This window comes from Camellia sinensis, chromosome 5 (assembly GCF_055761805.1).
Source record: "Camellia sinensis isolate YWXY chromosome 5, ASM5576180v1, whole genome shotgun sequence".
NCBI classification, from domain to species: domain Eukaryota; kingdom Viridiplantae; phylum Streptophyta; class Magnoliopsida; order Ericales; family Theaceae; genus Camellia; species Camellia sinensis.
The window spans coordinates 179,471,445-179,543,533 of NC_138965.1; the positions used below are offsets into that span (position 1 = coordinate 179,471,445).

Genomic DNA, 72,089 nt, shown 5'->3' on the forward strand with positions numbered 1-72,089 from the left:
TGTGTTTGTTCTTAGTTTTGCACTAAAACACATAACATTACACCTTACTTCAACTTTGAGAGACATTGAGGGTTTGTTGTTGAGGTTTTGGACTGATTTTGGTCAGAAGAGAGTGGCTGGGCCTGCTGTTCTTGAAGTGTTCTTCAATGTTAACACTTTTGCTTTATTTTCCCCAATCTTGCATTAGCTTTTGACCTGTCTTTCATGCTGATTTAAGCTTTGTATATAACATAAAAAAGTTCTTTTTTTTTTTTTTTGTATTTAAGATAGTTCATTAAGGTCACTTTTGTGTTTGGGGTCGTTTACCCCCTCTTAGGCCTTGTTTGGCCCCATTTTGTGCTATTTTTGGGGAGCTCTGGGACCACCTTGTTTGGGCCTCCTCACCACTGAAATCTTGAGGGATTTCAGTGGTGAGGATGGTGATTTAAGGTCCTAAGAAGGAGAGGGTCATCCCCTCTCCTTGTTGTCTTGTTTGCTTGCATTTTTGGCCTTACAAAGGGGCCTATATTTGCAAACTTCTTAAGCTCGGTTCAGGCATTTTTCAGTGGGTTTTAGGACCCCCATAAGCCATTTCCAGAGTTGTTTTGGTCATGTTGAGTGTCCTTCTTGCATGTGTAGAGTAACCTTCTTATTGGCCTTTCAAAGGAGCACCTTATTCTTGCATGTATTGGACACATTTCAGTGGGTATTTGGTCATATTTTGGCATGCCTTAGATCTGTTTTTGCTTGGTTTAATGGTCTCTCGCATGCATCATATGCTTGCTTTGCAATCCTATGTTTTGGCCTAACATGCATCATGTTGTGAGATGACATTTTAGCATGATTTTGGTTAGGTTCCAAGAGGGTTTTAGCACTGTTTTGCCATGCTTAAGGTCTGGTTATGGTTGTTTTGATCATGTTTGCCATGATTTGTATAGTCGTCTTACATTCTAGCTTACTAGCCTTGGGTGTGTGGGTCACTAGTATGCTTTACTTGGCTTATTCTCATGATTTGGCATCATTGGAAACCACATTTCAGTCCATGTTCCATGTTTGCATACTTGCATTTTCCATCCCTTTCATGCCTTGAAGATTTTATGGCTTACGCTCCAAGTTTATGCCCTTGTGCATGCATGCTTGTGTGTGCGTTTTCATGCCTTTGTTGCATCATTTTGGCCACTGATTTGGGCCTATTTGAGAGCTGCCCATTTTGGTTTAAGACCATTCCCACATGTCGTTGCATGCTCATCCATCTTGCATGCCTGTTAGTTTGCATAACTTGCATGCTTGCATATTTACATTGCTTGTTCACATGCTCATATTGCATGCTTAGCTTCCATGCCTAGGTTGCATAACATTAAGCATGCATGCTTTGCCTCTTGAATTGAGTATGATAGAGGTTGAGTTCATTGTGTGTTTGTGTGCATTATATTTGACATTAAAATGCACAACTTGGTTTCTTGGGCCATCACGCATTGAAATGCATGATTGGTAGTCCGAGAATCGAGCACCATACCCGTTTGAGTCTTAAATATGATGAGGGATGTGGTGGTGCATACATTTGCTTGAAATGCATTGCCATGCCATGTTTTGCCCTCTGTTGCTGTCAAAACAGGTTCTGCAGGAATATTTGGCCGGTCGACTACATGGAGTGCCGACCGACTAATTATTGATGGCCGAGAGCTCAACAAATGGCCGATGACCATCCGGACATGGCTGGTGGTGTTCCCACTTGGTCGGTGGTGCTCCACAGTGTCCATGGAGCATACCTTGGGAGTTGTGCAATTTTCAGAAGAGCAGAGCAGGGAAAACAGAGGCAAACTTGTGCATGGCGTTGGATTTCCGAGCAAACCCGAGGATGCACGCATGGGACCCTCTTCCCGAGGCCTTTTACCGCATACTTAGCTTAGTTAATTTGCTTAATTAATTAGGTGGACTGTAATATTTAATTAGCTTGTAGGTTAATTAATTTGTATTATTCTTTTGGTCCCTCCGAGAGAGGGCGACTGTGTAATAAGTGTGCGTGAGTGTGTGCATGTCTTCCAACCCCACGTCTTTCTTCCCTTTTATTTACTAGCTTTCGATGGTTAGTCTAGGGCATGTTTCAACTAGCATACAGTATGATAGCATGTTTTCATCCATTCATTCGTTTCGCATGCACCGGGCTCGGCGCATCACTCTAACTGCATTTGTATTTCAATTCCAAATTGAATACATGTTGTCTGTCGCATTTCACATGTCATTGTAGATTAGCCGAGCCTATCATAGTTACATTTTGCATGTGTTGCATTAGCCATCTTAACATGAACTAGGACCATGCATATGATTACTAACTAGTTTCTGTTTTGGCTTGGAGTACTAGGTAAGTTCTTATGCTTTAACATCCTTGCATGCGTGTGAGCGTTGCCATGACAGCATGATTACCATGAGGCTAGTTACTTATGTGATATAACTGCTTGAATGCCTATGGATGGAGGTTGAATTACCTAAATTGGAATAATGCATTAAAACTGTGAGTTTTAAGCCCATTAGATAGTGGCAAAACCATCTTTTCTAAAGACCACTTGAGGGTGGCAAAATCTGCATTTTAGCCTACTTGCGAGTAGCAAACCATTTTGAAAATAAACATGAAATGTTTTGTTCCAATTTAGGTGATTTGGTCTATACTTGTTTGCTGTGCGCATAACATAGTAATCTAGGCTAATAACCGGAATAAGAGCATATAATGTTTTCAAAACAAGATATCACGATTAGTAGAGGCCGATCTTTGATCGGGCGAGAGGGGGTGCTCATAGCTGACCTTCCCCAATCATACCCAATTTCCCGAGCCGAGGCAACTTTGGTGATGACGGACACGTGGCCTTTGGCACCGAGTTAGGGTTTCTTAAATCCCCCAAAATAAAATATTTAGGTAGCGACTCTGTATCTGGCAAAGCAGTCCATGTTTGGCACTTCTTTCAAAAATCTGTTTTTTCTCAAAACGATTTGCTGGATTTGGACTCTTTGGTTCAGATTAAGAACCGTGACAATTTGAGTCCGAACTTTAGCAAGCCCAATATGAACAGAACGAGAGTCATCCTCTCGGGACGTTCGGGCGTGTCTACAATTGGCCATTCTCAAATTTTAAGGCCTGAAGCTTGGACTTGGCTAGCTTTATGGTAAGGTCGGGCTTGATAATTCTTAGTTCTAATGTTTATGGCGTCTGTAGTGAGAAATTTAAAATGGTAGCGCATTGCCTCTTGAGATGTAACACCATTTCACAGGTCTGGGAAATTGCCCCATGCAATCTGGGCATCATGCTTTATCGTTTTTAGAGTTTATACAATGGGTAGAGCTCATAGATTATGTGAATAAAGAAAATGGGCTTCCATTGTGTCTCATGGTTTTCTTCCTCTTTCTCCCCGATTTTCTCGAGAATATGGACACAACACCCCATCTTGATTCTAGGGTTTTATCCCTCATATTCCTCTCTCTCCTCTCATCTTTTGACTTTGTTCACTGTCGGAGTGACGACGCTTCAGTAATGCAGGCTCTCAAGAAGAGCATCAACCCTCCGAGTTCAGTCGGCTAGAAGGACTCAAACCCCTGCAAATGGCAGAACGTGGGTTGCTCCAGCGACAATCGGGTCACCCGAATCCAAATTGGGCATCAGAAGCTGAGAGGCTCTCTTCCTCCGAGTCTTGCCAACCTCACTTTCTTGCAGAGACTCGAGTTCATGTCCAACAAACTCACTGGTCCGGTTCCGAGTTTGTCCGGGTTGAGTTCTCTTCAGTTCTTGTTCCTCAACAACAACAATTTCTCTTCCATTCCCTCCGATTTCTTTCTCAGAATGACATCTCTTCAAGGTGTTTATCTCGATTACAACCCCTTTTTGCCATGGCGAATCCCGGAAAGTCTCCAAAATGCCTCGGCTCTCCAGGTTTTCTCTGCCAATGCGGCCAATATAATCGGAAACATTCCCGAATTCTTTGGCGGGTTTGTGAATCTGGGTTCCTTGCATTTGGCATTCAACAATCTCGAGGGTGGATTGCTGGGAAGCTTTTCGGGTTCGTCGATTCAGTCTTTGTGGTTGAATGGGCAACAGGGTATTAGTTCTAAGCTCAATGGCTCAATTAGGGTGATACAGAACATGACCCAATTGAACCAAGTGTGGTTACATTCCAATTCATTTTCGGGTCCTTTACCAGAACTTTCAGGGCTAAATGGGTTACAGAATTTCAGTGTTAGGGACAATCGGATCACGGGTTTAGTACCCGTGTCTTTGCTGTAATCATCCTACATATTCGCAACCAACACTAGGATCCGTTCTGCTTTAAGAGACACGGGTACTAAGCCCGTGATCCGATTGAGCTTAGAACTAATACCCTATTGCCCATTCAACCACAGAGACTAAATCGACGAACCCGAAAAGCTTCTTGGCAATCCACCCTCGAGATTGTTGAATGCCAAATGCAAGGAACCCAGATTCACAAACCCGCCAAAGAATTCGGGAATGTTTCCGATTATATTGGCCGAACTGGCAGAGAAAACTTGGAGAGCCGAGGCGTTTTGGAGACTTTCCGGGATTCGCCACGGCGAAAAGGGGTTGTAATCGAGATAAACACCTTGAAGAGATGGCATTCCGAGAAAGAAATCGGAGGGAATGGAAGAGAAATTGTTGTTGTTGAGGAACAAGTACTGGAGAGAACTCAACCCGGACAAAATCGGAACCGGACCAGTGAGTTGGTTGGACATGAACTCGAGTCTCTGCAAGAAAGTGAGGTTGGCGAGACTCGAAGGAAGATAGCCTTTCAACTTCTGATGCCCAATTTGGATTCGGGTGACCCGATTGTCGCTGGAGCAACCCACGTTTTGCCGTTTGCAGGGGTCTGAGTCGGTCCAGCCGAGCAAACTCGAAGGGTTGATGCTCTGCTTGAGAGCCTGCATTACTGAAGTGTCGTTACTCTGACAGTGAACAAAGACAAAAGAGGAGAGGAGAGAGAGGAATATGAGGGATAAAACCCTAGAATCAAGATGGGGTGCTGTGTCCATATTCTCGAGAAAATCGGGGAGAAAGAGGAAGAAAACCATGAGACAATGGAAGCCCATTTTCTTTATTCACATAATCTATGAGCTCTACCCATTGTATAAACTTTGAAAACGATAAAGCATGATGCCCAGATTACATGGGGCAATTTCCCAGACCTGTGAAATGGTGTTACATCTCAAGAGGCAATGCGCTACCTTTTTCAACTTCTCACTACAGACGCCGTAAACATCAGAACTAAGAATTATCAAGCCCGACCTTACCATAAAGCAAGCCAAGTCCAAGCTTCAGGCCTTAAAATTTGAGAAGGGCCAATTTTATAATATAATGTAATAAGCCCATGTGATTTATTATTTACTCTTTGAATAAAAAGGCCCAAAACAAACAAAAGGACCCAAACTTTATTTTACATTAAAAATGAAAAAAAATTAAAAAAATGCAATCTTACAGTTCTTTTTTTTTTAGATGGGAAAGTTGAGTTCTCTCTCTCTCTCTCTCTATCTATATATATATACTGGCGTATACCCGTGTCTGAAGATACGGTGTAAATAATATTAAGATTAGAATATAATTGTAATCCAAATGCGGCCAATTATATTATAATCCTAATATTATTTACACAGTGCCTTCAGGCACGGGCATACACTAAAAATGCAATTATAGCGTATGCCCGTGCCTAAAGGCATAGTGTAAATAAATAAATCCTAAATAAATGGAACTCACCACAACTTACCAATTACCAATATTGCTTAACTAAACAAATTAAAATCACAAATCTAACAGAGAAGCAGCAATAAATTGTAAACAACGTAAAATTAACTTTTATTGATACAATAGTAAAAAATAAACAATTTCTCTAAAATTAATATTACTATATAACATTCTAATAATTTAATATAAGACTTATTCCACACTATATAAACAACGTAAAATTTATTATTTTAAGTAATGTTTTTATTATTTGATTTTTTTTTAAAGTTGAAATAAATGGATTTATTTTTTTCCCACAATTTACATTACTTATTTATTCATATGTAAAAAAAATTATTATTTCATCTTTTCTTAATCATATATTATTTTCAATTTCCAATTTTTATTTTCGAGTCATTAAACTTCTAATTGATGCATATTGAAAAATACAGGTTAATATAGCTTACATAATTACAAAAATTAAAAAATAAATAAATATAGAAGTAAAAAAAATCAAAATAATAAATCTAATGGCCTTACAATAAATTACAATTTTTTGATACAGAATGAAAGATTAAAAAATCATTCGAGAATAATAAACAATTCAAACAATCTCTCATTTATTACACCTAAAATTAAAATTAATTTTTACTTGAATGGAGAAATTATTTGAGAAAAATATGAGTAAAAATTATTTGAGAAGATAACAAAATTTTGGTGGGTCCAGAACTCCAGATTGTTTAGCAATGCTTAATGCCCAAAATGAAACTAAGTAGGTGTACAATGGAAGATGAAAGAGACATAGATTCTGCTCATCCTTAACTTCAGATTGCACATAGCAAACCATATGCATACATTTATTCGCAAGCCTTTCAAGCCGAAATCTGAAATTTCAAGCGGAAACTGAATCTGCAAAACTTTATCGAATCAAGCTACTACAAAATTTTGATTCAAAACTTGTGAAGCACAGTAGAGAGAGAGAGAGAGAGAGAGAGAGAGCAATTAGAATCTCACCTGGAAATTAACTCTAATGCTTCACAGAAACTCTGTTTTCTGCTTTCTTCGCAAGCCTTTCAAGCCGAAATCTGAAATTTCAAGCGAAAACTGGATCTACAAAATTTTATCGAATGAAGCTACTGCAAAATTTTGATTCAAAACTTGTGAAGCACAGAAGAGAGAGAGAGAGAGAGAGAGAGAGAGAGGGAACTCAACAGGTCTTTTTATGATGAGAACAGAGAAGGGAGAGAGATAAAGATAAAATAGAAACTCAACAGGTCTCTTTTAAGATGAGAACAGAGAAGGGAGAGAGATAAAGATAAAATAGTGTTTGGGTGAGAACAAAGAAGGGAGGAGATAAAGATTGAATAACAGAGTGATCTTAAAGATAGAATGGAGATGAGACGTGGGTGAGTAGGAAGTTTAGTGTTTGGGCGGGAAGTAAATTGATATATATTTAAAGGGGCTCATCTAATCCGTCTATCTAAATACATAATTGAATCATGACCGTTAAAATGTCCTAGTAGGACAATTGTCTCTAGGATAAATTCAAAAACCTTTCCCCCTTATTATATAGTTGCAGAATTTCAGTGTTAGGACAATCGGATCACGGGTTTAGTACCCGCGTCTCTTAAAGCAGAACGGATGATTCCCAATATGTAGGATTATTCTATATAATAAAGCAGAACGGATTTTGAAAATATGTTAGACACAATTGTCCTACTAGGATATTTCAAGGGTCATGATTCATTTGTACATTCACATAGATGGCTCAGATAACCCCCTTAATTTTATATCAATCCTAAATATATATCTTCCTGCCCAAACATTAAGCCTCCTTCTTACCCATGTCTCCCCCACCCTTCTCTGCTCTCCAGCCAAATCACGTCTCTGCTCTCCAGCCAAATCACGTCTCTTCTCCATCTCTCTATTTACCCACATCTCCCCTTCATCCCTCTTTATCTTTCTCTCTCGCTCCCTGTTCTTCTTCTTCCCGAAACTGCTTTACTTCACTTTACTTTGAATGGATCTCCTTCAACCACAGATTCGGTTCCGTCTACCTCTGCTTCAACCGCTCAGGTATGGCAATCTCTATCACAACTGTTCTTCTCACCCTTTAGAATCAGAAATTCCAATTTAAAACTCAACAATTCCTAAACATATTTTTCTGAACAACGACTTGCGATCTTCAATTCCAAATTTTCATTCACTTCTCTCTGAAATCTTCTGCCTTTCGATTAATTTGAAAAAAAAATTAACAGCCTCGATCCTCAATTACTCAACAATTTCTAAACATATTTTTCTGAACAACGACTTGCGATCTTCAATTCCAAATCTTCATTCACTTCTCTGAAATCTTCTCCCTTTCGATTAATTAACATTAAGCCTCCTCCTTACCCACGTCTCCCCCACCCTTCTCTACTCTCCAGCCAAATCACGTCTTTGCTCTCCAGCCAAATCACGTCTCTCCTTCATCCCTCTATTTACCCACATCTCCCCTCAATCCCTCTTTATCTCTCTCTCTCACTCCCTGTTCTTCTTCTTCCCGAAACTGCTTTACATCACTTTACTTTGAATTGATCTCCTTCAACCACAGATTCGGTTCCGTCTACCTCTGCTTCAACCGCTCAGGTATGGCAATCTCTATCACAACTGTTCTTCTCACCCTTTAGAATCAGAAATTCCAATTTAAAACTCAACAATTTCTAAACGTATTTTTCTGAACAACGACTTGCAATCTTCAATTCCAAATCTTCATTCACTTCTCTCTGAAATCTTCTCCCTTTCGATTAATTTGAAAAAAAAATTAACAGCCTCGATCCTCAATTACTCAACAATTTCTAAACATATTTTTCTGAACAACGACTTGCGATCTTCAATTCCAAATCTTCATTCACTTCTCTTTGAAATCTTCTCCCTTTCGATTTATTTGAAAAAAAAATTAACAACCTCGATCCTCAATTCCACTTCATGATCTGCATATCATGATTGTCCCGATACTCTTTATTACGTAATGTTCAAAATCTGTACTGCGTTATGCTATGTTTGGTCGCTGAGAAATCCTGGCAAATCAAAAGAATTCCTGTAATCTCGGGATTTCCACTAAACTTTTTATTTTATGTAATTTTATTTATTTGTCTTTACTGCGTAATTTTGTGTTGGGGTTACTGTGGAATTGATTTTGTTGAATTCTCTTTTTCCTGGATTATAACTGTTGTTAATCTTCTGAATTGAAAGGTAAATTGTTTTTATTTATCTTTTGTTCTTGATCATTAATGGGTTTTGAGTTGAAAAAATATAAGAAGGGCAAATTTTTGGTGATTTGGGTATTGTGCAGGGAGGTAATGCTTGAGAAACAGCTCACTCGATATCGGGTTGTTTTGGGAACAAGCAATTTCACAAGGTGATTCTTTCAATTGTTCTTGCGATCTTCAACTGTTCTTGCGATCATAAATAAATGTGGTCTCTATCACTTATCTGTTCATGCTTTCAGATTTTCTGATTATTATTTTCTGCTTCTCTTTCTCTTATTCTAATCTTTTTTTCAGTCCAGGGCTTCACACCCATTAAGTGTTTGTTTGAATGGTAAAGTTGAGTAAAAGTTTCACTAATGTGGTAGATTGAGAGCTGCAAAATAGCTTTTGAAATTTTGAGTAAACATTTGGGTCTCCCTTGATTTGGGTAAAAATTTGAGTAAAACTCAAATTGGTATGAGTTTGGGTCAATGAGTGGAGGGTGTTTTGAGTGAGTTTTATGAAAATTTGAATTTGACATAGGTCTCTAATGGACAGACTCACATTTAAGTGTAAATTTGAGTAAAAGTTTCACAAATTGGTAAATTGAGAGCCACAAAATAGCCTTGGAAATTTTGATTAAACATTTGGCTGTCCTTCCCTTGATTTGGGTAAAAATTTGAGCAAAACTCAATTTGGTATAAGTTTGGGTCAAGGATTGGAGGGTGTTTTGAGTGATTTTTATGAAAATTTGAAATTTGAAATTGATATAGGTTTGATTAAAGGTTTGGAGATAATCTAACTTATGATTTATTTTTGTTTGAAATATTTGATAATGAAGCTACTAGAATGCTGAACCCAGAAGAACTGTCAAATTAAATAATTTGTAATTAGTTACTTATACTAGCCCTTGGAATATGGGTTTATTAAGTACCTCAGGGTTAAATTAGAGATTCGATTTTTTTTTCCTTTTTTGCCCGAGACAGAAGAACTGAAAATTGGAAATTTTGCTTTTGACAGTTTATAGAGTAGGATTAACTATACTTTACCCCGTGTTTAGGCCAAAAAACGTATAAATTTTGGAGTAAGAAAATGTGCATTTAATCATTGAAGTTTGGACCAAAGTTAGAAATCTAATGCTGTTAGCATTTTAATGCGAAATTTTCTAAAATACCCTGTCATTTTTACTTCAATTCCTCCTTTGTGATGTAGCATTTTATTTATATGATGCAGAAGGTCAACAAGATACTGCTAAAGAACAAGTCGGGAATACAACTATCCCCAGTGGAAGGTAAGAAGGTGAAATTAATGCATCATGACGTCATTTCATGCTGAACCACTTGAAGCATTTTCTTTCATTTTTGGTGTTTTTAATGTGTCCTTTTTCTATTAAGGTGATCACTTCTTCCTTTAAAGTCTCACTGGAGTTCACTTTATTTGCTATAAAAGCTTATCAACAACAATATTTTTCTAATTCTTTCCACTCATAGTTGTTGTTGAGATTTTGTTTTCTTGAATAATAAAAGAATTATTTATTTATTTTTATTAACAAAAAAATTGGCTTGGCCGAACACAATGGAACTTTAGTTTTGAAGTTGATCCAGGGCATGATTGTTGCTCACATGTAGGAGGGGATACAAATTATGGTGTGGTTCTTTGCCATTAGTTAATCTTGATAGTTCATTTGGCTTTTGAAGTCATGCTATTGCAAATTTATATCATTCCTTGGTAGTTCTTAAGAACTTCTTGGTTCTATGTCGGAATTTAGGAGTTGGATCCCTTTAATATGTTATTCTGAGTTTTCTGGTTCGAGTTTTCTGGTATTACCATTGTTCTCTTTGTTCTTTGTTCTCATTGTTGATTGCTTATGTAGATAAATGTGGTGATAAGTAATATTTGAATCTGTTTTTGAATCTTTATAAAATATTACTTATCCCAAAGCATCTTTATAATGAGCATCAATCCATAAGAAGTAATATTACTGAATTTAATATCTCTATAATGAGCAGATTTTTTTGAACAAAAATACTCCATCTTATAAGAAGTAAAAAAACATTTGTTTATAAGAAGTAAAAAACATCTGTTTATAAAAACATGCATAAAGAAGTAAAAATGGAGTGCAGAACCCATTTTTAAGAAGTAAAACATGCTTTGGGAATTTTGAATTTTCATAATGAACAGATGTTTTGAAGATGTTTTATAAAAATGGAGTGCAGTAATTTTGAATTCAAAATTTTTTATAAAACCATCTGTAATTTTGATTTTACAGATGTAATTTTGAGCAGATGTTTTGAACAGATATGGAGTAATTTTGAACAAAAATGGAGCAGATGTAATTACTGCACTCAATTTTGATGATGTTTTTGTAAAATTACTGCACTCCGTCTCATTAGTTTTTGAATTCAAAATTTTAATTTTTGAATTCAAAACATCTATTTTATAAAAAATCAGAATCCATTAATTCAAAATTTTGAAGTAATATTACTTTGGGAATTTTGAATTTTTACAAAACATCTGCTAAAAAATTACTGCACTCCATGTAATATCCATTTTTGTAAAGCATGTTTCTATAAGAACTAAAAATTACTTCTATTCAAAATTACATCTGTTTATAAAAATATGTTTAAAGCATCTTTATAATGAGCATCTTTATAATGAGCATCTATTTATAACATCTATTTTTGAGATGATAAGTAATATCTCAAAGCATCTTTATAAAACATATTTTTGTAATCTGTCAATAAATAAAAAATTATTAGTGACAACATTTTTAAAATATAAAAATTGTCAGTAAATCTAAGTTGAGGGGTGCATTAAGTATTACATCCAAGCTTTGGTCTTTGTTGTTTATAAAGACTCATAACACTTCTGAGTTGGTAAGGAAAAACATGTGATGGTAGGGATAATTTTTAACATTTTTACCCTATATTTTGACCTAAAAAAATTTAAAAATGCATAACTTAAGTTCTACAAATCTATTTTTAACAAAATTAATATAGGTAGATTTGTCTTTCTGATATCTTTCAAATAATAAGATCAGTATTGAATATGAAATTTAAAAATAAATAAATAATATATTGATTTTTTGATTAATTAAAATAACAAAAAAATTTTTTTTTTTTTTTTTTTGAGAAAATAAGCACTCGAAACCACTTTCGGTAATTTTGAATGGATAGATCTCACAACAATAAATAAATAAATAAATAAATAAATAATTGGAATAAAAACAATTGTCTAAAACGGAATAACAAGCGTAAAGTTATGAGTTATTGTCCTTTTAACATCATAAGCAAATTTTTTTGCATCTTCATATACATATTTGTTCAAATGATTTGAATCTCATCGTCTAAATTATTTTAACTTTGTCCCATATTTGAACCTATCGGTCCAAATCATTTTAACATGTTTCAATAATTTTAATCTATTTGTACAAATTATTTGTCCCCATATTGTTGACTTTTGTGTCCAAATTATTTTAACTTATGTACGTCAATATTTTTACCTATCTGTCCAAATTTTAAGGTCCGTTCATATTGTAAGGTCCGTTCAGTAAATCATCTATAAAAATAAAAATAAAAAATTAATTGGATATCTTTAGTCCCATGATTAGTTTTTAATTGTTTTGGAAGACATATGGTCCCCTGTTATAGGTCCTACATTGCTGCTGATTAGAGCATGTTCACAATCGATTTTGTAGTGTGTTCTTATATGTCTTCCAATATGTTTGTTCCTGTTAGACAGTGTGTTACTTCCACCAAGTAATACAATCGATTGAGAACACATTGTACAGCCAGTTTTCTTTCTAACTATATATGCCTTCCAAAGGCTCCTCAATCGATTGTATTCTTTTCATTTTGCATTATGAATTTGGGGTTGTTTGTTCCATTTTTTTTTTTTATAGAAATGTTCCATTGTATTTTTCAATGTGTTGGGTTAGTTTTACTTCAGAGTTAGTATAAATTGCTTGGGTTAGTTTTACTTGAGAGTTAGTATAAATTGTTGATTAAACTTTTTTTTTTTTTTTGGTGGCATACATTTATGTTTAGACTTTCTAAATGATAATGATAAATTTAAATTTAATTTAAACACTATAAAATTGAAGTCAGTTGGGGAAGAGAAGAGTTCAAATTTGGACAATTGTTGTGTTCCCATTTTAATACTCTTCATGTTGCTAGGGTTGATTTTAATTTTATCATTTTAATGTGATTGTTAAAATACATCATCGAACAACCATAATTATATAACCAAACATTTCAGGTTGAAGCACAATAGTTATGGTCAAGTAAGTGTTCTTTTTTTTTTTCTCCCGCCATAGAAATTTAAATACCTCTCTTATAATGTAAGGCCTATTTATTTATTTATTTACTTTAAACTTATCATATCTAATTTTCTTCTAATAAATGCTTTTCCCCTCATACTTTATAGGTGGATGAAGACTTACGCCGAACGGTAATATTAAGAAAGAAATGATTTTTTTTCTTATTTATGTGTACAAAATTTTATTTATCACTCTAAAGTTTTTGTCATGCCCTCGAAAATAACCCATTATATATATATCATTGACATGCACTATTTAAAGAAAACACTTTACTAATTCATTCATCAGAGTATTACCAAATAAAATATTACATGAAACATCAAAATAAATGCCCTACAGGCTTACATCTTTCCAAGCCAACACTTGGACACAAAAGTTTGAGTTCTAACTCAAATACAAATAAAGCCCTAGGCTTGAAAGTTTATCAAATAAAAACAAATAACCAAAGATAGTCTTCAAAGTCCAAATCCTTCCAAGCTAAGTCGTTGGAGGTAGCTTATCACCTGGACCTGAAAATGATGTTCCCATAAAGGGTGAGCCACAGCCCAGCAGAAATATACTAAACCAAATATAAGCATTGAATAAAGCAATAGCATTCAATAGATGGTTAACCAGGATAATCAATTACCTCATTATACAGTCTCATGACACTAATGTCTAAAAACACATTTTACTTTCCAACATTATCAATATGGCTTAGAACCTGGCCAAACTTACAACAGTGAATTATATATATATATATATATCATATTCACATTCTTCCAATGTCAACAAACAAATGAGACTCAAGCTCAAATCAAAACACTTCATACTTCCAGATTGATACACATTTTAGTGCTGTATTAATAAAAACACTTCTATATAAATAAGCACACATAAAAGTGATGCTAATGGAGTCCATCCCCTATCTCCTCCCAAACAAAATCCGGTTTAGAGGTCCATCCCCTATCTTCCCCTAAACCGTGGAGTACATCCCCTATCTCCTCCCACACAAAACAATGTATGCAAATGCAATGCTCAATCAATACACGTATTTTCTGTATTAATGCAATAGTCAAAATTAATGACTTAACCAATGTGATTAGTTTCAGTTATTCCTAAATCACATGCAATGTCTACAACAATCACGACTATCCTCCACCGATAGTCCAAAACAATTATTTCTAGACTGGAAATAAATATAACAACAATTCACTAGGCGAGTGGTTTAAATTATCCCGCCACACCATTTAATCAATGACTTCCTCAATTTCATGAATTTAACCAAATTCCCTTAAACTAATTATACAAATTAATTTATTAATACAACTAGGGTTTTTTCCCAAAATTTACCAAAGTATCCCCAACATATCAAAATACCAAAACTTAGAACAAAACTTATAGAATGGAGTAGGAAGTCCCTACCTCGAAGAAATAGCCCCAAAAGAGAAGATGGAGATGAAGACCTAAATTCCAAAATGCTCCAAACTACCAACAGTTCAGATTAAATGGAAGCCCTCGACCCACTCCATCTTTTTAATAAAGGATCTAAGATAGAAACTCACTCTAAGTAGATCAATCCTAAGAGAGAAGGTGTGTAGAGGGAGAGAGAACTCGTACCTAGGGTTTTGGAATCTGAAAGTGGATGAAAAATTGATCTGAAACACGCTGCTGCCTATTTAAACCTGACAGGCTCGCTCGAGCGAAGACTTGGTCGCTCGAGCTACCAGACACAGAAAAGCCCCGCTCGAGCCAAGGAAGCCTTGCTCGAGCCAACAACCCAAAAGCTCACTCGAGCGAAAGAAATCTCACTCGAGCGAAGAACTCAAACCCTCAGGTCTGTAACCAGACACACGCTCGAGCGAAGAACGAACTAACTCGCTCGAGCGAAGAAAAGCTCGCTCGAGCCAAAAACCTCTGCTCACAGGTCTGACTACAAAACGCAATCCTCGCTCGATCGAAGAAACCCTGGCTCGAGCGACGGACCAAAACAAAGAGCTCACTCGAGCGAAGAACTGCTCGCTCGAGCGAAGGGTCAAAATTCTGGGCAGCAACCCTTTGCTCCCAAGCTCAACCAACCTGCTACAACCTGCCCATTGCATCCCCCAACTCAGAAATAGGAAATTAAAGGACGGTAACAATCATAATACAATGGCAGGAGCTACGGAACCTAAGTCCGGATACAATAATCAAATGGGAAAAGACCGGGGTCGCTATAGTTTTTGTATATATGGATTCAATTTCTTCAAGAAAGAAATGTTAATGTTGTTGTCCGCGATGAGCTTGACCTTAATACTATTCGCATTCGTGAGGTAAGCCTACAAGTAACTTATATTCGCATGCATTTTCTTATCATTTTAAAAATATATTTCAATTTCAATTATATATTCTACTTATTTTTTATGGGGAAAGGAAAAGGAAAAACACAAAGCAATATCAAATAAGATAGAAAAGGCTATCCCTTCTGACAAAGGAAAGGAACATGCAAATCCCGTAGTATGGTTTCCCAACATTTTTAAAAAGTTTGTTTTTCCAATATTTATTAATTTGTTTTATATAGATTTTTGTAAGAATTGCATAGTGTCATGTACTATTTTTTATGAATATTTTTATGAGTTATTGTTTTTAAAATATTTATTCAATTGTTTTGACTGATTGTAAAATATTTTTCTAAACCATGTTAAAGTAAGCAAACCGTGTTAAAGTAAATATTTGTATAACATGTTAATGCATTTGTCTGAACATTAATTTGAACACATGTTGCATTTACAACATCTATATAAGAGAAGAAAATGAAAAATGAAATGAAGTTTTTAATTATATAATATAGATTTTTTTTAATTTTAATTTTACTTATAATTGATTTCTGTAGCAATGAAATTATTATCATTTTGAATTATTTTTTTTTGTAAAGGATGTGATTCCAATATTAATAATTTATGTTAATTGATTTTTGTAGAATATGTGTACCAATATTATTTACACCGTGCCTTTAGGCACGGGTATACACTAGATGGATAGTGTCTTTTTGGCATTTGGTGAAATTCCATGAGTTTTTTTCCTCCCTTTTAAAATTTTATCAATACACGCATTGGTTCTTATGTGACTAACTACTCAACCGAGCGAAGAAGAAAAGTTAGTTAAACTTTTGAGAACAAATACATGATAAAAGGGAAGCAAGAGATGGGACAATCTTCACATTTTATGCACCTAATTATATAATATTCTCATTTTAGGCACACAATGATAATGTGTTATCAAAAGCTGCATTGGCTCAACGTGCACAACGAGAACGTGAAAAAAATCAAAACTCATGTTCTGCGTACCAATTAGGACAACGCCTGCGACGAGAACGAGAGAGATCAAATGAATGTATTAACCCAAGACAAACTTCTGTAACACCCAATTGGTAAACAACTATGTTTAATTCTTGAAATATATACTCTTACTATTACCACTTTATTATACATATTTTAATTTATTCACAATTCATTTTTGTAGGCCTACTTCTACAACCCCATCTAGAAATGTTGGTATGGTCATCCGTGATGAGCATGACCTTAATGTTATTCGTGTTCGTGCGGTAAGTACAAAATCAAGTAAAACATTGTATGTATTTTTATTTATATAAGATTTTTACAAATGTTTTGAATATTTCATTTATATTTGTTAGGCAAAAGAAAAAGAAAAGGTCAACCCAATGTCTAAGGAAAAGAAAAGGTGGCTCCTTCTGACAAGAGAATGACAAATGCATGTCAAGTGGTATATATTCCTTTTAAAAAATATGAAGCAAAACTATGTGAATTTGTTGCTTTATGTTTTTGCCCATAGAATGATTGTAATATATTTTCCTATAATTTGCTATTATTTATATGTGTTTTTCAAATTTCTTTATTTTTATTTAGCATAGATACATGTGCATTTATAATGTAACATATGAAAAGAATAGAAAAAAAAATGAAGAAATAAAGACAAACTATGTAATGAAAGAATAAACTAAATATGATAGATTTTTATTTCTTCTTTATTTTTTTGGATAAAAAAACGAAATGCATAAAGAAGAAATAAATACAGATAACACTATTAAAGGCATAAAACAAATAAAATATAAAACAAAATTAAGAGAAACAAAATAAACGAGAAGATATTTCATGTTAAGGACAAAATATTCACATATTTTGCACCAATGACAAAATATTTTCATTTTAGGCACAAAATGATAATGTAATATCAAAAGCTGCATTGGCCCAACGTGCACGACGAGAGCGTGAAAAAAATGAAAAGTCATACTTTCAATGCTCGCAACGAGAACAAGAGAGATCAGAAGAATGTATTCAACCAATACATCCTTCTTTAGCACCAAATCGTCGCAATCGCGCTTGCCTGGAATGGGAAACAATAACTGAAGATTCTCATTCGGCACAAAAACAAACAATGGTTGCCCATCATTCTACATGTTCGTTTTCTATGCAAAGCACATCTTTACCTCCACAAAGGAATCGGTAAACTACTATGTCAAATCTTGAAACACATATTCTTACCATTTTGTTTTATAGAATTTTATTTATACACAAATATTCGTAGGTCTACTTCTATAAATCAATTTCTTCAAGAAGATCTATGTATTGATGATGAATTAGAAGATATGCCTATGAGTACATCAATTGATGCCCGAGCACACAACAATTCTTGCCGCCATTATCTTGGCAAGATGGACGTATTATGTCCTTATTGTTCAACCTTACATTGGATGGATGAAAAATTGACCAAATCATCTATAAAGCGTCCCTTATTTGGAACTTGTTGTTTGGAAGGAAAGATTAGGCTACCTTTACTTATTACACCTTGTAACGCCCTCAAAATAATAACATTAAACCCATCAATATAAACATGCATTTGTATATATAAGATCTACATTCTTCAATTCATCAGAGTATTTCTTTACAAAAGTATTACATGTTAACAACAAAAGCAAATGCCCTACGGGCTTACAGCTTTCCAAGTTAACACTTGGTTACAAAAGAGAGTACTAACTCAATTACACATTAAGCCCTTGGCTTGGATTTACATGTAATACATCAAAAGGAAAATAAGACAACAAAAGTCTGTCCGCCTCTAGCCTTCCAAGCTATGTCCTTGGAGGTGGCATGCTACCTGTACCTGAAAATGATGTTCCCATATAGGGTGAGCCACAGCCCAGCAGAAATATACTAAACCAACTATGAACAATGACTAAAATATTAGCAATTGATAGATGGCCAACACTGATACATCCACATATATCACATCACAATTTCATAACACACAAGTCTATGTCACTTTTCATTCTCCATCTTTATTTAATAGATAAGCATATTAGCTATAACAATACATCAACAGATAAGCATATTAGCTGTATCCACACTTCACTAGACAAGCATATGAGCTGTATCTACACTTCTCAAAGATAAGTATATGAGCTGTATCTTCACTTCTTTAGACAAGCATATGAGTTGTATCTACGGAGTTCATCCCCCATCTCCTCCCAATCCTATCCGGTTTAGAGGTTCATCCCCCATCTTCCCCTAAACCGCGAAGTACATCCCCCATCTCCTCCTCTACACACAATGCATATAAACACAAAGGTTCTATACACAATCAATCAATACATAAAATTAATGTATTCTATCCACCGTCATACTCTATGACGCATTCAATTGATTAGTTTTAGTTTTCCTAATCATCATGCATTGTCTACAACAATCAAGACTATCCTCCACCGATAGCCCAAAGCAGTTATTTCTAAACAGAAAATAAATGCACAAAATGGATATTTAATCAACATTTCAATTAGGTGAGCGATGAATAATCCAACTACACCCTTTAACCCCTTCCCTTTCCAATTTCCATATTCTCAATTCAATCCCTCGTTTCCAACAATTAATTATACAAATTAATCAATCAAAGTAATTAGGGCATTTTCCATAATTAACATTTCAACCCCCACGGTTTCGTTTTCATCAATGTTTCAACATTAAATTCATTCCTTCATGCCAAACATGCATTTAGGTTTTATATAATTAAAACCCCAACTTTGTAAAATTACATAAAGGCCCAAACTCTTCTCAAAATTATCCAACAACCCCCAACATATCGAAATGCTAAAATTTAAAGACAAAGCTCATAAAGAGGAGTAGGATATCCCTACCTCGAAGTTAGAGCTCAGATAGAGAAGAGACCAAAACCAAAGTGCTCCAAAGACCAAGATTCTCGGATGAAAACGACGCCCTCGACGATCAACACAACTTTTACAAAGGCCGAAGAGAAGGAGGACACTCTAACTAGATCAAACCCTAGAGAGAAGGGAGTTTCTAGAGAGAGGGACTCTCAAAAATGGGTTTTAGAAAAAGTAAGAGAGAGAAAGAAAAGTAAAAAGTGATTTAAAATCACCCAACGGATAACTCATATACGCACGACCCGCTCGAGCGTAGAATAGAGCGCTTGAGCGTAAAGCACAAATATCTGGTCCCGCTCGAGCGCATAGATGATCACTCGAGCGCCAAGAAACAAAAGCAAAACGCATCCGCTCGAGCGTGAAAAGCCAGTCCGCTCGAGCGCAGATTTTCATCTCCTAGAACTTTTCAGGAAAAGAACTACCCGCTCGAGCGCGAACAATCCCGCTCGAGTGCGACCCGCTCGAGTGCAAGAAATCCGCTCGAGCGTAGAAAACACACCTGCAGAAGTTTTACAGGGCCACGAAATACTGGAAGTGTGTAAACCCCGCTTGAGCGCAAGAAGACCCGCTCAAGCGGACAACCAAAAACCAAACTCTGCTCGAGCGCAGAATGACCCGCTCGAGCGTAACACCAAAAACCTGGACAACTAGATTTGAGACTAAGGTTCAACCAACCTGCAATCCACCTGCCCAAAACATCCTAAAACTCACACTGGTGGAATCAAAGGATAACAACAAGGTACACAACCACCAACTTCACGGAACCGAGTCCGGAATACAACAGAACAGTAGAGGGACAACTGGGATCGCTATAACCTCCCCCCCTTAAAGAATTTCGTCCCCGAAATTAAACACAAGTTTTTCAAAAACAAGTTTTCTCCATTAACAACAATATTACAACAAAATATTAAACAACCCGACCCATTACCAGTCAATCCCATCTCTTTTCAAGAGGCATTTCACATTACACGTAACAATCTGCATTATCAGCATGCATTCCTTTGAAATCTACCAATTTTAACCATTTTTTTTTTTCAAAATTTTTTTAACACATGCAACATTAATATCATGCTTGCATTTCCACAATATACTTAACATACGCAATGTTAAAACAAACTTCCATTAACCAAAACATTCACAATGTTTCACAACTTAAGACATATACAATGCTCTTATAGTTCAACAATATTACAGAATTTCATTATAAAATTACACATCAATAAACATGTCCGGATACTTCTCACGGATTTCCAACTCACGTTCCCAAGTGGCTTCCTCCACTCCGTGATGTTTCCACAAAACCTTTACTAAAGGAATGGTCTTGCCACGCAGGACTTGATCCCGCCTATCCAAGACCCGAACCGGTCTCTCCTCGTACGAGGCATCCTCATCTACCTCCAAGTCGGTCCAATCTAACACGTGGGATGGATCCGGCTCATACTTCCGAAGCATACTCACATGAAACACATCATGCACTCCGGACAATTGCGGCGGCAAGGCTAAACGATAGGCAACCTCACCAATCCTCTCAAGGATCTCAAAAGGACCAATAAACCGAGGGGATAACTTCCCACTCTTCCCAAACCTCATCAACCCCCACCTAGGTGATATCTTTAGAAAGACATGATCACCTACCTCAAACACTAAAGGTCTCCTTCTACGGTCGGCATAACTCTTTTGGCGACTCTGGGCTGTAACAAGCCTCCTACGGATAAGCTCAACTTTCTCCGTCGTCCCCTAACCAACTCCGGACCCAACAAAGGTGCATCACCCACCTCGGCCCAACACATTGGAGACCTACACGGTTGGCCATACAAGGCCTCAAACGGTACCATACCGATACTAGACTGAAAGCTGTTGTTGTAGGCAAACTCTACCAATGGCAAGTGCCTCTCCCACGTCCCACTGAAGTCCAGGACATAACCTCGAAGCATATTCTCAAGGATCTGAATAGTACGCTCGGACTGCCCATTAGTCTGAGGATGATAGGCCGTACTAAAGGTCAACTTAGTGCTCAAGGCACTCTGCAAACTCTGCCACAACCTAGCAGTAAAACAAGGATCTCTATCTGAGATGATCGCCACTGGGACCCCGTGTAATCTCACTATGTCCCGAATATACAAGTTGGCGAGATGATCCACCGAATCTCTTACGCGCATAGGAATGAAGTGCGCCGACTTAGTCAACCGGTCTACAACCACCCAAATGGCATCACTACCCCGCTGAGTCCTCGGAAGATCTACAACGAAGTCCATAATGACATGCTCCCACTTCCACTCGGCAATAGGCAAGGGTTGCAACAAACCCGCTGGCCTCTGATGCTCGGCCTTCACTTGCTGGCAAGTAAGGCACTTAGACACGAAAACAGCCACATCTCTCTTCATCCCCCGCCACCAAAACTGGCGGCCCAAATCCCGATACATCTTAGTGCCTCCCGGATTCACCGCAAGGCGTGAATGATGGAACTCTCGGAGTACTTCCTCTCGGCAAGACTCCGGCACAAACAAACGGTCTCGGTATCTCACACTCTGGTCGGGACACACCATCAAACCCTTCTCAATTTTCCCACTGGAGATCTTCTCTCGAAATGACTCTACCTCAAGGTCACCTATCTGTGCCTCTAACACTCGAGTCACAAGTCTAGGCTGCGCAACAACAGAAAGCAAGGCCGCAGCCTCAACAGATTCGCCCAGATGCAAATCAAATTCACCAAGTGCACCCAACATCTCCCATTCCCGGATGGCAATACATGCTGCATCACTAATGGATTTTCTACTAAGGGCATCGGCCACAACATTGGCCTTTCCCAGGTGATAGTGCAACTCAAAATCATAGTCCTCAATGAACTCCATCCATCTCCTCTGCCTCAAATTCAAGTCTCTCTGTGTAAATAGATACTTCAAACTCTTGTGGTCCAAGAACACCTCGAACCTCTCACCATAAAGGTAGTGCCTCCAAATCTTCAAGGCAAAGATCACTACTGCTAACTCTAGGTCGTGTGTAGGGTAATTCTTCTCATGAATTTTCAACTGACGTGAGCCATAAGCTACCACTTTCCCCTCTTGCATCAACACACAACCCAAACCCTCTCGTGAGGTATCACAATAAACCGTGTAACCCGACCCTCTCTCCGGAATAATCAAGACCGGAGCGGTGGTCAATCTAACTTTCAACTCTTGGAACGACTTTTCACAAGTCTCACTCCATACAAACTTGACCCCTTTCCGCGTCAATCTAGTCAACGGCGAAGCTAGCTTGGAGAAATCTCTCACAAACCGACGGTAATACCCAGCTAATCCCAGAAAACGGCGGATCTCAAATACACTCTTAGGCTGTGCCCAATCTTGCACTACCTCTACCTTGGATGTATCAACAGACACCCCTTCCCCGGATACCACATGGCCTAAGAATTTCACCTCTCCTAGCCAGAACTCACACTTCCCAAACTTGGCATACAGCCTACGGGCTCTAAGCAACTCAAGCACCACTCTCAAGTGTTCCTCGTGCTCCTCCTCTGAAGGCGAGTAAATCAGGATGTCGTCCACGAAAACGACTACAAAACGGTCTAAGAATTCCCGGAAGATCCGGTTCATCAAGTCCATAAAGACTGCCGGTGCATTGGTAAGCCCGAATGGCATCACCAGAAACTCATAATGGCCATACCGCGTACGGAATGCCGTCTTCTGAATATCCTCTTCCCTGACCCTCAACTGGTGGTAACCCGATCTCAAGTCTATCTTAGAGAAACAACGGGAACCCTTCAACTGATCAAACAGATCATCTATACGGGGCATAGGGTACTTATTCTTGACCGTAGCCCGATTCAACTTCCGGTAGTCTATACACAATCTCAAGGTACCATCTTTCTTTTTAGCAAAGAGGGCCGGTGCTCCCCACGGCGAAACACTAGGGCGAACAAAACCTTTATCTAGCAATTCCTGGGGCTAAACTTTCAACTCAACCAACTCTGCTGGAGCAAAACGATAGGATGCCATAGAAATCGGCACTGTACCGGGCACTAAATCAATGGAGAACTCTATCTCTCGGTGAGGTGGCAAACTAACGAGATCCTCGGGAAAAACATCCGAATACTCACAAACCACCCTCAGCAAGACAATCTGGGTCTCATCACACTCACCACTCATAAAGCTAGCAAGTAGACCACTAAGCTTATTCCGCCCTCGCGGATCATACATCGGTGGCAACACACTACCAACCCGATCCCCCAAGAAATGGAAACACTCCCTGCTCAAGGTACAAACCGTGACCCTCTGGTGGTAGCAATCAATAACAGCCCGGTATGACGATAGCCAGTCCATACCCAGAATAACATCAAAACCCTTCATGGGCATGACAACAAACGGAAAAGGAAGCCTATGGTCGGCGACCTCTATATCACAACCCCTAACACCTTGTTTCAAGATCAACTCACCACCAATAGGCGATACCACACATATAGGAGATGCTAACTGTGCTAACTCCAATTCCAAAACAGATACAAATGCAACAGATACAAAAGAATGAGATGCACCCGTGTCAATAAACACACTAGCAACCGAGTTGCAAAACAGAAAAGTACCTCGCACTACTGATGGAGCCGGCACTAGATCCTGCGCGGTAACAGCATACACGCGCCCTGTAGGCCCCTGATCCAGCTGCTCACCTCTAGGAGCAAAAGACTGCTGCACAGACTGGGATGATGAAGCTCCCAGATTGGCCCTCGAGGCCTGCGCAGGCTGAGCTGGCTAAAAACTCTGCGTCTGCCTAGAACCAGACGCTCCCGAAGTGGCACTCAACTGCAGGCAAAACCTCTTCAGGTGCCAAGGCTGACCACACTGATAGCAAGACAAGGACTGGCCCCTGCCCTGACTCTGGCCCTGAGGTCTAGCTGATGAAGAAGCAGCTCGCTGACCCCCTCCCTTCTGCGGGTAAACTGAAACCTTGTGACCCAGCTGGCCACACTTGTAACAGGTGAAATCCCCCTGACTACCTCTCCCGGAGCCTGCACTCGACACTGGAATGGTCGACCTAGCCAAACCACCCTGAGACTGCTGAGGGTTAGGACCCCTTTGTCTCCTACTATCACCCTGACCATCCTGGCTCCTCTTGGAGCCTCTCTGCCCTTCGTCTTCCTCCTGCATCATAATCTCCATATGAGCAGCAGCATCCACCAAACGCCTATACTCTTAGATGAAAGATCCACCAACCCTCAACTTGAGGCCTCGCCTCAACTTCCGCTCGAACTCAAAGCAACGGCGTTCCTCGGACGCCACCAGTTCAGGTGCAAACCTGGACAGACTGGTAAAAGTAGCCTCAAACCCGGCCACCGACAAGCCCTGCTGTTTAAGCTGGCAAAACTGTCCCCTCAGCTTCTCCCTTGCAGCTGAAAATAAAAACTTCTCCTAGAAAGCATTCACAAACGCCTCCCATGCACCACCAACACTGCCCTTCTCGTACTTCCACCATTGACCCGCATCTCCCTTTAGCTGGAAGGATGCTAGGGTCACCTTCAAAGCCCCGTTCTCTATGCCCAGCATCTTGAACGTCTTCTCCATCTGTTCCAACCACTCGTCAGCCTTAAGTGGCTCATTCGGATCCCCAACAAACTCATCCGGGTTAGACCGGAAGAATTCCCTCTTCAAGAAAGAGGGCCCTGCCTCAGCAACCTAATTCTCAGCTTTGAGAATACCCAAAGCTCTTGCTATCTCTCGGGCCAAGGCGCCCATAGCCTGCTGACCCGCTGGCTCGGCCCTGTTGGCCTGACCAACTCCCTCCTGCATTGCCGGAACGTCATCCGGTAGAGGTACCTCCTACCTACCATGCCTGCCACGCCTACCACACCCTCGTCCTGATATCCTAATAAAGGTAACCAAGACTATTAGCACATTCACAAATGTGCCGAAACTATAACGCTCACGTCCTAATGCATGGACAACTGTAACTCATTCCACGTAAGCACGTAAACACATAAGCACTTACGAATTTCATTTCCGGATAATGATAGTCCCGAGGCGTTACTGGAGTTCTGGTTAGAAACAGCATTGATCAAGTGCCTTTCCAACAAGACTCACAGAAACCCAAGGATCCAATCAACATCCTAGAAACTAAATCCCATACCCACATAGTCACATAAGCATGTTATCAATTAAGCACATAGCATATGACACTACATCTAAGTCTCTATCAAGCGAGACAAACCCATTGTGATCCTAATCACTTCCCACGTACCCAAAGTATTCGAACCCGGTACGCTCTGATATCAAGTTGTAACGCCCTCAAAATAATAACATTAAGCCCATCAATATAAACATGCATTTGTATATATAAGATCCACATTCTTCAATTCATCAGAGTATTTCTTTACAAAAGTATTACATGTTAACAACAAAAGCAAATGCCCTACGGGCTTACAGCTTTCCAAGTTAACACTTGGTTACAAAAGAGAGTACTAACTCAATTACACATTAAGCCCTTGGCTTGGATTTATATGTAATACATCAAAAGGAAAATAAGACAACAAAAGTCTGTCCGCCTCTAGCCTCCCAAGCTATGTCCTTGGAGGTGGCATGCTACCTGAAAATGATGTTCCCATATAGGGTGAGCCACGGCCCAGCAGAAATATACTAAACCAACTATGAACAATGACTAAAATATTAGCAATTGATAGATGGCCAACACCGATACATCCACGTATATCACATCACAATTTCATAACACACAAGTCTATGTCACTTTTCATTCTCCATCTTTATTTAATAGATAAGCATATTAGCTATATCAACACATCAACAGATAAGCATATTAGCTGTATCCACACTTCACTAGACAAGCATATGAGCTGTATCTACACTTCTCAAAGATAAACATATGAGCTGTATCTTCACTTCTCTAGACAAGCATATGAGCTGTATCTACGGAGTTCATCCCCCATCTCCTCCCAATCCTATCCGGTTTAGAGGTTCATCCCCCATCTTCCCCTAAACCGCGGAGTACATCCCCCATCTCCTCCTCTACACACAATGCATATAAACACAAAGGTTCTATACACAATCAATCAATACATAAAATTAATGTATTCTATCCATCGTCATACTCTATGACGCATTCAATTGATTAGTTTTGGTTTTTCTAATCATCATGCATTGTCTACAACAATTAAGACTATCCTCCACCGATAGCCCAAAGCAGTTATTTCTAAACAGAAAATAAATGCACAAAATGGATATTTAATCAACATTTCAATTAGGTGAGCGATGAATAATCCAACTACACCCTTTAACCCCTTCCCTTTCCAATTTCCATATTCTCAATTCAATCCCTCGTTTCCAACAATTAATTGTACAAATTAATCAATCAAAGTAATTAGGACATTTTCCATAATTAACATTTCAACCCCCACGGTTTCGTTTTCATCAATGTTTCAACATTAAATTCATTCCTTCATGCCAAACATGCATTTAGGTTTTATATAATTAAAACCCCAACTTTGTAAAATTACACAAAGGCCCAAACTCTTCTCAAAATTACCCAACAACCCCTAACATATCGAAATGCTAAAATTTAAAGACAAAGCTCATAAAGAGGAGTAGGATATCCCTACCTCGAAGTTAGAGCTCGAATAGAGAAGAGACCAAAACCAAAGTGCTCCAAAGACCAAGATTCTCAGATGAAAACGACGCCCTCGACGATCAACACAACTTTTACAAAGACCGAAGAGAAGGAGGACACTCTAACTAGATCAAACCCTAGAGAGAAGGGAGTTTCTAGAGAGAGAGACTCTCAAAAATGGGTTTTAAAAAAAGTAGGAGAGAGAAAGAAAAGTAAAAAGTGATTTAAAATCACCCAGCGGATAACTCATATAAGCACGACCCGCTCGAGCGTAGAATAGAGCGCTCGAGCGTAAAGCACAAATATCTAGTCCCGCTCGAGCGCATAGATGATCACTCGAGCGCCAAGAAACAAAAGCAAAACGCATCCGCTCGAGCGTGAAAAGCCAGTCCGCTCGAGCGCAGATTTTCATCTCCTAGAACTTTTCAGGAAAAGAACTACCCGCTCGAGCGCCAACAATCCCGCTCGAGCGCGACCCGCTCGAGCGCGAGAAATCCGCTCAAGCGTAGAAAACACACCTGCAGAAGTTTTGCAGGGCCACGAAATACTGTAAACCCCGCTCGAGCGCAAGAAGACCCGCTCGAGCGGACAACCAAAAACCAAACTCCGCTCGAGCGCAGAATGACCCGCTCGAGCGTAACACCAAAAACCTGGACAACTAGATTTGAGACTAAGGTTCAACCAACCTACAATCCACCTGCCCAAAACATCCTAAAACTCACACTGGTGGAATCAAAGGATAACAACAAGGTACACAACCACCAACTTCACGGAATCGAGTCCGGAATACAACAGAACAGTAGAGGGACAACCGGGATCGCTATACACCTCCTCCATCGCTTCAAGTGTTGTATGATGGGAATAATGATCAATCAAAATCCTTTCGAAGTTATACTCGATTGTACAATGCAGCCAATGCTTTTACGAGTCTTGGTGCTACATTGGATCCTAGAGTACTCAGTGGAAGGGGTCCTACATCATTCACAATTCATGGGGAATTATGACATCGAACAGGATAGCTGCAACCACAACTAGGGCAGGATGCGAGTTATGCTCAACTGTATATCTATGACCCTGATTCAGCGTTAGAAATTCGTAATCGTAGAAATCCTAACTTGAGAAGGGATGTGCTCAAAACTATTCAGGATAGTTTGTTGCAAGTCAATGCATTTGTAGCTACATTTCGCTAGGCTCATGCCATTTTACATCAATTAGACGCGGTAGAACACAATCTACCTGCTCATCTTCATTACAATTCAACAACTGATCAACGTCGGTATAACTTACCAACTGCAGATGAGATTGCGATTGTAATACCAGGTGAAGGAACAGAGGTAAGTGGAATGAGAGATATTATCTTACATTTCCAAGGAAATAATGAGTTGATGCAAATTAATGAATGTCACCCAGCATACTTGCCATTACATTATGTTCTATCATTTCCTTGTGGTGAGCTTGGATGGGAACCTGAGTTGAAATTGCGGAATGCTCAATATGATCGACCTTCAACTGATCGACTTACTCAAATGGATTTTTATAGTTATCGTTTGTTTGAACGACCCACAGAGTATTCAACTATTTTGAGAGGTGGGAAACCATTTCAAGAGTTTTTGGTAGATGCTTGGGCCACAACTGAGCAAAATCGATTGACATACTACAAGCTTAATCAAGGGAAACTTCGGGTTGAGCTTTACCAAGAGTTGTCAGATATTGATCCAGATTATGTGAGACCTGGTCAAATTGGTCAAAGGTTTGTTTTGCCATCTTCATTTACTGGTAGTCCTAGACATATGCTTGAAATCTTTCAAGATTCAATGGCTATCACGCGATACAACCAACACCCAGATATTTTTCTTACCATGACTGCAAACCCTAATTGGCCAGAAATTACTTCAGCATTATTATCACATCAAAAACCTATTGATCGTCCTGATTTAATTGCCCGTGTTTTTTAGTTGAAGAGAAAATGTTTGATGAAGGAGATAGAAGCAAATAAAGTGTTTGGAAATAAAGTTGCACATGTTTTTACAATTGAATTTAAAAAACGAGGCCTCCCCCATATGCATGCACTTTTATTTCTTAAGGGTCCAGACAAAATTCGGACATGTGCTCAAGTAGACAAATTAGTCTGCGCAGAATTTCCAGACCCAAAAGATGATCCTATGCTTTTTGAAACTGTCAAATGTTGTATGGTACATGGACCATGTGATGCTCGAAATCCGCATGCACCATGTATGGAAAATGGTAAATGCAGTAAGAGATACCATCGAGCTTTCATAGAAACAACAACTATGGATCAAGATGGATACCTCATCTATCGTCGTCGCAATAATGGCCAAGTACATACTGTGAGGGGGCAAGAAGTTGATAACAGGGATGTCGTACCATACAATGCATATCTTTCTAAACTTTTCAACTGTCATATAAATGTGAAAGTATGCGCCGGAATGAGATGTGTCAAGTATATACATAAGTACATTTATAAGGGTTATGATCGTACAATGATGGTGTTGGGATCGATAAATGAGATTCAACAATATCTCGATGCAAGGTATATTGGACCTCTAGAAGCTGCTTGGCGAATATTTGGTCATTCTTTGCATGCAGAGATACCAACAGTTGTACGATTGGCACTTCATTTACCTGGAATGCATCGCGTTGTTTTTAACCCAGAAGAGTCATTAGAAACGATTCAATGTAGAGCTGGTCAACAAATGTCAACTCTTACTGGCTTCTTTGCATGTTGTGCTGCCAGTGAAGATGAATGTCCATTCACTTATCAAGAATTTCCACAGCATTTTGTATGGCTCAAATCAGAAAAGAGATGGAAATCAAGAGAAAGAGGATATGCAATTGGTAAAATGTACTTTGCCAGTCCTAATTGTGGTGAAAGATTTTATCTGCGTTTGTTACTAATTATTGTCAAAGGACCAAAGTCATTTCAGTCTTTACGCACGGTCGATAATATTGTGTATGATACATTTAAATTAGCATGTGTTGCAAGGGGTCTTTTAAAAGATGATGAAGAATGGATACAATGCTTGAAAGAGGCTGCAGTTATGAAAACTGGATACCAATTGAGGAGATTGTTTGGTGTTATTCTCACCTAGTGCTCTCCACTAAATCCATGTGCATTATGGAATCAATTCTCTACGCATATATGTGATGATCTTGCATATAAGATTCGTACATTGTTTGCCATTTCTAACCTAACTGAGGCTCAAATTGAAGATTATGGTCTCCATCTTTTGAATCAAATGCTTCATGAATCAGGAAAATGTTTAATTGACTTCCCACCCATGCCACAACCTACTGCAAATTAGAGTGCAATAGTTGGTAATCGATTGATATTCGAACATCAACAACTGCAGAATGAGGTACAACAGGCAGATCCAGAAATTACTATTGATTATCTCAACAATGGACAACGGAATGCTTATAACACAATCATTTCTTCAATTTTTCAAAATAGAGGAACTGTTTTCTTTCTTAATGGGGGTACTGGAACAGGGAAAACATTTCTATACAATACGATTGCATTAAAATGTCGTAGCCTTGGGCATATCGTTGTTACTGTGGCTTCATCTGGAATTGCATCATTGTTATTGGTAGGAGGTCGCACTGCATATTCAACATTTTCCATTCCGTTAGATGTCTTGGAAAATTCACTTTGTGGGTTTACTAAACAATCATTACAAGCTGAGTTGTTTAGAGAAACAAAACTCATAATTTGGGATGAAGTTCCTATGCAACATAGACATTGTGTTGAGGCGGTTGATCGTACATTGAGGGATATTCGTGATAATGAAAAGCCATTTGGGGGTATTACTGTTGTTCTTGGTAGAGACTTTCGACAAACTTACCAGTTATACCTAAAGGATTTCATGAGCAAATTGTGAATGCATCATTAAGACACTCTGTTCTATGGAAGCATATACATATCTTAACTTTGGTTTTGAATATGCGCTTGAATCATGAAGACCATGAAAATGCTATTTTTGCAAAATTCTTGATGGAGGTAACACTACATTAACCTTTTTCTTCATTATATAGATTATTTTAAATTAATAAATTGTGTTTACACTCATATTTTTTTTAATTGATTTCACTTTTTTTAGATTGGGACTAATCCTCAAGAAATCATCAACCTTCCATCAACAATACACAAATGTCAAGATTTGAATGAATTGCTTTCTACAGTTTACCCACAGTTGAATATGATAGAGACGTCGACCCCAACATTTTTAACTGAACGCACCATTCTGTCTGCGCGTAACGATGATGTCAGTGACATTAATACTACTGCGTTGAATATCTTTCCAGGGAGATTATATACTTATTTTGCAGCAGATAAAATGTCTGAAGATAATAATTGATCCTACCATTACAAATAGATATCCTAATGAACACTTAAATTCATTAGATCCTCCCGGGCTACCAACTTTTAAGTTAGAGTTGAAAGTGGGTTGTCCTATAATATTGTTAAGAAATATTGCACCGAAAGATAGACTATGTAATGGTACAAGATTGATGGTTACTAGGTGCGACACTCGTATAATTGAAGCTCAAATTTTAACTAGAGAAAAGTTTGGCAATTTGGCATTCATACCAAGGATATCTTTGACACCATCTTCTTCAGAAATGCCTTTCCAAATGACAAGACGTCAATTTCCAGTCCGATTAGCATATGCCTTGACCATTAATAAATCTCAAGGACGATCTGTGAAATTTGTTGGAGTTGATTTGCGCATACCAGTGTTTAGCCATGTCCAATTATATGTGGCATTGTCCAAATGTACATCCTTTGATCGTATAAGTATTCTCCTCCCTAAAGATAGTTTGGATTCTACTACAAATATTGTTTATCCTGAAGTGTTGTTGTAGTGTTCAATGTTCATTAAATCATGTTTTATCAAAAGGTAACCATATAGATTTATTTCTATTGATTATATATATAGATTTTTTTTTTTTTTATAAAATTTCAATCTAATAATAATTGGAAATATGGATTTTTTTAGGATTGGATCGAAAAATTTATGGAGCTTAAAAGGAGAAATACAACTAGCTTGCTTCGATGGGGATGTAATAAGGTAATTTCAATCTCAAAGTATTTTGATATGTATATTTTCAACAAATATACCAATCTATATTTTTTTTTTGTTTCCATAAATTACCAGATTATTGTGCATGTTCCTCATTGGGGATACATACAAGTTGATACCAAGACTTTTTCGAAAGTAATGATGAGGAAGTTTGGGCAAACACATGTTTGAAGACATGTTATTGACACATCTTCTGTAAAGCCTACATATTCTGGAAAGTTTCGACCCACTTTTTTTTATATAGTTTTAACTCACTCTTTTAGTGTATGACAATATATAATGTTTGTTTTTCTTATGTAGTTAGAATTTGATTGGCAGCAGTAATACTAACTAGTGTGCATTTTAATTATAATTTCTTTTAAATTGCAGAGTACTGGCTGGTGTGCATTATTTGATATTTAATTTTTTTTTTTTTTATATTTGATTTGTTTGGAATTGTAGAGTGTAGTCTATTAAATATATTTTTATAATTGCATTTTAATCTTGAATTTAAATAATGTTACAATTACAATTATATTATAATCCTAATATTATTTATACTGTGCCTTCAGGCACGGGCATACGCTAGAATATGGACTACATGCTAACTATGCCTTCAGGATCCTCCTAATATCAAAGAGAACATATTGGGAAGAAGAGGAGAATATGGACTACATGCTAACTATTAGATATTGATTAGGAATCATCCCAACCATTCAAATGAAATGTATCTCTTAATCCTACATATTGGGAATCATCCCAACCATTCAAATGAAATGTATCTGTTGTAGTCGTGAACATATTGGGAAGAGTCGTATGGCACGGTGTAAATAAATTTAAATAGTATTGGGATTATAATTATATTCTAATCTTAATATTTATACCGTATCTTCAGACACGAGTATACGCCAATATATATATATATATATAGAGAGAGAGAGAGAGAGAGAACTCAACTTTCCCATCTAAAAAAAAAGAACTGTAAGATTGCATTTTTTAAATTTTTTTTTAATTTTTAATGTAAAATAAAGTTTGGGTCCTTTTTGTTTGTTTTGGGCCTTTTTATTCAAAGAGTAAATAATAAATCACATGGGCTTATTACATTATATTATAAAAATGGTCTTTCTCAAATTTTAAGGCCTGAAGCTTGGACTTGGCTAGCTTTATGGTAAGGTCGGGCTTGATAATTCTTAGTTCTGATGTTTATGGCGTCTGTAGTGAGAAGTTCAACAAGGTAGCGCATTGCCTCTTAAGATGTAACACCATTTCACAGGTCTGGGAAATTGCCCCATGCAATCTAGGCATCATGCTTTATCGTTTTCAGAGTTTATACAATGGGTAGAGCTCATAGATTATGTGAATAAAGAAAATAGGCTTCCATTGTGTCTCATGGTTTTCTTACTGACTCTACCTATTAATATACACATTAATATATCAATTAATATTATGTCATTATTACTGACTCTACCTATTATACAAATTATAAATATTTAAAATCTCTAAAATTATCTTACATCATCTATAATATACTAATTAATACATATAAGATTCTTCTATTTATATCTCCAACATTACTCTTTATGGTTTTCTCTGCTACTTCTAAAATGCCATTCCCTGCTACTTCTAAACAAGATCAACTCCCCTACCACCACCACTGTCTCTCATGGTTTTCTTCCTCTTTCTCCCCGATTTTCTCGAGAATATGGACACAACACCCCATCTTGATTCTAGGGTTTTATCCCTCATATTCCTCTCTCTCCTCTCCTCTTTTGTCTTTGTTCACTGTCAGAGTGACGACGCTTCAGTAATGCAGGCTCTCAAGCAGAGCATCAACCCTCCGAGTTCACTCAGCTGGACCGACTCAGACCCCTGCAAATGGCAGAACGTGGGTTGCTCCAGCGACAATCGGGTCACCCGAATCCAAATTGGGCATCAGAAGCTGAAAGGCTCTCTTCCTCCGAGTCTCGCCAACCTCACTTTCTTGCAGAGACTCGAGTTCATGTCCAACCAACTCACTGGTCCGGTTCCGAGTTTGTCCGGGTTGAGTTCTCTCCAGTTCTTGTTCCTCAACAACAACAATTTCTCTTCCATTCCCTCCAATTTCTTTCTCGGAATGACATCTCTTCAAGGTATTTATCTCGATTACAACCCCTATTCGCCGTGGCGAATCCCGGAAAGTCTCCAAAACACCTCGGCTCTCCAGGTTTTCTCTGCCAGTGCGGCCAATATAATCAGAAACATTCCCGAATTCTTTGGCCGATTTGTGAATCTGGGTTCCTTGCATTTGGCATTCAACAATCTCGAGGGTGGATTGCCGGGAAGCTTTTCGGGTTCGTCGATTCAGTCTCTGTGGTTGAATGGGCAACGGGGTATTAGTTCTAAGCTCAATGGCTCAATTGGGGTGATGCAGAACATGACCCAATTGAACCAAGTGTGGTTACATTCCAATTCTTTTTCGGGTCCTTTACCGGAACTTGCAGAATTTCAGTGTTAGGGACAATCGGATCACGGGTTTAGTACCCATGTCTCTTGTGAACCTTCCATCGCTTAAAGTTGTGAATTTGACAAACAATCTGTTACAAGGCCTGACCCCAAAATTTCATTCTTTGGTTGCAGTTGATATGACAATTGGGACTAATAGTTTCTGCTTATCTGATCCTGGTGTTGGTTGCGATTCCCGGGTTAATACATTGCTTACGATTGCACAATCTGTTGGTTATCCAACAGTGTTTGCGGATAGTTGGAAAGGGAATGATCCTTGTGTCCAATGGATGGGTCTCACTTGTTCTAATGGAGACATTACTGTTGTCAATTTTCAGAAAATGGTCTTAGTGGTATGATTGCTCCCAATTTTTCATCAATTACTTCGTTGCAGAGACTAATACTTGCTAATAACAATCTTACGGGTACTATCCCTAATGAGCTCACAACTTTGCCTAACCTAAGAGAATTAGATGTTTCGAACAACCGGCTTTATGGGAACATTCCATCTTTTCAGAGTAATGTACTTGTAAAAACTGACGGGAATCTTGATATTGGGAAGGATAGTGTTAGTCCATTGCCGGGTACGCCCTCAGTTAGTGGAACAAAGACTTCGGGAAGTAGTGGCAATAAGTCGACTGGTGTGGTTGTGGGTTTGGTAATTAGTTGTATTTGTGCGGTATTGGCTGTTGGGGTTAGTGTGTTCTGCATTTGTAGGGCTAAACAAAAGCATTCTTGTATGGTGCAGAGTCCAAATGCCATGGTGATTTGTCCTCATCAGTCAGGTTCAAACCATGATGCTGTTAAGATTACCATTGCTGATTTGGGTTTGACTGGTGGGACAACGGGTGAAACATACAGTCATGACAGTCGTGGACCTAGTGATATTCATGTTATTGAAGCTCGAAATATGGTAATCTCCATTCAAGTTTTGAAGACCCTGACCAATAATTTTAGCGAAGGGAACATATTGGGAAGAGGAGGATTTGGAAAAGTTTACAAAGGAGAGTTGCATGATGGGACTAAGATTGCGGTTAAGAGGACGGAGTCTGGAGTGGTGAGTGACAAGGGTTTGGATGAGTTCAAGTCTGAGATTGCAGTGCTTACTAAGGTTCGACATAGGCATTTGGTTTCTCTCTTGGGTTACTGCTTGGATGGAAATGAGAGGCTACTGGTTTTTGAATACATGCCTCAAGGGACTCTTAGTAGGCACCTGTTTCACTGTAACGAGGAAGGGTTGAAACCCCTTGATGTCTGATAAATAATCTTGACGTTGCTAATGTTCGATGTTTGATAAATAATGTTTGATGTTTGAAAAGAAGGGAAATCATAAAAAGGCCTATAATAAGTTTCTTGGGAAATAGGACCTATTAGTCCAACAAAAAACCTTCGGGACTAAATGGGTTAACATTCCTAAATTTGAGATTTATTGATGCTTTCCCCATAATTATTTTTAGATAGTTAAAATTTAATAATATTTGAAATTTTATCTTTATAATCATCATAGAAAGATTCACATTGTTATCTAATGATGTTGATTTAATTTTTCCAAAAATATAAATTTTAACAATATATAAATAGTAAAAAATTTAATTACATTGTAGAAGATAAATTAAATTAAATACTCTAATGAAATTTCTTTTACAATTAAGCTGCAAATTGAATTGAGATTATATTATTAAATTTAGACATATATTAATTCTTTTTTTTTTTTGGATCCTTTTGAAAGCAAGACTAGAATTATAAAGGGTAAATTAAAAACACACCTCTTGAGATTTATTTAAATTACAAATTACCTCATGTGATTTTAGAAATTATATTATGCCTCTAAGGTTTCTAATTTCATAACAAATAGGTCTTTTTATTAATAAATCATTAAGTTAATTAATAATTTTTAATAATGTTAAAATTTATTTTAATTAATAATTCAAATTTTATTATTGTATAGGTGAACACTTATAAATTTCATTTTTTCAATTAATTTTGTTAAATAAAAAATTCTGACAGGAAAGTATTTGTAATTTTTCAAACTACAGGAAACAATTCGTATTTTAAACAAACCTCACATGGTATATTTGTAATTTACTCAATTATAAATTAGGAATAAAATTAAATACGAATTCTAATTATAAAATTTATGAATAAAACCTTTTTTCAAACCAACCTCAAAAATAATTTAAAAAAAAAATGAGACCCAGGCATTGTGACAACTTTGCAACCACACATGAAAAATGCTATAAAACTTAAATAATTTTTCACACATGAGTTTAAGACTCATACAAATCACATATATATAAATGTAATATTCATCTAAAAAATTTGATAAAAAATTTAATAAATTATTTAAAATCTTTCGCATAACTCACCATACATATATTCCTCCCTCTCTCAAATATCATTGTCTCTGTCAGTCTCATTTCTCTTGTACTTGTTTAGTATTCTTTCAACCCGATTCTCCGCGGCTTCGTCTGCAAAATACTCAAAAACACTTTTCTGTCTCTCCGTCTCTCTAAAAATCACATTTTTAAAAAATTACTATTAATCTCAAATAATTTATTTAATATTTTATTAAATATATCATATGCATATGACTCGTGCAAATTCATATGTGCGTAGATTTTACATTCATATCAAAGATTTAGTAAGATGTTTGATAGATTATTTAGATCCCATATAAAAGATTTAGGCTTGGTTTGACATGTTTATAAAAAGTCAAAAAGTCGCTATCCTATTTAAGTCACATTATCTTATTTAAGTCACATCACCCCTCTAACATATCATTTCAAACTTAACCCATATTTCATAAAAAGTCAAAAAGTACACTTATTTAGATCATCTCAAACGACTCCTTAGTAAAACATTTGATAAATTATTTAAATCAATAGTGTTACATACACTAATTAATATACACATTAATATATCAATTAATATTATGCCATTATTACTGATTTTACCTATTATACAAATTATATATATTTACAAATACATATAACATTCTTCTATTTATATCTCCAACATTACTCTTTATAATCACCCTCCTCAAAATGCCATTCCCTGCTACTTCTAAACAAGATCAACTCCCCCACCACCACCACTTTCTCTCATGGTTTCTAGGGTTTTATTCCTCTCGCTCCTCTCCTCTGTTGGTTATCCAACGGCGTTTGCGGATAGTTGGAAAGGGAATGATCCTTGTGTCCAGTGGATAGGTCTCACTTGTTCTAATGGAGACATTACTGTTGTCAATTTTCAGAAAATGGGTCTTAGTGGTATGATTTCTCCCAATTTTTCATCAATTACTTCGTTGCAGAGACTAATACTTGCTAATAACTATCTTACGGGTACTATCCCTAATGAGCTCACAACTTTGCCTAACCTAAGAGAATTAGATGTTTCGAACTACCGACTTTATGGGAACATTCCATCTTTTCAGAGTAATGTACTTGTAAAAACTGATGGGAATCCTGATATTGGGAAGGATAGCGTTAGTCCATTGCCGGATACGCCCTCTGTTAGTTGAACAAAGACTTCGGGAAGTAGTGGCAATAAGTTGACTGGTGTGGTTGTGGGTTTGGTAATTAGTTGTATTTGTGCGGTATTGGCTGTTGGGGTTAGTGTGTTCGGCATTTGTAGGGCTAAACAAAAGCATTCTTGGAGGGTGCAGAGTCCAAATGCCATGGTGGTTCGTCCTCATCATTCAGGTTCAGACCATGATGATGTTAAGATTACCATTGCTGATTTGGGTTTGACTGGTGGGACAACGGGTGAAACATACAGTCATGACAGTCGTGGACCTAGTGATATTCGTGTTATTGAAGCCAGAAATATGGTAATCTCCATTCAAGTTTTGAAGGCGGTGACCAACAATTTTAGCGAAGAGAACATATTGGGAAGAGGGGGATTTGGAAAAGTTTACAAAGGAGAGTTCAATGATGAGACTAAGATTGCGGTTAAGAGGATGGAGTCTGGAGTGGTGAGTGACAAGGGTTTGGATGAGTTCAATTCTGAGATTGCAGTGCTTACTAAGGTTCGACATAGGCATTTGGTTTCTCTCTTGGGTTACTGCTTGGATGGAAATGAGAGGCTACTTGTTTATGAATACATGCCTCAAGGGACTCTTAGTAGGCACCTGTTTCACTGGAACGAGGAAGGGTTGAAACCCCTTGAATGGTCGAAACGTCTGACCCTTGGCCTAGATGTGGCTAGAGGTGTTGAGTAGCTACATGCTTTAGCCCATCAAAGTTTCATCCATAGGGATCTTAAACCAACGAACATTCTTCTAGGAGATGATATGCGTGCTAAGGTTGCAGATTTTGGACTTGTTCGTCTCGCACCAGATGGGAATGTTTCAGTTGAAACAAAACTAGCTGGAACTTTTGGGTATCTTGCACCAGAATATGCAGGTATTGTATATTAAGCTCATTTTGGTGTAGGATTAAGTTTTACAATTATTGCTCGTCTTCTATATGCCTTGACAAATAATTAGTTTGTGGTGCTTGAAATAGTGAAAATACACTAGTGTGGTTTAATTTATTTGAACTGTCATATCTGTAAACAACAGGGGAACATCAAACTATCAACAGACAAACCAATGAAACATGAAAGAAAGAAATTTCAGCTAGCAAAGGATGAGTGTGAACATAATGCAATTCAACTTAATATTTTGTTTTCAATTTCGTGAATGCCTATCATATCCCATTGGCTGATCATGTGGGATTGGATTTACTTCACTTCACAATTAGGTTGTCTCTTTTTCTGTGTATCTAATTTTTTCAAGTTAAAAATTTGGAAACCAACTTCACAAACTTGGCGAGAATGAATGAGATAGTGATGATGACTTTATAGATGATGCATTGTATTCTGATTTCTGAATGATGGATTATCTCTCAAGCTTTGGATCTGGAAGTATCTTTGCATCTAATTAGACAGTTTCTCTCATTTTCATGGTTGGTGTTATTAAAGTATTCATTTCAACATGATTTTGGTTGGTGTTATTAAAGTATTCATTTCAAAATGATTTCCAGCTATTATTAGCCACTGCATAAGCATGAATGGTAATCATTGTCTTTATGTGTATGTCAGTCTACAAGGTTTTCGGTTTTAACCATTTTGAGGATCCTTTTGTTTGAGAATAAATTTTTTTTTAGAAGTTTTGGTGTTTGGTTGCACAAAAAAAAAAAAAGGATGGTAAAATATATTTTCGCAAGTAGAAGGAAATTGACTTGCGAATCTGATTTCCATAAGTTAGTGTGCGTTCCATGCTCTCACCACATACAGGAAAATACAACATACTCGCCCCTAAAACAAGACCTGACCTGTGTATATAAACTCTAGCGTATGGAAAACTTCTATAGGGTGCTGACCAATTCTCCATCATTTGGACAAAACCTTGCAATATATTTTGTTTTCACCTTGCCTGAAATTTGTTTGGAAGTTCGCTGCAAAACATCAGAAAATGAGATAATGAAATTGTTTTCCAAGTAAAAAGTTGTACATGAAACATGGTATTCCATGCAAAATATTTTACATTGAAACAAACAGAGCCTTCACATTGACCCCTTGTTTGACATGCTGATCTTGGGTTTATTTGAAACCCGGTACGCACATGGTGTATGATGTATGTTTACCAAGTTGAATGAATCCATTTATTTTGCTTTACTTGAAATGTATCTGTTGTAGTCTGTACATTTTCAATAAATCTTCATATTGTTGGAGTAAGATCATTGTGTGGTTTGTTTCATTATTGTATCACATACAATTGATGACTATGCCTCGTTGAATTGAAAGTGCCCATATAATGATTTATAATTACTATAAAACTCCCCAGGGGTGGGTGTTCGGGTTTACACATCATTTTCTCTGTTTTTGGTTTTCAACATTCATCTTACTGATTACTAAAATGTTAATGTTTGACTAATGTACAGAGACAGGACGAGTGACAACTAAGAGTGATGTGTACAGCTTCGGAGTGATTCTAATGGAGCTGATTACAGGAAGAAAGGCACTAGATCAGACCCAGAAGGAGGAGAGTGTTCATCTCGTCACATGGTTCCGCAGAATGCATAACAAGAAGGACACATTCCGGAAGGCTATTGACCCAACAATTGATCTTGATGAAGAAACGGTTGCCAGTGTCAGCACTGTTGCTGAGCTGGCTGGACACTGCTGCGCAAGGGCTTCATCTCAGAGACCTGACATGGGTCACGCCGTCAACGTACTCTCATCTCTCACCGAGCTTTGGAAACCATTAGACCCTGATGCTGATGACATTTATGGAATCGACTTTGATATGACGCTGCCACAAGCAGTCAAGAAGTGGCAGGCTCTGGCTACGTCTTCATCAGCTTTACTTGGCAGCGGTGACAATAGCCAATCGGTCATTTAAGGGTTCATTTGCATCTGCAGATGGGAGGTTAGAGACTAACTGAAAAAAACAAGACTGCAGTGTGAGTAGAGTTATTATTGATGGATGGTTCTTGTTGAGATATGTTTGTTCATTCTCCAGTGGGTTGTTGATTTAATCTTTGAACAACTTTTTTTACTTTTCTTTTGTTATATGTTCTTAAAAGTCTTGGAAATGCATATAAATAAATTATTATGAGGGCTTTGATGGAAAATCACCCTCACCCAATATTCACAAAGATAGTTAACTATAATCTACCATGTCCTCTTCTCTAGGTGGACTATGAAGTGATACATCCATGTTGGCTATGAAGTGAATTCTTATTATAATGTGTTATCATCATTGTTGTGCCATGTGTTGTTTCCCATTGTCTTATAATGCTGGACGCACAATTTTTTTTTTTTTGTTACATTTAGTTTATTATATTTTACATGGTACATTAGTTAGATGTTAGTTGATTTTATGTGATTTTTATTATATTCATAATGGTTGTGTTGTGGATCTATAGCGTGAAATAATAAATTAGAGGAGAAATTATAAAAATAATCTTAATGTTTAATCTTTATAACATATTAAATTCTAAATTTTTTATTTATTCAATCGGAATCTTCTGTTTGTTTCTAGTTATTATCATTATTAAGATATTCTTATTGCACAGCTCACCAGCATTCTAATATAAAACTATCTTAACATATGTATTATATTACACATCTCTCCTTATCTCTCTATATATATTATGTTTGTGGATTAAATGTTATTTTTTATGAAATGGTTCAGTATATATGCATATAATATATGTACGTGGGTGACAAGTAGCGGATCAAGAATGGTTGTTGGATATGTTGCCAGCCAAATGGGTTTAGTTGGTCTTTTTGAATGAATGATCTTTTAAAGCTTCAACAATAATGACTAGGTGGTTACCAATCCTACTTGCCTCGTATTCGTTCCCTCCATTTCATTGTATATGAAAGAAAAATGTTATAGAGTTTAAAAGTTTTATTAAATTTTTTATCAAATGTCTTATATGGGCGTAGGATTTACATCATGTAGGTTCATATTCATGTGAAATATTTGTTAGAAATTTTAATAGAACTTTTAGAATCTCTAGCATTACTCTATATTAAACTCAGATTGAATTTGAGAAATCTATAATAGATATAATTTTAATAATTTGTGTTGGGAGATAAGTGTAATAAAATGAAAATTATATAATTATTAAATTGACTTAAATGTTTTTATAGATGGTATACACAAAAAAATTCAAGCACTTCTCTCAAGCATGGCTTGAGATTTTGGTGCTTGATTATTTGTAATCCAAATTTGCCGACTTGTCCGTCAATTTGGTAGATAAAAGATAATGTCTACCCAAGTTTTCTGTTTTTATTTATTTATTTATTTATTTATTTTAAATTTTATTTAAATTAAAAAAATAAACAAACAAACGAATAAAAAACTGCCCCACTGTACGCTGTTTTGTATCTTATGTAATGGATATTGATATATCTTGTATTGTATCCATGTTACATAAGATATCACATTTTCTCATATAAGTAGGCACTAGTTTTAGTACTGAAAAAGCCATCAAACTAGATTCATAAAAACCTAGTGATTGACGAACCAAATTTGTTATAAAAAAGAAAGAAAGAAAAAAAAAAACGTTAAACCAAACTAAATTAATATAAATCAAGTAATTGACAAAACAAAATTTCCAAAACATAATAAAATTGCACAATTGAAGATCTAAATAATGGAACACCTTTGAAATGCGTCATATTCACAACAAAGTAGTGAGTATTGATCTTTCCACTGTTTCTGATCAAACATGAGTCTTTAAAGAGTGAATCTGACAACATTGAGAAGTCTATAAAATTATGATTTGCTACTGACCATCATAGTTCTTGAAAACCAAATCAACGCAACATGCTAGTCTCTCCTTTTATTTATTTTTAATTAAGTAAAAGTATATAATGGTAGTTATCTTCTTGTTCGCTAGCCAATTTCATTTCATCCTGGGTCTCTTGAGCAAGGATCCTCGGTCGTCCTTTCCTGCGACCCTCCCTGCCGCCCTCACCAAAATGAGGTCGTTTTGGCCAAAACGACGTGTTTTGGTTAGTGTTTTTTTTTTTTTTAAAAACCCAAAATTTGAGTTTCATCTTCCTCTTCCTCTTCCTCTTCTTCTGATATGTTCTATTTAGCCCTAACATATCAACAGGTAGAGAGAGAGAGAGAGAGAGAGAGAGAGAGAGAGAGAGAGAGATATGGAGTATAGACATCCATCTTGCAAAATGAAGAGATCAAACACAAGTGAATTAGTCATAGATAGATTTATGCTATGTTTGGGTTCATTAATTTTTTCATTTCCTTCTCTGTTTCATGCACAAACCCCTCTACAAAAAAATTATTTAAACATTATTAGGAGATTTGGAACAACTTTTAAGTAAAAAATTAATATATTGAGTTCTTGTATGGTTCCCTTTTTGCTGGTGTACTGCTACTGAATTTAAAGAGTGGGATTGAGAGCAAATGTAAGCTCAATGATAGTATCATCTGTAAATCTAGTTAAAACAAAAATAAATTTCATATATATATATATATATTATATAATGAAGATTGAAGATTTGGGGAGAATGAAGATTGAAGGGACCACATCTTACCTCGGCTCGCCTCACCGCCGAATCAATGCCATCTTGCCTGCCGTCGCCGTCCTCCGACTCTACTCCTTCTATTTCGTTTTTCTCCTCTCCTCTGTTCATAGTCTTCTTTGATGGTTGGGGTTCACATCAACAGAAGAAAAAAAAAAAATTGAATTTAACGCCAAAACGACTTCGTTTTGGAACGCCGCAGGAAGTGCCGTAGGAAACTGCGACCGGGGATCTGGACTTGGGTCTCTTCGAGTATCAAAGAAGAAATCTTTCTAAGGACTCTACTTCAATATTTTTCAATTTATTTTATTTTATTTACTTTTTAAGGGGATAGGATCGCGAGCGGATCCTCTAGAGTTAATTCTCTAGAGTGATCTCCTAAAGTGGTTGATCGAACGGCTCAGAATCAAACTCACCAAAACGACGTCGTTTTGGTGAGTATTTTGAAAAAAAAAAAAAAAAAAAAATTCAGATTTTTTGAAGTTTTTTCTGCAGATCAACAATGGCTTCCATTTATCATCATCATCACAACCCAACAACCCAAATCAGATTAACTCAAGTCCCAAATCGCAAGACAAAATTAAATCAAAGCTAAATAAATCATCATCAACATGTAAAAGAAGTAGTTAGCAATTAAAAAAAAAAAAAAAAAAATCCAGATTTTTTGAAGCTTTTTTTTGCAAATCAACAATGGAATGCGGAAGTTTCGAGCTCCACCAATCTCTCACCGGGAACGGCCACACTCTCACGGATAACCCCCACAACTTCTCCCTCTCAAAACCATGGCCAATCCTTCCGTCGTACCTCCCATGGTCTCTCAACCCCAACGTCCCCTTCAGATCCTGCGAATCCTACTTCGGCAACGGCTTCACTCGCCGGATCGATCTCCTCAAATCCTCGCTCTCCCATCACCGGACTGGAGGCTGGTTTCGGTGCTTCTATAGTGAGACGTTGCGGAGCTCGATTTGTGAAGGCGGGAGGGTTCGGATGCATCCGGACAAGATTAGGATGTCGATTGGGGGAGAGAGGTTGGAGGCGGTGATGGGGAGGGGAGAGGATGAGGAGTTGCCGGTGTTCGAATCGGGAGCTTTTGATGTTGAGGTTGTGGATCGATCGAGTCATGGAAGGAAGCTTGTGGATGATGAGTTTCTTAATCAGTATGTGCAGTTTGGAAGCCATTGTTGATCTGCAGAAAAAACTTCAAAAAATCTGAATTTTTTTTTTTTTTTTTTTTTTTCAAAATACTCACCAAAACGACGTCGTTTTGGTGAGTTTGATTCTGAGCCGTTCGATCAACCACTTTAGGAGATCACTCTAGAGAATTAACTCTAGAGGATCCGCTCGCGATAGGATCTAGGGGTGGGTGTGAAGATAATTCCAATCTATCTATCTATTATATAAGGGAAAATGTCTTTTTAATGAGAATGCATATGACACCTTCAAAGTCCCATCCCAAAATTGTTGATTTTTTAATTTACAAAATAGATTAGAAAAAAAGTCTATCGGCCAATCTATTTAATTAATTATTTAAAAAGTAGTTACTCCTTAATTTATAGATTTCAAAACGAATGACTTTTAAAAAGGAAATATTTACGGTATATCTTCTCTCCAATCTATACTCTCTAACCCAAAAAACCCTAGCCGTCTACCCATGCTCCCTTTTGACGTTCACTCAATAGGTCAAGTATTCAAATTCATAATACATATTAATATATGTGACTTATATTTTATCTATGTACATCTCAATTTATATGTGTATTATTAAGGTTTATTCCGTAAGTTCTCCATCTATATGTGCATTGATTTTAATATTAGTTAGTAAATGTGAGGAAAAGATTTTTATTATTATTTATGGATCTCCAAGATGACTGAGGATGTGAAGCTTTTCGACTTTGTTAAAAAATATAATAAAAATATTCATTTTCTGGATTGAAATTTGGAGTTGATTAGTTAATTTTGAATCCATAATAAATCAAACTAAATAATTTTATAGTGCATATAATATTTTATTGAGAAATACTAGACATCTTTTCAAAATTGATTTTTTAGTTCTTGGGTTGATTGCTTTTTAAACTAATTAATAATTAATATGGAGTAATTCAAATTATTGTGAATAAATTTAGGAATCATATTTTAAGAATTTCAAGTTTTTTCCTATATTATTTATGTATACAATGATGTATGTTAATTTTAATTAGTTTAGTTGATATCTGTATACGCTACGTAATATATTTAATATATGTTCCTCGGTATAATTTGTAATTGACAAATGGATGTCAAGCTTTGCGTTTCGTTTCAAGAATATGGCATTGATCAGGTAATTTTGAACTCACAATGATGATAAGTAAACAAAATCAAATTAAACAATTCTATAGTATATATAATATATTATTTATGTATATATTTACTTTTGTTAATTTTAATAATTTATTTGATACCCCTATTGTGGGATTTAATATACACACTACATAGAATAATTTATATATTATGTAATAATATTAATAATCAGACCAAGCAAAGTTTCAATGATTATGTCAAAATTGAGCTCAATTAATAAATCGTCTTAAAAATTTAGTACATAATTTATATCTGTATTTATCTATATCTATATATTATAATATCATATTAACTTTAAAATATTAATCTAAACATTTTAATTTTTTTTAATTTTAAAATTTAAGAAATATACTTAACATAAAAATATTGGCACATCTAATCATATTTTAAAAAAATTAGCTATATCTAACTCATATTTAATTTGAAATTTAAAAATATTAAGAAAACTTTTTAACTGTAACTTTTGTCTTACATAATTTCAAATTTTAAAAATATTTATAAGTCAAAATTTTTATTATTTTAATTTTGAAAACTAAAAATTACATGTATCATGTAAAAATTTAAAAAAAATTTAGGTGACTAAATATTTACATCCAGTTTATTAATCAAAAAGGAAATTTCACATATACAAGTTAGAGGAAATTTAATGTGTTGTGCATATTTTTATGCAATCTCTAAATATACATGTATCGTATTTAAAATTACATGTGATTTTAACTATGCCTACCACTTTCATGATAAACAAACTAATAAAAGATTATATATATTTTTTTTATCTTCCCATCACTTTTTAACACTTTCATCCTAAACAAACTCAGTGTAAGGATTGAACTTGAGCCAAGGATAATTGGCATAAAAATTGACTCAAATTTGATTTTTGGGTTACTTTTAAGGCATGTTTGATTAGAAGGATTAAAGCATGGGATTGGGATTATTAATCCGTGGGCTCAATTATTCTATGTTTGTTTTGACATTTTGGTTTAGGATTATTAATCCAATGGATAATTAATCCAACAAATTTGTAGGATTATTAGTAATGGGGTAGGGGTGGGATAGTTAATACCACACTAATTTAATAGGATTATTAATACCTCACTATTAATGTTGTGAATCAAACATGACCTTAGGGTTTTATCCAATGTTTGCCCTTTTTCTTTGGCTTATGTGATCACAACTTGAGAAATTATGATATATAAATATAAAGTTTAAATTCACTATTAATATATGTTTTTACTAATTAACCGTTCGATTTTTTAGATTAGGTGTATAGCTTGGGTCAGAATATGACCTATAGTTTAAGCCGACTCGATCTTAGATAGTTGTTTCAAACATAAATATATTAAACTATTCATGTAATAGTTTTAACCGTTAATTTATAAATTTATAAATTTTAATCAATATGTATAAAAATGTACATATTTCTTATTTTATTATAAAAAAATAAGAGGTATGCATTTGGTGGCTTTTTTGGCTTTCGAAAGTCAATAATGTAATTTTAAGCATGTCAGCAAGGATTAATCAGTCCTGACAGAATATTAATTACTAACCAATTATCAGACGATTGTGTTTTAATTCTCTCAGCCTCAATGAAGAGGACTTTTACTGGTGGCTTGTTTTAGGAGTATGTAGTAAATAACAACAAGTGAAGAATAATTTCAGAATTTGAATTTCATTAAGTAAAATGAAAAGCTTACAATGATTTGACCCAGTCTCGTAGAGGTTTACATTAACAAGCTATTTGAAACTATTCCTAGGAATGAAGTGCAGTACAGGAATTGAAGTGCAGAAATGTAAAGAACTGTAAAAAACTGGAAGGAAATATGAAGTAAATAAACTGGTTTTTTTATCTGAGTATGGATCCCTCATTCTGGGGCCTTCTCTGCTATTTATTCTTTTTAATGATAACTGAACATGCTCTCTCACAGTCAGTCCCACTACGCCACTTTTGTAGTTAGGCTTCCCTCCTGATTTTGAATTTGAACTTTGTGAGTAACCGTTAGGCCATATCACCTTGTATCCCTCGATTGTTCTAGTGCTACGCAGATCAATACAGGCTGACACGTGCCTGACTTTGGTTGGCAACTTGTATTAACTTCTTAAATTGCCCTATTCACGCCACGTGTTGAATTGTGATTGGCTTTTACAAATTATACAGCCAACATTACCCCCTGCACTAATATACCCAATACTTGATGATATTAGTGGATCAATGCACTTTACCCACGTCCTAGGACGTGCATGCGCTTTGCATCTTCTTAGAAATGCAACCGACATCCATCATTGCAGTGTTTGTACTGCATTAAATTCTCATCTATGCCTTGAACATTTCCCACTATTTGAGCTTTCTAAAAGGCTGATACAGTCCTCATGGCCAAGCAAACCTTTTCTTACATTGATCGAGCATACGAGGAGTCTATGGAAGATGATTATAGGCCTCGAAAGAATCTTAATGCATTTATTGATTACATCTATCCGCCTCTATTTATGCAAGTTATGGATGCTTTTGCAATGTACCAACCTTTAGACCCAAAGTTTGCCAACTACGAACCCTTGGATCTAGCATTTGCAAAAATGGATCTTGGAAACTCTTCTTCTGCCTCACCATCCTCTGCATGGGACACAACTGCTTCTTCCTTTGCCCCACCACCCTCTGTATAGGACACAGCTACTCCTTCTTCCTCTAGGTCTACTGGCTGGGGAAGCTGGCCAGAACCTGATGAATCCAAACTAAGAGAGCGAATTCACCATCAATTCATCGAATTCGCTGATCCTCTGTCAATTCCTCTTTCTGCTTGGAGCTTAGTGGTTTACCCCTATATACCCATTGATCACCGACGCAGTCTGGAGGACCAATTACTTGTGGCTTGGTACACATCTTCCATGCCCACTGTTACCCAAAAAAGCAACCTAAAAGAGGGGGTGAATTAGGTTTCTACAAATTAAAATTAATAATATCCCAATAAAATTAACTACTAGTACAACAAATTATTAACAAGCACAATGATGAACTTAACAGTAAATGATCAAGCAAAATAACAATGAAGTATAACTAACATACAGGGTAAATCAAATCATTAACATATGAATATTAGATAGCTATAGCAGTAGTAGGAAAGTAAAGAGATTAGGGAAGAGGAGACAAACAAATTTATAGTGGTTCGGCTTCAACCAAGTCTACATCCACTCCTCCAGCTTCACTTGAGATTTTTCACTATCTTCTAGCTTCACAGGGGTGCTAGCAACCTCATAAACATGGACCAATCCTCCATAAATTTTACACAGACTTCACAAGCCCAAACCCTTGCAAATCTTAAGTGATTCATAATCACTCTCTAGATTTCAAGAACACAGTGTTTGCAACACTTTTACAAGATGAAATAGTATTTTTGCTTTCAAAGAAAGCTTACAATAAATATCTCTCCCAGATAGATATACAAAATGAAGCTTTGGTTTTTCTGTAAACCTCACACAGGAAAGATAGGTTTAAAACTATACGTCTCAGTATATAATTTCTAAAAGAGGATGTAAACAAAAATTAAAAAACACTTCTCAGAGAATTTTTCAGAGAATAGACGTGAGTAATTATTGATTAAAGAATATTTTCTGATTTTTCGTAACTTGTTTACATTAGAGGCTTTGGTATATATAATGGAATTTATAGCCGTTTATAGCCATTGTACTCCATCATTACTAATTTGAATATCTTCCACTCCATCATTACAAATTTGAATATCTTCTAGTTGAGCCTTTTGAACCTTTTGAACTGCTGCTGTGCTGGGTTGTTTGAACATCTGTTTTGGGTTATTTGAACTCTTGATTTAATCAAATATTAAATACATTCTAACAATATTTAGGATAAAGGTTTAGGTGAGAAATAATGGGACAAAATAAATTTTGATTATATTTTTCTCTTTCAAATAAATTAAAACATAATTAAATAAATTATCAAAATAAATTTTGGATTCTATTTTTCTTTTTCAAATAAATTAAAATATAATTAAATGAATCATCAAAATAAATTTTGGATTCTATTTTTCTCTTTCAAATAAATTAAAACATAATTAAATAAATCATCAAAATAAATAATTCTAACACCCACGAAGATAGTGCGAGCAACTCCTCGTTCAGAGGAAGCACAAGGATACAATCCGTCATTTTTGGCCAAGAAGGCAAAATTTTGCTCTTCTGACTGGCTTGAATATGTGAATAATCCCCAGTTCCCTTTTTCCTTTGGGATGGACCCTCCTGCGCCTTCTCTTCCTCTGAATCCTCACTGGATGGAGAAACTGAAACTTACTCTCTTCGAGAATCAGTTTCTTCCTTCCTACGAATTTCCAGATTTTCCAACTATATTTGAGCGATACCAAGCTCAACTTCTGCTTGCAGTCTTTTCTCACTTGCTTTTCAATGTTCTTGGAGATGAGACTTATCTCAAGAACTTTCGATGGGCTGGTAACATTATGATTCGGGGTCATGTTCTCAGCCCCATTGCTCAAGCAGAGCTTCAGGCTTTTTTGGATCAACTCCCGCTTCTTCTCCATTGGTACCAAATTTCTTTGGCTACCACTAATTCTTTGGACAACATCTCGGCCAAACGAATTCTAACCCAATACGAGGTAGAGAATCTTATTGATGAACATAATGACTTTAAGAATAAAGATTCTGCATATTGGGATTATCTAGAGATGGACGAAATGGAACAAGGATTGAAGGAGATAAAGTTCGAAATAAGAGCTGAACAACTTTTTCATCAAATAAGAACATATCAGTTACAGCAACCTGTAGACACCCCATTTTTGACCGTCCTCAAGACTTGGACGTCACCGCTTGAACACTCGGTGATCATCCATGTTTGTGTTCGTCTTGAGTTCCCGGAGGCCTCGGCTACGCGTCTTGCCTCAGAATCTCTCGACTCGACCGTTTTGTGTCTGGTTTTGCACCAAACACTTGTTTTTTTTTTTGCTTTGGAGGGCAGGGAATGGCTTTTGGGACATCCCCACACTCCACCGGCCATGGCTTGAGGCCACCGGCTGTGTTATGTTGCCATCAGCCAAATGTGATGGCCGGCCGGCCAATTTGACTGCCGGTCGGCCACTTTGATGGCCGGCCGGCCAAATATGGTTTTCAACAGATATTTTTGCAAACAGCTGGCAGCTGTCATTCCAGGCCATACCCCAGCACATGCCTGGACGTGGGAGCTCTGAGGAGCTATAGATTGATATATTTCTATACCAATCAAGCTTCTTTTCAAAAAAGAAAAAGACACAAGGAGAGAAGAGAAGAGAGATACAACTTGGAAGAAGAATTTCCTCTCTCTCTAAAAAAATTCTCAGCTCTCTCCCTATCTCTCTCTCCCAAACCCTTCAAATCCTAAAAGCCTTGCACCATTTACACACCAACCCATAGCTCCACACATCCACACTCCATTCCAGCCTTTTGAAGCTGATTTCCAGAGGCTAGGAGCTCCTTTTCTTGGTCCAAAGGCTGCTGGTTCATTGCTCTTCAAGGGTAAGCACACTTTTTCCCTAAATTAGTCTTTTCTTGCTTCATTTATAAGCCTTTCTTGAAAGCATTTTTGGGCTCCGACCCGAACTGTAAATAGTCATATTTTGTGCTCATCTTCATGTTTGATTAAGGGCATTTTCTTGTTTGAGGTCATATGCTTCCTTGTATGCTTGATTGTCCCTTATTTTGAGCCTTACACCTAAGCTCTTGTTGCATGATTTGTTTGGCCTCCTAGCCACTAAAATCCAGTGGATTTTCAGTGGCTAGCACACTGTTTTGAGCCTCCAAATCAGAGGGGGGTGACCCCCTCTCACCTTGACTTGTTTGGTGGTCATTTTGGCCTTCCAAAGAGACCCTATCTTGCATGCTTCGGAGTCACTTTCTAGGGTCAATTTGGTGAGTTTGGGACTACCATATTTGATTTTCATAGTTGTTTATGTCATGCCAAATGTCTATCTTGCATGTGCTTAATGACTCCTTGCATGGCCCTCTAAAGTAACTCATCATTTTTGCATGCCATGGTTGCATATCAGTGGTTATTTGGGCCTATTTTCACATGTTTTATTCACTGATTTTTTCTGGTTTGGTGAGATTCCATGTGCATCCTATACTTTCCATGTAAACCATGTTTGTTAGTCAAAATTGCATGCTATTTTAGTCCATCTTGCTAGCACCTTTTGGCCATGCTTCGAACTAAGAAAGTTCATGTTTTGGGATTGTCTTGGCTCTGTCTTCATGCTTCATGATCAAATAATGCATGCTTTGTATAGCTATAAGTCATTCTGTGTGCCTAGTTTCGAGTTACGGGTTTCATCTCATGCATCGGGTGCCATTTTTCCATGTTTTGGGGCTGTTTAGCATCATACTTCAGTGCTGGAATTTGCATGTTCATATTCCATGTTTCATCATTTTCCATGCTTAGTTAGAGTTGCATGTTGTATCTTAGGATCGGTCCATGCATTGGACATATTTGTGTGCATTTCGGTTGCCTCATTTCTATCTTATTGGCCACTGATGTGAGTGTGGCTGAGGCCCACTCACATTGGTATAAGTCCATCCTGCATTGTGTATGCCATGTTTCAATGCGTTGTGCATGTTATGTTGTTAGCATTGTGTGTGCCATGTAGTTGCATTGCATGTTCGTATGTTTGTTTGCATGCTTAGGTCGCATGTGCATCGTTGTGCATTCCCTTGCCTCTTGATCAACCATGATAGGGGTTGGGGCCCTTTGATGTGTTTTGTGCTTGCATTTCATTTGATATCAAAGTTTCACACTTGGCTTTTGGGCCATCATGCATTGAAGTACGTGATTGATGGCCCGAGGGTCGAGGGCCATGCTCCCTTGAGTCCATTGCATGATAGGGAGAATGGCCATGCATACATTGCTTTGAATTTCCTTGCCATGCACTGTCTGCCCTCTGCTACTGTCAAAAACAGGTTCTGCAGGAATATTTGGCCGGCCGGCCACCTATACTGCCGACCGGCCATTCATTATTTGCCGATGGATTTAAAAATGGTCGATAACCATCCGGACATAGCCGGTGGAAATTCCACTTGGTGGGTGATGCTCCCCAGTGTCCAGAGAGTGCACCTTGGGAGTTGCACAATTTTCAGAGGAGCAAGGCAGTGTAAACAGAGGCAACAGTGGCATGGTACGGATTTTTGGGCAAGACGAGTCAAGCATGCATCATCCATGCATTTCGAGGCAGGGGCTGTGGCCACTTTAATTCTTTGTTTAAATTGTTAATTAATTGGAACTTCTGTAATAATTAATTTAGCACTATTCATTCGGACTGTAATATTTATTTGGACCCTCCGAGCGAGGGCAATTGTGTAATAAGTGTGCGTGAGTGTGTGTATGTCTTCCAACCCCACGTCTTTCTTCCCTTTTATTTACCTGTTTATGATGGTAGACTAGGGCATATTTAAATTAGCATACTTTATGCTATGCATGCGTGCATTCATACATTTGTCTTGCATGCACTGGGCTCGGCGCATCATTCTAACTGCATTTGTATTTTAATTCCAAATTGAATACGTGATTAGTTGTAGCATTTCACATGTCATTGTAGATTAGCCGAGCCTATCTTAGTCGCATTTTGCATGTATTGCATTAGCCATCTTAACATGAACTAGGATCATGCATATGATTACTAACTAGTTTTTGTTTTGGCTCGGAGTACTCGGTAAGCATTCATGCTTTAGCATACCGCATACGTGTGAGTGACTGCCATGATAGCATGCTTACCATGAGGCTATGTGCTTATGTGATATAACTGCCTGAATGCCTATGGGTGAAGGTTGGGTTATTTGAATTGGAACAATTCATCAAATATGTGTTTTAAGCCCACTAGATAGTGGCAAAATCATGTTTTCTAAGCCCACCCGAGGGTCGCAAATCCACGCCTTAGCCTACTTGCGGATAGCACCATCAAACCATTTTCAAATAAACAAACATGAAATGTTTTGTTTCAATTCAGGCGACCCAGTCTATACTTGTATGCTGTGCGCATAACATAGTAATTGTAACGCCCTCAAAATAAACCCATTATATGTATATCATTGACATGCATTAATTAAAGAAAACAATTTATTAATTCATTCATCAGAGTATTACTAAATAAAAACATTACATGCAACATCAAATTAAATGCCCTATGGGCTTACATCTTTCCAAGCCAACACTTGGACACAAAATATGAGTTCTAACTCAAATACAAATAAAGCCCTAGGCTTGATTATCTATCCAATAAAAACAAATAACTAAAAATAGCTTTCAAATTCCAAGTCCTTCCAAGCTAAGTCCTTGGAGGTAGCTTATCACCTGAACCTGAAAATGATGTTCCCATATAGGGTGAGCCACAGCCCAGTAGAAATATACTAAACCAAATATAAGCATTGAATAAAGCAATAGCATTCAATAGATGGTTAACCAAGATAATCAATTACCTCATTATACAGTCTCATGACACTAATGTCTAAGACACGTTTTACTTTCCAACATTATCATTATGGCTCAGAACCTGGCCAAACTTACAACAGTGAACCACATATATATAATATTCACATTCTTCCAATGTCAACAAACAAATGAGACTCAGGCTCAAATCAAAACACTTCATACTTCCAGCTTGATACACATTTTAGTGCTGTATCAATAAAAACACTTCAATATAAATAAGCACACATAAAAGTGATGCTAATGGAGTCCATCCCCTATCTCCTCCCAAACAAAATCCGGTTTAGAGGCCCATCCCCTATCTTCCCCTAAACCGTGGAGTACATCCCCTATCTCCTTCCACACAAAACAATGTATGCAAACACATAACATATACATCACACAATCAATACACATAATGTCTGTATTAATTCAGCAGTCAAAATTGATGACTTAATCAATGATTAGTTTCAGTTATCCCTAATCCACATGCAGTGTCTACAACAAGCACGACTATCCTCCACTGATAGCCCAAAACAGTTATTTCTAGACTTGGAAATAAATATATCAACAATTCAATAGGTGAGTGATTTAAATTATCCAACTACACCATTTAATCAATAAATTTCCCAATTCCCTTAAATTAACTATACAAATTAATTAATTAATACAACTAGGGTTTTTTCCAAAATTATCAAAGTAACCCCAACATATCAATATACTAAAACTTAGAACAAAACTTATAAAATGGAGTAGGAAATCTCTACCTCGAAGAAAATAAACCGAATGGAGAAGACAGAGATGAATACCCAAATTCCAATATGCTCCAAATCACCAAATGTTCAGATTAAATGGAAGCCCTCGACTCACTCTATCTTTTTAATAAAGGATCTAAGGTAGAAACTCACTCTAAGTAGATCAATCCTAAGAGAGAAGGTGTGTAGAGAGAGAGAGAACTCGTAACTAGGGTTTTGGAATCTGAAAGTGTATGAAAACTGATCTGAAACACGCTGCTGCTTATTTAAACGTGACAGGCTCGCTCGAGCGAAGACTTGGTCACTCGAGCGACCAGACACACGAAAACCTCGCTCGAGCGAAGAAAAGCTCGCTCAAGCCAAGAATGCAATGCTTCAGGTCTGTAACCCTGGAGCACGCTCGAGCGACAGAATGCTCGCTCGAGCAAGGAACTCGAAAACATACACCTCGCTCGCTCGAGCGAAGAAAATCTCGCTCGAGCGAATAAGCATTGCCCTCAGGTCTATACCAAACGCAGTCGCTCGCTCGAGTGAAGAAAATCTGGATCGAGCCAGAGGACACAAAAACAAACCTCGCTCGAGCGACCAAATCCTGGCTCGAGCGACCAACCCAAAAACTGGTCAGCAACACTTGGTTTACAAACCCAACCAACATGAAACAAACCTGCCCAACACATCCTATAACTCTAAATGAGAAAATAAAGGACGACAACAACAATTATACAACGACAGAATAAACGGAACCCAAGTCCAGATACAATAATCAAATGGGAAAAGACCGGGGTCGCTATAACCTCCCCCCCCTTAAAAGAATTTCGTCCCCGAAATTAAGCATAAGTTTGATTTTAAAAAAAACAATTCAATAGTACACAACTTGACCCAAAACTGGTCATTTCATCTCTTTAACAAGAAGCATCTTACAATATATATATAAAACAACATATATTTCATCCCGCATCATCATTATGCATTATTCCTTTCAATGTTAGCAATTCTCATATCATATTCAATTGCATGATATATACAACCCATTCAACAATATAATCAACATATGCAATGTTACACTAAACTTCTATAATGAAGCAAGTTTCAAGATACCCCCATTTACCAAAACATACTCAATGTTTTACAACATAAGACATATGTAAGGCTCTTAAGTTCAACAATATTACAAAATCTAAATACAAGATTACAAATCGATAAACATGTCCAGGTATTTTTCGTGAACTTCCAACTCACGTTCCCAAGTGGCTTCCTCCACTCCGTGATGTTTCCACAAAACTTTGACCAAAGGGATGGTTTTGCCTCGCAAAACTTGATCCCGCCTATCCAAGACCCGAACCGGTCTCTCCTCATACGAGACATCCTCATCAACCACTAAATCGGTCCAATCCAACACATGTGATGGATCCGGCTCATACTTCCGAAGCATACTCACATGAAACACGTCATGTACTCCGGACAGTTGCGGCGGTAAAGCTAAACGATAAGCAGCCTCGCTAATCCTCTCAAGGATCTCAAACGGACCAATGAACCGAGGGGACAACTTCCCGCTCTTCCCAAACCTCATCAAAACCCGTCTAGGTAATATCTTCAGAAAGACATGGTCACCCATCTCAAACACTAAAGGTCTCCTTCTACGGTCGGCATAAGATTTCTGACGACTCTGTACTGTAACAAGCCTCTTACGGATAAGCTCAACTTTCTCCGTCGTTTCCCTCACCAACTCTGGGCCCAACAGAGGTGCATCACCCACCTCAGCCCAACAAACAGGAGATCTACACGGTCGGCCATACAAGGCCTCAAACGGTGCCATACCGATACTAGACTGGAAACTGTTGTTGTAGGCAAACTCCACCAACGGCAAGTGCCTCTCCCACGACCCACTAAAGTCTAGAACACAACCCCGAAGCATATCCTGAAGGATCTGAATAGTACGCTCGGACTGCCCGTCAGTCTGTGGATGATAAGCCGTGCTAAAGGTCAACTTAGTGCCTAAGGCACTCTGCAAACTCTGCCATAACCTGGCAGTAAAACGAGGATCTCTATCTGAGACGATCGTCACTGGAACCTCGTGTAACCTCACTATGTCCCGAATGTACAAGTCGGCAAGATGATCTATCGAATCTCTCACGCGCATAGGAATGAAGTGCGCCGACTTAGTCAACCGGTCTATAACCACCCAAATAGCATCACTACCCCGCTGAGTCCTCGGAAGACCCACAACGAAGTCCATAGTGACGTGTTCCCACTTCCACTCGGCAATAGGCAAGGGTTGCAACAAACCCGATGGCCTCTGATGTTCGGCCTTCACTTGCTGACAAGTAAGGCACTTAGATACGAAAACTGCCACATCTCTCTTCATACCCCGCCACCAGAACTGGCGACCCAAATCCCGATACATCTTAGTGCCTCCCAGATGCACCGCAAGGTGTGAATGACGAAACTCTCGGAGTACCTCCTCTCGACAAGACTCCGGCACAAACAGACGGTCTCGGTATCTCACACTCAGGTCGGGATACACCGTCAAACCCTTCTCAACCTTCCCACTAGAAATCTTCTCACGGAGGGTTTCCACCTCAAGGTCACCCCTCTGAGCCTCTAACACTCGAGTCACAAGTGTAGGCTGTACAACAACAGAAGACAAGGCCGCAGCCTCAACGGATTCGCCCAGAAGTAAATTAAACTCCCCAAGTGCACCCAACATCTCCCATTCTTGGATGGCTATACTAGCTATGTCACCAACAGGTTTCCTGCTAAGGGCATCGGCCACCACAATGGCCTTTCCCGGATGATAATGCAACTCAAAGTCATAATCCTCTATGAACTCCATCCACCTCCTCTGCCTCAAGTTCAAGTCTTTCTGTGTAAACATATATTTTAGACTCTTATGATCCGAGAATACCTCGAACCTCTCACCATAAAGATAATGCCTCCAAATCTTCAAGGCAAATATCACAGCTGCTAACTCTAGATCATGCGTAGGGTAATTTTGCTCGTGAATTTTCAACTGACGTGAGCCATAGGCAACCACTTTCCCCTCCTGCATCAACACACAACCCAGACCCTCTCGTGAGGCGTCACAATAGACTGCATAACCCAACCCTCTCTCTGGAATAATCAATACTGGAGCGGTGGTCAGTCTAACTTTCAACTCCTGGAACGACTTTTCACAAGTCTCACTCCATACAAATTTGACTCCCTTCCGAGTCAATCTAGTCAAAGGCGAAGCTATCCTGGAGAAATCTTTCACAAACCGACGATAATACCCAGCTAACCCCAGAAAACTGCGGATTTCAAAGACACTCTTAGGCTGTGCCCAATCTTGCACTGCCTCAGTCTTGGATGTATCAACAGACACTCCTTCCCCAGAAACTACATGGCCTAAGAATTTAACCTCCTCTAGCCAGAACTCACACTTCCCAAACTTAGCATAAAGCTTATGGGCTCTAAGCAACTCAAGCACTACTCTCAAGTGTTCCTTGTGCTTCTCCTCAGAAGGTGAATAGATAAGGATGTCGTCCATGAAGACTACTACAAAACGATCTAAAAATTCTCGAAATATTCGGTTCATCAAATCCATAAAAACTGCCGGTGCATTGGTGAGCCCAAATGGCATCACCAGAAACTCATAGTGGCCATACCGTGTACGGAATGCTATCTTCGGAATATCCTCCTCCCTGACTCTTAACTGATGATAACCCGATCTCAAGTCTATCTTCGAGAAACAACGGGAACCTTTCAACTAATCGAACAGATCATCTATACGAGGCATAGGGTACTTATTCTTAACCGTAGCTCGATTCAATTTCCGGTAATCTATACAAAGTCTCAAAGCACCACCTTTCTTTTTAACAAAGAGGGCCAGTGCTCCCCACGGCGAAACACTAGGACGTATGTAGCCCTTGTCTAGTAACTCCTGGAGCTGAATCTTCAACTCAACTAACTCGGCTGGGGCAAAACGATAAGGTGTCATAGAAATCGGCACCGTGCCGGGCACTAGGTCAATAGAGAATTCAATCTCTCGATACGGTGGCAAACCAACAAGATCCTCGGGAAAGACGTCCGAGTACTCACAAACCACCCTTGGCAACACAATCTGAGTCTCATCATCCTCACTAATCGAAAGGTTAGCAAGTAGGCCACTAAGCTCACTCCGTACTCGCGGAACATACCCCGGTGGCAACACATTACCAACCCGGTCCCCCAGAAAATGAAAATACCCTCCGCTCACGGTACAACAAGTGACCCTCTGGCGGTAGCAATCAATAACTGCCCGGTATGACGATAACCAATCCATACCCAAAATAACATCAAAACCCCTCATAGGCATAACTACAAAGGAAAATGGGATTCTATGATAATCAACCTCTATATCACAACCCCTAACACCTTGTTTCAAAATCAGTTCACCCCCAAGAGGTGACACTACACAAATGGGAGATACTAACTGTGCTAACTCCAACTCCAAAACAGATGCAAATGCAGCAGACACAAAGGAATGAGATGCACCGGTATCAATCAAAACATTAGCAACCGAGTTGCAAAACAAAAAAGGTACCTCTCACAACTGATGGTGCCGGCACAAGATCCTGCGCGGTAACAGCGTACACGCGCCCAGACGACCTCTGATCAACTTGCTCACCCCTAGGAGCATAAGACTGCTGCACAGACTGGGACGATGAAGCCCCCTGATTGGCCCTTGAGGCCTGACCCGACTGAGCTGGCTGCTGACCCGGAATCTGCCTCAAACCAGATGCACTAGGTGTGCCTCCCAACTGCGGGCAATACCTCTTCAAGTGCCCTGCCTGACCGCACTGAAAACAAGTGAGCGGCTGGCCTCTACCCTGACTCTGGCTCTGAAATCGAGCCGAAGAAGATGCTGCTCTCTGAATTCCTCCCCTCTGAGGACAAACTGGAGACTTGTGGCCCAGCTGGCCACACTTGAAACAGGTAATGTCTCCCCGACTGCCTTTCCCCGAACTAGCACTCGGCACAGGAAAAGTCGATCTAGAAAAACTACCCTGAGACTGTTGAGGATTAAAAACCTTCTGTCTCCTACCATCACTCTGACCATCCTGACTCCTCTTGGAGCCCTTCTGTCCTTCCTCCTCCTCCTGCATCATGATTTCCATGTGGGCTGCAGCATCAACCATACGCCCATAATCCCGAATCATAGTTCCCCCAACTCTCAGCTTGAGGCCACGCCTCAACTTCTTCTCAAACTCAATACAACGGCGTTCCTCAGACGCCACCAACTCAGGTGCAAACCTGGACAAGCTAGTAAATGCAGCCTCAAACTCGGCCACGGAAGAACTCGACTGCCTAAGCTGACAAAACTGGTCTCTCAGTTTCTCCCCGACTGCTGGAGATAAGAACTTCTCCTGGAAAGCATTCACAAAAGCCTCCCATGTACCTCTTATACGACCCTTAGTAAACTTCCACCACTGACCCGCATCCCCCTTCAACTGAAAAGATGCCAAGGTCACTTTCAACCCCTCGTCTTCAATGCCAAGCATCTCAAACGTCTTCATTGTCTGTTCGAGCCATTCATCTGCCTTAAGCGGCTCTTTAGGATCACCCACAAATTCGTCGGGATTAGACCGGAAGAACTCCCTCTTCAGAAAGGAAGGTCCTGCATCAGCAGCAACATCCCGAGTTTGATTCTCAGCTCTGAGAATGCCTACTGACTCCCTGAATGCCCCTGCTATCTCTCGGGCTAGAGCGCCCACAGCCTGCTGGCCTACTGGCTCGGCTACATTGGCCTGGCCAATTCCCTCCTGAACTGCTGGAATCTCCTCTGGCACAGGCACCTCCTGCCTACCCGGCCTACCACGCCTACCGCGTCCTCGTCCTCGTCCTGACATCCTAATAAAGGAAACAAAGACGTTAGCACATTAATAAATGTGCCGAAGCTAAACACCCACATCCTAATGCATTGGACAGCAATTATTCATTCCACGTAAGCACATAATCACATAAGCACCTACGAATTTCATTCCTGGATAATGATACTCCCAATGCGTTACTATAGTTCCGGTTGGAAGCAGCAGTGAACAAGTGCCTTTCCAACAAGACTACTAGAAACTCAAGGGTCCAATCAACATCCTAGAAACTACATTCCATACCCACATAATCACATAAACATGTTATCACATATGCATATAACATTACACTAAGTCTCTATCAAACGAGACGAACCCATTGTGATACTAATCACTTCCCGCGTACCCAAAGTATTCAAACCCGGTACGCTCTGATACCAAGTTGTAACGCCCTCAAAATAAACCCATTATATGTATATCATTGACATGCATTAATTAAAGAAAACAATTTATTAATTCATTCATCAGAGTATTACTAAATAAAAACATTACATGCAACATCAAATTAAATGCCCTATGGGCTTACATCTTTCCAAGCCAACACTTGGACACAAAATATGAGTTCTAACTCAAATACAAATAAAGCCCTAGGCTTGATTATCTATCCAATAAAAACAAATAACTAAAGATAGTCTTCAAATTCCAAGTCCTTCCAAGCTAAGTCCTTGGAGGTAGCTTATCACCTGAACCTGAAAATGATGTTCCCATATAGGGTGAGCCACAGCCCAGTAGAAATATACTAAACCAAATATAAGCATTGAATAAAGCAATAGCATTCAATAGATGGTTAACCAAGATAATCAATTACCTCATTATACAGTCTCATGACACTAATGTCTAAGACACATTTTACTTTCCAACATTATCATTATGGCTCAGAACCTGGCCAAACTTACAACAGTGAACCACATATATATAATATTCACATTCTTCCAATGTCAACAAACAAATGAGACTCAGGCTCAAATCAAAACACTTCATACTTCCAGCTTGATACACATTTTAGTGCTGTATCAATAAAAACACTTCAATATAAATAAGCACACATAAAAGTGATGCTAATGGAGTCCATCCCCTATCTCCTCCCAAACAAAATCCGATTTAGAGGCCCATTCCCTATCTTCCCCTAAACCGTGGAGTACATCCCCTATCTCCTCCCACACAAAACAATGTATGCAAACACATAACATATACATCACACAATCAATACACATAATGTCTGTATCAATTCAGCAGTCAAAATTGATGACTTAATCAATGATTAGTTTCAGTTATCCCTAATCCACATGCAGTGTCTACAACAAGCACGACTATCCTCCACCGATAGCCCAAAAGAGTTATTTCTAGACTTGGAAATAAATATATCAACAATTCAATAGGTGAGTGATTTAAATTATCCAACTACACCATTTAATCAATAAATTTCCCAATTCCCTTAAATTAATTATACAATACAACTTGGGCTTTTCCCAAAATTATCAAAGTAACCCCAACATATCAATATACTAAAACTTAGAACAAAACTTATAAAATGGAGTAGGAAATCCCTACCTCGAAGAAAATAACCCGAATGGAGAAGACATAGATGAATACCCAAATTCCAATATGCTCCAAATCACCAAGTGTTCAGATTAAATGGAAGCCCTCGACTCATTCTATCTTTTTAATAAAGGATCTAAGGTAGAAACTCACTCTAAGTAGATCAATCCTAAGAGAGAAGGTGTGTAGAGGGAGAGAGAACTCGTAACTAGGGTTTTGGAATCTGAAAGTGTATGAAAACTGATCTGAAACACGCTGCTGCTTATTTAAACGTGACAGGCTCGCTCGAGCGAAGACTTGGTCGCTCGAGCGACCAGACACACGAAATCCTCGCTCGAGCGAAGAAAAGCTCGCTCGAGCCAAGAATGCAATGCTTCAGGTCTGCAACCCTGGAGCACGCTCGAGTGACAGAATGCTCGCTCGAGCAAGGAACTCGAAAACATACACCTCGCTCGCTCGAGCGAAGAAAATCTCGCTCGAGCGAATAAGCATTGCCTCAGGTCTATACCAAACGCAGTCGCTCGCTCGAGCGAAGAAAATCTGGATCGAGCCAGAGGACACAAAAACAAACCTCGCTCGAGCGACCAAATCCTGGCTCGAGCGACCAACCCAAAAACTGGTCAGCAACACTTGGTTTACGAACCCAACCAACCTAAAACAAACCTGCCCAACACATCCTATAACTCCAAATGAGAAAATAAAAGACGACAACAACAATTATACAACGACAGAATAAATGGAACCCAAGTCCAGATACAATAATCAAATGGGAAAAGACCGGGGTCGCTATAGTAATTCTAGGCTAATAACCGGAATAAGAACACATAACGTTTTCAAAAACGGATATCACGGTTAGTAGAGGCCGATCTTCGGATCGGCCGAGAGGGGGTTCTCATAGCCGACCTTTCCCAATCGTACCTAAGCTCCCGAGCCGAGGCAACTTTGGTGATGACGGACACGTGGCCTTTGGCACCGAGTCAGGGTTTCCTAAATTCCCCCATAATAAAATATTTAGGTGGCGACTCTGTATCTGGCAAAGCAGTCCATGTTTGACACTCCTTTTCTAAAAATCTATTTTTCTCAAAGCGATTTGCCGGATTTGGACTCTTTGGTTCAGATTAAGAACCGTGACAATTTGAGACTCCGAACTGTAGTAGACCCGCAAACGAACAGAACGAGGGGACTCGTCCTCCCGAGGCGTTCGGGGACGTCTACACAACCCAGCTTGGATAGGACAGAGGACATAATAAAGAAGGAACATAAATTCATTGACCACTGTTGGGGCAAATTTCATGACCTTGTTATTCTTTCTATTCCTTATTTTAATGAGATTGAATTTGTAGCCCAGAAGGCTTTCAATGTAATTATTTTCATATAATAAAGCTAGGTTTTTCTTTCTTTATTTGGCATGGTCTGATTTTATGTTCCAATTGTATGCTTGATTTATATGGTTGTTGTGACTTAACTCCTCATTATGTTCAAAGAAGCCTCGAATCAACCAATTTTGCTCTGAAGCCTAACTCAAAAACTTTTAAAGTGTGGAATTTTCTCTTAAGAAGGGTAACCTTTGCTTTACGTTCCAATTATATGGCTAACATAGTCTGTTCTTGTTTAACTAACAGCTTCGAATTAACCAACTTTGACTCAAAACACAATCTACGTGGTTCGAAGTATGGAATTTTCTTTACCCCGCTTACTCCTAAAGAGTGAGCTTGTTTTGAGTTTCTTCGCTACTTGACCAAATACTAGTTTTGTAAAGTTTGTTTATCGCGAAGTTCAAAATATCAAGCATGAATCGTGTTCTTACAAAAGGCTCCTTCAAAGGACTTCATCCTTCATTGAAAACCTAAAAGCATGCTTTTAAGTCTTTCGAACCAAATTAATCCCAATTACTCTTGCATTTGGGACATGATTCTTATTTCGAAGTCAATTGCTTGCTCTCAAAACCATTTGACAATCAGGCTTTGAAGTCAGCCTCTTATTTCAAAGACCTATAGAGACTTCGAAGCCAACTACACTTTGTCAAGCTGGATACTCAACTTATGTTTCCCTCCAAAAACTCTCTTCATTTTAAATTTGGGACCCTCCATATTTTAAAATAAGGGTTTTAAATTCACATGGACCCAAACCATAAAATAATCATTTCGGATCCACCTGACCCACTCAACTTGTTTGGGTAACTTTTGGATAAAAAGGTTTAAAAACTCCTTTCCTTCGTATTCCATCTATATACTTGCCCAAAATTTCCTTTCTCTTCCTTTTGAACTTGTCCGCAACTTTTCGCTTCTCATCTACCTTCCTTTTTTACCCCTTTAGTAATGGCTTCTCTGAAAGTGCATGCCGTTGAGTGTGTGAGTCCCTCTGTAGCTCTAAGGAGGCTCATCAATGAAGAATGTAAAAAATACAAAGCTGGTGAATGGTGTGCTGTTGATGGGCGCATTCTTATTCCTCGCCGTTATGCTCAAGGAGAGTAAGTACTTGGACCCATTTTCAGGGAGGCTCCTACTCAGCTCCCTGCCTTATACGCTCGTTTGGAAGGTCATTGCTTACTCTATGAGGGGGACCTTGACTGGGGAAGCTGGAGGTTGAACCGACCCCACTTTTGTTGGCCCACAATGCAACCTGAATGGGAAGAATGGTATGATCGAGTTTTTCCCGCTAGGACACTTGACCTTCAGGAACTCTGCCTCCTTGATGCCCTTTGACTGGCCAGGTTTTCTATTCTTGATGACCCTTTCTTCATACCTGTTGCTTTATGTTTTTGGAATTCTTCTTTTAATTTTTTTCCAATTTTGATGTGGTATGATGGCCCCTACCATTCTGGATATATGCCATCTCTTAGGGTTATCCCTCATTGGCACTCCTTTTGGTCCTAACTATCCCGATCTTAATGTGCCCTTTTCCATCCCTCTTTTGAACTCCTCCTTCAGTGATTTTGTACACTTTGAAAACCCAAGGGAAGGCCCTGTGTCAGACAGAGAGTTCTTCTTCTTTTTTTTGTATTGGCTTTGTAAATTCTTATTTTGTACTTCTTTTCGGAGGATTATGCCTGAGTTTGTCCCCCTTGCTAAGGCTCTGGCTTTAGAGAAGAAAATAGCTTAAGCTCCATATACTCTGGGCCATGTGTATAGAGCCTGCTCCTAGTTTTGTGAAAAACCTTTAGATGCCAATCAAGGGGGGCCACTCTAGATATTACAGCTTTGGCTTTTTGCTTATTTCACTGCTTTGCATTCTAAGTGTTTGAGATTTTTACTGTCAAACCCGACTTCTTATGGAATAAAATATGCCAGAGTTTCACTTTATCCCTTCACTTTTGCCTATTATTCTACTTTCTTCCATCAACTCCCAATTTCCCCTCATTCTCACACTTTCTTCTGTCCCTTCGAAACCAATATTGGCTCAGCCTGGTTGTGGACTTTCCTAGCTGATAGAAACTATTCTTAGCCCCAGCACAGGGATATGTGGGCTTCTATTTTAACTCCAAGAGAACTTTTCATTGGCACTTTAAACCTTAGAGCCTATAAATGCATAGCAAAATCTTATTGCCCTGCTCAATTTGCCAGGCAATTTGGGCTTACCCAAGGGATCCTTATTCCTCTTTGTAGTCAAACTAACCTCAATCTTGTCACTAGAGAGCTGAAAATGCAAAGATCAAGGTTAGAGGACGCAACCTCCAAATTAATTCAAGACTTGAATTGCAATTCATTCCCTTCATCCCACAAGGCATTGCACTAAAGAGGTACCAGAACTGGTGGTCAGCAAATATGGGGGTACACTTAGCCATTCCCCCTCAAGATCTATTGGTGGGTCTAGGCTTACCTTCTCAGGCCCAACCTAAGGGGACTGGGCTCATCACTTCTTTTACTGCTTCTGCTACCACAGCTTCTGCTATCTTAGAGACTACTCTTGTTGTCTCTCCTCCTTCTCCTAGAGTCACCAGGGCTGCTTCGAAAAGAGGCATGCATTTCCATTTTTTCCTTTCTCTTCTCTTTATGATGTTTATAAAGCCATGTTCATCTAATTATGGCTTTTATTTATTTATTTTTTTAATGCAGGAGCTTCACAAGTAGAATCTCTTCAGAGAGTTCAGGCTTTCAATGTCCTCAAAGGTAAGCAACAACAACAAAGGAAAAGAAGATTTTTGCTTGATCCTGAGGAGGAGATGGCTGAAACTCACTTAGAAGAGGAAGAAACAGAAAAAGAGAAAGAGATACCATTGAAAAGAAGGAAGAAAATGAAAGAGATTCCTATATCTTTATCCTTTGGCTTAACTCCATATCTTCCTCATCTCATCTTTACCTTAGCCCAATTTACTCTCCCTACAATCCTGGCTGCTCTTTCCCCTCCTAAGGAGATCCCAGTTATCACTTCATCTTCAATGATAACTGATATTCCCAGAGAAGATGCTGGTAGTTCACCAATTCTTTGTCCACCATCATTACCCAACTCTAGTCCTTCTTCTCTTGACCTACTAGTGGCCAAGACTATAGACACTGCTATGGACACTTTATCCTCCTCTCCTATCCCTATGCAGCCATCTCTTCCTTTCATTAAAGACCTTTCCGCACCTTCAATGTCAGTAGAAGAGATGGACATTTTTGACGCTAGGTTGACCAGCCTTTTTAACATACCTTCTACCATTCCATCAGCTAGTAATGAAGCTGAACCATTAGTTCTGGTTGACTCTTTCTTGAAAATTTTTTAGAGCTCCTCAACCATTGGTAGGGATTCTTTACCTTCACTGGACTTGGGTACCTGTTTGGAATTGCTAACATCATTCTTAAGGATCCCATTCGCAGCCTTACAAAGACTTATCATCAAGAATGGTTTCCTCTAGTGCTGTAAGGTCATTGAGCAATTCAACATGGCTATTTCAAGTCATCTGTCTCAGGCAGCAACTACCATAGATTTTTATGTCAACATTTGTCATATTGCCAAAGCTGCAGAGGAGAAGCTATCAAAAGACAAGGAATTTATTTCTCATATACATGCTGAGGTGTCTGAATTGAAAGGATAACATTCCTCTGCTTCTCTGTTTCGAACCCAGCTCTTGGGGAAGAAGGCTCAATTAGAGGAAGAGTTATCAGCAGTTAATCTAGCCTTGGATCGAACTACTGCAAAGCTATAGGTCACCAATCAAGGGCTGACTGATCGAAGGCAGGACATAGCTATAGCCATTCAGTTGTTTCCATCCCTTAGGAGTAGAGAATCAATTATATGGGAACAACTAAAACATTGCACTGATTTTTAGGCTAACTTATGGCTGCATATATTCAATTCTATATGAAATGAAATCCTTATTTATTGTTCAAGTGTTTTGGTCATTTTCTACAGTCATTGTGTTTCCCACATAGTTGGATAATAAGGTTTCAAGTACCTGCCGTTAATTTTCTTAGGATGCACATATCTATTCAGATTTCTTAAATGGTCTACTCCCCCAGGCAAGACTCTATGAATTTGATATGGACCTTTTCAATTAGGTGACCATTCGCTAAACTTATGGCTTTTAATTCCTATTGGAAGTATTGTCTTCCATACTAAATCATCTTCATCAAAATTAATGTGCTTAACCTTCCTATTGTAGCTCTTGATTGTCTTTTTCTTTTGAAATAGAATATTATTTAATGCAAGAGTTCGAGCTTCATCTATACTCTCTAATTCCAAAAACATGCTTTGATGGTATTGCTCGGAAGTTAATTGGTTCTGGCATTTCACCCTCAAAGACTTAATGTTAATTTCTATAGGCCATAATGCATCATGTCCATATACTAAAGCATAAGGAGTTACTCCTGTACTTGATCTTGGAGAAGTCCTGTAAGCCCATAATACATCCAACAACAAATTATGTCAATTTCTAGGATTATCTTCCACAACTCTTTGTATTCCTTTTTTTTAAGGATTTGTTAGATGATTCTGCTTGATCATTTGCTTGTGCATAGTAAGGAGTGGAATTAACAAGACTAATTCAAAATTCTGCTGTGAAAGACTTTACCATCTTTCCATCAAATACAGTGTCATTATCTATAGTTATGGTCTGTGGGATGCCAAATCCGTAGATCAGATATTTAATAAATCCAATAACCTCAGTTTGATCCACAACTTTATATAGTTTCGCTTCAACCCACTTAGTGAAGTAATTTGTAGCCACTAGGATGAAACAATGGTGCTTTGAAGAGGGTGGATGCATTTTCTCTATCATATCCATAGTCCAACCTCTAAATGGCCAAGGCTTCACAACTGCATGTAAAACAGTTATTGGTACGTGTCTTATCATGCCATGTTTTTGGCATGCCTAGCAACCTTTAGCATACTCTGTACAATCTTTAAGGATGGTTGGCCAATAGTATGAATGCCTTCGAATCAACCATCTCATCTTTACACCAGGCTGATGGATACCACAAATGCCTTCATGAATTTCAACTATGGCTGTCAATACTTCCTTTGGCCCTAGACATTCCAATAATAATCCATATTCTCTCCTTTTGTAAAGATCATTACCAAACACTATGTATTGCATATAATGTAATTTAATCTTTCTGCTGGCTTTCGAAGATGGGCCAATTAGGTATTGCATTATTGGATACCTCCAATCTTGATCTTGTAAGTCATTATGATTGACTTCTAACACCACATTTCTTTTAGCTAAAGGTGGTATTAATTTTTGATATGTTGCTTGACTTATATTCATTTGAGTGTCATCCCTTCTTCTGAAATTCGAAACTTTCTGAGTTACATCATTGGCTTTGTTATTCATGAACCTTGGGATATAAGTCACATTTATTGTCTGAAACTAAGAAAGCAAATGTAATGCAACAACATAGTATGGCAACATGCTTACACTTTGACATTTGAAAATTCCTTTCACTTCGTTGACCACCAATTGAGAATTTCCAAATATATCAACTGCATGAGTTTGTAATCCAATTAGCATTTCCAGTCCCATTATTAAAGCTTCATATTCAGCTTGATTATTGGAACAAGTAGTTTCATCCACTCTGAAACCATGTGTGGTTTCTACTTCCTGTGGTGACTTAATTATAACACTAATTCCAATCAGACCATTGGCCTTTAATCCGTTAAACCACATCTACCATGGCTCAACATTGATCATACCCAGATCCATTACCTCTTGGCTTTCCATTTGGCATGGATGGTCTGCCAAAAAGTTAGCCAAAACTTGTCTTTTTACTGCCTTTTGGGGGACATATTCTAGGTGAAATTCTAACAAGGCTAATATCCATTTGCTAATTCTTCTTCTCAACATTGGTCTAGATAACATATATTTAACCAGGTCTGTGGTTGCGATTACTGAGACAATATTAGGCAAAAGATAATATCTTAATTTCATTGCTGTAAAGTACAATGCATGCACAACTTTTCTACAGCTGAGTATTTACATTCACAAGAATGTAAAAACCCACTAAGGTAATAAACTGCTTGCTTCTTGCTTTCTTCATTGTCTTGGGCTAGAAAAGTTCCCAATGAATCCTCTGCTGCAGCAATGTATAACTTTAAAGGCTTGTAACTCTTTGGTGGCATCAGCACTAGAGGCTTGGTCAAGTAGGCTTTAATTCCTTCGAAAGCAGTTTGATGCTCTGCTGTCCACACAAACTCCTCTTCATCTTTCAGCTTTAATAAAGAAGAAAATACTTTAGTTTTCCCTGTAGTGTTAGAAACAAATCTTCGAAGAAAATTAACCTGACCAAGGAACTTTTGTACTTTTTTCTTACTTGATAGAGGCTTGGCCTCAATGATGGCTTTGGCTTTATTCTGATCAATTAGTATTCCCTTCTTGTGTACTACATGGCCCAAGAAGTTTCCAGCTGATACACCAAAAACACATTTGAGAGGATTAAGCTTCAACTTGAACTTTCCCATTATTTCGAAAGCTGCTTCCAAGTGTGTCAAGTGTTCCTCCATGGACTGGGATTTTACTACAATGTCATCAATGTAACATTCTAAATATCCTCCAATGAGATCATGAAAGATAGTATTCATTGCCCTTTGATATGTAGCCCCAACATTCTTCAGACCAAATGGCATTTTGACCCATTCGAAGGTGCCAATGTTCCCTGGACATCTGAATGCTATCTTATGGACATTCTCCTTTGCAACGCAAATTTGATTGTAACCAAAATGCCCATCCATCATAGACAAAATCTTATGCCATGTTGAACTGTCCACCAATAAATCTATTATGGGCATGGGGTACTCATCTTTTGGAGTTGCTATGTTCAGGTTTCTAAAATCAATACATACCCTCATTTTACCATTCTTTTTAACTACAGGTACAATATTGGACAACCATTCAACATATCTGGCTGTTTTAATAAAGCCTGCCTTCAGGAGCCTAAGAATTTCCTTATTGACCTTCTGAACCACCTCAGGACTCACCCTTCTTGGCTTTTGCTTGTCTGGCTTGAAATTAGACTTCATAGGGAGCCTATGTTCTACTAATGATCTGTCCAATCTAGGTAGCTCATTATAAGACAAAGCGAAACAATCCTTATAATGTTTTAAGACAACCAATAACTGGTTTCTATCATAAGGACTTAACCAAGCACTGATATAAATAGGTTGCTGTGCAGAACCTTTTCTTAAATTGACTTCTTCTAAGGGGTCTTATACTTGAGCACTCACTAATGCTTCTCTTTTGATTTCTTCTTTCAACATCTTTGCCTTCTTTCTCATAGGAAAAGTCTGTCTATAAGGCTTCTTTTTCCTGTATTTTCTAGACTTTTGTTTTAATGTCCAATGCACAGTATTTATCAAAGGTCAAAGACTTGACCTGTTGTTGCCCCTGCTTACAGCCAACTACCATGGCTTCCTTCTCTTGTTCTTAAACCTTATGGATTATCGATTTTATGTCCAACATTGAAAACTTAACTAAAGACAAGGGTTTGGCTTCTTGGGTTTCATCTTCTTGCCTACAACCAGGCTTCATTATCATCATTGATGGCAAATTCTTCATCAACACTCTCATGAACCAAGTGCTTCAGGTGTGCTACTTTTTTATCAGCTGTTACTTCGGCTGAACCATCAGGTTTTCTCAATATACTGAGTGGTGTCACTCATTTCGTATACAACTTGGCCTCTGTAAAGTCAGGACAAGCAATAAAGGGTTGAGGGTTTACATTGATCTCCTCTGTCTCTCTATTGCATAAAGCCATCATTATCTTCTGATGTAGAGAGGAAGGCACACATTTGTTGGTGTGAATCCAATCCCTGCCAAGTAAAGCATTATACTTAGTATTACTATCAATAACAAAGAATGCCGTCATGCAATCTCTGGTTCCCACACTCAGGTTGATGGGCAAAATACCCAGAGCTATCTGCTTATCCCCAGCGAAACCAGCAATGGTTGTTATCCACCAATACCCTGTTCATTTGTATCTCATTGAGAAAAGCCTTGATATACAAGGGCTTGACATGCTGCGTCATGGATGTTGTAGGATACTCAAAAGGATATGAGAGATTAATAC

The 72,089-nt window shown here is 38.0% G+C and overlaps 1 protein-coding gene and 1 pseudogene across 2 annotated transcripts; both read left to right on the plus strand.

Moving 5' to 3' along the window:
* Positions 1 to 15,499: 15,499 nt before the first annotated feature.
* Positions 15,500 to 31,420, plus strand: LOC145789114 (uncharacterized). The gene is made up of 8 exons (XM_082872365.1): positions 15,500 to 15,534; positions 16,724 to 16,805; positions 28,235 to 28,378; positions 28,499 to 28,794; positions 29,299 to 30,139; positions 30,416 to 30,652; positions 30,889 to 31,062; positions 31,163 to 31,420. Exons 1-8 carry the CDS (start codon positions 15,500 to 15,502, stop codon positions 31,418 to 31,420), a joined length of 2,067 nt encoding a protein of 688 aa, XP_082728491.1.
* A 2,310-nt stretch (positions 31,421 to 33,730) lies between these two features.
* On the plus strand, positions 33,731 to 41,234 carry LOC114280184 (receptor protein kinase TMK1-like; annotated as a pseudogene). Its single transcript, XR_014330597.1, has 3 exons — positions 33,731 to 35,252; positions 38,130 to 39,006; positions 40,528 to 41,234. The product of XR_014330597.1 is annotated as a receptor protein kinase TMK1-like (transcript).
* The last annotated feature ends 30,855 nt before the right edge of the window (positions 41,235 to 72,089 follow it).

Coding starts and splice junctions, on each gene's coding strand:
- LOC145789114 (XM_082872365.1), top strand. CDS start 15,500: ATGAGCTTGACCTTAATACTATTCGCATTCGTGAG. Junction 16,806..28,234: donor ATGTTATTCGTGTTCGTGCG/GTAAGTACAAAA, acceptor ACATTTCGCTAG/GCTCATGCCATTTTACATCA. Junction 30,140..30,415: donor AATTGAGGAGATTGTTTGGT/GTTATTCTCACC, acceptor CAACAACTGCAG/AATGAGGTACAACAGGCAGA.